At 53.0% G+C, this 69,956-nt stretch overlaps 2 protein-coding genes and 1 long non-coding RNA gene across 9 annotated transcripts in view; 2 read left to right on the forward strand and 1 right to left on the reverse strand.

The window, feature by feature from the left end:
- PVALB (parvalbumin) overlaps positions 1-2,764 on the forward strand; it is a 16,339-nt gene extending 13,575 nt beyond the window's left edge. Inside the window, exon 4 of the mRNA XM_082740259.1 lies at positions 2,548-2,764. Within this exon, the coding sequence (XP_082596385.1) occupies positions 2,548-2,576 (29 nt within the window). The 3' untranslated portion in view covers positions 2,577-2,764. The remainder of the gene's footprint in view (positions 1-2,547) is intronic.
- Positions 2,765-19,521: 16,757 nt separating this feature from the next.
- Positions 19,522-37,701, forward strand: IFT27 (intraflagellar transport 27). Of its 7 annotated transcripts, none has more exons than XM_082740254.1 (8): positions 19,522-19,633; positions 19,941-20,041; positions 26,444-26,523; positions 26,894-26,953; positions 27,995-28,054; positions 29,899-30,016; positions 30,966-31,075; positions 37,455-37,701. In XM_082740254.1, exons 2-8 carry the CDS (start codon positions 20,008-20,010, stop codon positions 37,551-37,553), a joined length of 561 nt encoding a protein of 186 aa, XP_082596380.1. In that variant the 5' UTR covers positions 19,522-19,633; positions 19,941-20,007; the 3' UTR covers positions 37,554-37,701. The 7 variants fall into 7 exon arrangements, with proteins under 7 accessions (XP_082596380.1, XP_082596384.1, XP_082596383.1 ...); XM_082740253.1 differs by having other exon boundaries at positions 19,565-19,663; XM_082740255.1 differs by lacking the exon at positions 19,522-19,633 and adding an exon at positions 19,670-19,760.
- Positions 37,702-59,544: 21,843 nt separating this feature from the next.
- Positions 59,545-61,101, reverse strand: LOC309870561. Its single transcript, XR_014314708.1, has 4 exons — positions 60,473-61,101; positions 60,091-60,188; positions 59,943-59,976; positions 59,545-59,630 (listed from the first exon to the last, which is right to left on the reverse strand). It is a non-coding gene; the product is annotated as an uncharacterized lncRNA (long non-coding RNA).
- Positions 61,102-69,956: the final 8,855 nt, after the last annotated feature.

Genomic DNA, 69,956 nt, shown 5'->3' on the forward strand with positions numbered 1-69,956 from the left:
CAGCCTGGGAACAGGAGAGGGTGGTGTCCACTTTCCAGCTCACACCCCAGGAAGAGAAGGAGCCCGGGGGCGTGTCCCTCCGCCTGGCAGGGATCCCACCCATTAATCCCGCGGTGGGAGCCTGTGTTTGGTTTGGTTGATGTTAGTTTTTTCACTTTTTTATTTGGAAACGACATTCGCTTTACAGAAGAGCCGCAAGGACAGCACGGTGGCTTCCGTATACCCCACACGCAGCGTCCCCCAGGGCTACCACTGCACGTGACCGCGGCACAGGAGGCATACAATGAGGTTGCATGGGATCAGGGGTGGGGGGCACATATGTGCTTCATTCAAAATCTGGGGAGGGCATTTCTCCCCTTAAGGAGCCCCCGTCTTTCTGGTGGCCTTTCTGAGGCCACTTCATACTCCGTTTTCACGGGTCTCTCCCAAGGAATTGCTACCGCCCCCCACCTCCGCTGCCCTGACAGACACCCAGACCCACACCCAGAGAGGCACATTTCCAGGCAGGGCCTGGATCCCTAACTTTCAATGCTTTCTAGATGCCGTGGGGACTTGCCTGGGGACCCACACTCTCCGGCAGGCTGGGGACACAGCTTCTCCGAGAGCATCGTGGTAGAGGGTGGCGAACTCCTCCTTGTCCTCTCTGGTCTCCTGGAGAGAAAAACAACAGGGCAAGCATTCCCTGGGCCCCTTTTACTCCAAAGAAAGGCCTCAGAAGCCCCCCACTGCCTAGTGGTAGCCCCTGTCACTGTCACAGCAAGGAACCCACCATGAGGAGGAGCTCACTGCGGGGGGAGGGTGGGGGGAGCCAAGGACCTCCTGTGCACCAGCCCCTTGCTTCTGACTATCTCCCAATTCAAGAAGCAGCGCTGACTTTTCTTCCTTTTATAGATGATGACAGTGAGGCTCAGAGAGGCCAGGAGATTTGTCTGAGCTCACACAGCCCATAAGTGGTGGAGCCAGACTGAGGGCCCCAGGCCTGTTTGGAGCGCCAGCCCTATCACGCAGGGCACCAGCCCAGCATGGCTACTGGGTTCTTCCTAAACCTGTCCCCTTGTTTCCTGCCTTCTGAGCCTGCCCCATGAAAAGCCACTGCCTGTGATCCCTTGCCCACAGTCTGCTTTCTCCTGTGGGCTCCTGCTCCCTCTCACAGGACTCTACCCGAAGCCACCTTCCCTCTGAAGTTTTGGTGACACCTTAAGTAGAGGTGCACCTCTTCTCCCCGTGAGAGTGAAGTTTCTGGGCCTTCCATCCGTTCACAAACACGCACAGTCCCTCAGTGTCACGCCTGGAGGCAGGTGGTGAGATGGAGCAGGAGAGAAGGGGAGTGGGCGCTCTCCAGAGAGACAGGATTATGTCCCAGTGGGAGAGGCAGATAACAAATGAATAAGCAAGAACACACTCAAAAAGATTTCAAGAGTGTAGAGAGACCCTGACCCCAGAGCTTGAGTCCCAGCTGAGCCCCTTAGGACCCCAGAGGCTCTGAAAAGTCACTTCTCCTCTCTGGGCCTCAGTGTCCCCTTCTGTAAAATGGGACTAGCTCCCAGTTTCCTGAAGGATGGGCAGGACTCCGTGAGCCGCTGTGTGAGACAGGGCCTAGCTCATTCTGAGCACCTGCACTCCCCTACCTGTCTGACCTGCGTGGAGATGTCACTTGCTCTGGTCTCCTCCAGAGTCTAGCTCGGCCCCCTGAGGAGGAAGAACGTACAGCAGTCCTTGAACCAAGCTGCTCACCAGAATCCCCTCTGAACAGCTAAAAGAACTCCTCCCTGACCCGGAGCCTCCTACGTCACAAATCCTAGGGCGAGGGCCTGGCCATCTGTGTCTTCTTGGGATTCTGCTGGTGATCCTGGTAGGCAGCTGGGGAAGAACTAGACAAGGAGCTAAGGACGAGCTCCAGGTCCCAAGAGGCTCCAACAGACCTGGGTCTAAGCCCTGGTTCTGCTCACTAACTGTGTGGCCCCATAAAGATGGCTGGACTCTGAGCCTCAGCTTCCTCATCTGTAGAATGGGAATGAAGACCACGTGCGTATCGCAAGATCATTGTCAGAGTCAGACAAGATCTTGAATATCAAGTGCTTAGAATAGCTCCTGGCGTGGGGTAAACCGTCAGATGCCTGCCTCTGTTCTCACTGTAGTTACTATTAGGAATTTGCGGGTGGCGGGAAATGATGAGCAAGAGAAGTGGCAGGCACGCTAAGAGAACACTTCTCCGGATGGGCACCGAGTGGGCTACGGAAGTGGTAGATGACATCACTACACTGCACAGCTAACATGAATATAACTGTGTGTATTCACTCCCTCGGAATCAAAATGTCTAAAAAGCAAAACACAAGAGACGGTAGGCTCACCACTTCCCGTTCGTTGTTTGTTCATTCATTCATTCATTCATTCATTCCTCCCCACACTCACTGATTCCATTACGCTGGGTCTGCAGCAGGTGGGAGAACCAACAGGAGGCCCCGTGCAGGGCCCAGCGGCCAGGCCGCGGCGAGGCCTCCTACGCTGCCCTCCTCTGACTCACCTCTCTGTCCTCTTCTTTTGCAGAATTCTCCTCTCTGGTGGCGGAAAGCTAAGAGGCTGTGACTGCCCCTGGTCTTCCAGCCCTCTGCCCCAAACACCCAATGTCAGCCCCTCTTGCTGCCCTTCTGCATTTCTGTTCGGTGTGTTTATGTTATTTTTTACTCTTCCCATCCCCTGTGGCCCTCAAATGACATCATTCTTCTGAAAAAATGCTGGTGAAACAATAAAGGCTGAACCAATCTAATTCTGCTGCTCGGGAGGCCCCAGGTCTGGTGGGGCGTGGAGCTTGCCTTGGCTTCCCACGCCTATGCAGGGGTGGTGCAGGATTTAGACTGAAAAGATAGGATGGGAGGGAAATTTCCTGAGCCCTCCTCCGCCTAGAGTCCTGAGAATGGTACCTTGCATGGGTTACCCATTAATTCTTGAAACACCCATAAGGTAGGTGATGAAACTCCCACTTTACAGATGCAGAAATTAAGTCTTAGCGAGGAAAGTGATGTATGTAAACCCATACAGCCAGAACTTATGGATGGATGGAGGGAGGGAGGAATGGACAGCCTTGAAGACTCTTTGTTACAAATGACAGAAGCCCAACCCAGAGTAACTTAAGCGAAAAAGGAAAAAGAAAACACACACACACACAAAGATTTGGTTATGCCTGAATAGTCCAGGGGTAGGCCTTCAGGAACGGTTGGATCAAGGGACTCAAGTGAGATCCCTTCCCCCCACGTCTCTGAGGACTGGGTTCCTTTGTGCTAGATTCATTGTCAGACAGGTGCTCCCTCATGACGGCAAGATTGCTCCAGCAGCTCAAAGCCAGTAAAAAGAAGAACTTCTCTCCTCCAATCTCTCCATCAAGAAGACCCCAAATTTAGTTCCATCAATACCACTAGCTAGTATTTATTGTGCACTTCCTTTGTGCTGAACCCTTTCCGTGATTCCATCTGGACAACAACCCTATAAGTGAGGGCTATCACTGTCTCCTTTGTACAGATGAAGAAACATGGGCCCAGGGAAGCTCTATGTTTGCCCCAAATTGCTGTCTAAGTAGTGGAGCCAGAGTCCCCAACCCTGGCAGCCACCTCCAGAGCCTGCGTCCCTCCCTGAACCAGTCACTGTGACCCAAAGGCTGGGGGCCCTGATTGGCATGTCCCAGATGGAGCCCATCTGTGAAGACAGGTGGGGTCGGGCCCACGGAAGGCACAGGGCCTGATACTTGGAGAGAGGTGTCCCAGCAGAAATCAGGAGTGGGGACAGCCACATTCCTGCAGGATGCCTCTGCTTTTTCCCATGACAGCCTCGGGAAGGGAACTGGTGTGTTCTCCTCTCTCATGTCAGGTTTCCAGAGCCCATACCCAGCTGTGTCCCTGGACCCTGCCCCTGGGCCCTGCCCTGTCGTCTTGGGCAGGGCTAGCAGGGAAGGCCCTCAATGAGGGCAAGGCCAGGGCAACGGGCCCCCTCTGGGCTCAGGCTGAGGGGCGGGGATGGACAGGCCACCACCTACCGGGCAGAGTCAGCTGACTCAGGCTTAGGAGGGGAGTCGGGACCAGAGCTAGGAAGTGGGCCAAAGCAGCCAGGTCCGAAGGGCCACCCCTCCAGGGGCCCAACCAGGTGTGCTCCAAGGGGGCAGGTAGGCCCAACATGGGAGCTGAGGGCGGGGGAAGATGAAGAGGAGCCGTGTCCCGGGCCGGGCCGTGTGTCATGCAGGAGTCAGGGCCAGGCTGGTGAGCTGCGGCCACTCCCCGGAAGCCAGAGCAGGGCCGTGCGAGAAGGACAGGCAGGTCAGGAGCAGTGCCGCCCACTGCAGCCCACTGGCCTGAGGTGGCTTTCAGTGCTTCTCACCCCACACGCGAGTGACAGCCCGCACATCACAATTCGGACTCAGGGCAGCACGTGGCCCAGCAGCCAAGCAAGTCTGAAAGTGGGTCTGTTCGACCTCTAAGGGGACACAGGACATTGGCTCGAGGGCCCTCCATTCAGAAAGGATTTTTTGTTTGGGGATGTGGGCAGGACCAGGCGGAAATGGCTTCTCTGAGTGGAGGGCACATTTTGGGGGGCGGGGGTAGGGAGTACAGTGGCGTCGGTGTGGGGGGTGGTGATGACAAGTGACACCACACCGGCCAGCAGTCACCAAGCCTCCTCTTGCCTCCTATTACACAGCTCATGATTTCATCCAGCCCCTCACCTTTGCCACCACTGCCTGAAGCCAAGCCTGGTCACAGGGTCGGGCAGGGGTCCCTCCACCAAGCCCTGTCCCCGGGGTCTCACATTCGTGAAAAGCCTCCAGTTCAAACCTGGGGCCTCTCTCCAAATGAGGCCATACGCCCTGTCACTGTTTATAACTCGGGCTGGGACCCTTACCACCTGGAACTCAGCTGGCTATAAGCCAGCTCTCAGAGCTGCTGGCGGCGGCTCCCCTGTCCCCTGGCCCACCGCAGTGGCTTCCTAGCCCATGTCCTGGCCTCTGCTCCCTTCCCCAATCCATGACCATACTTTCTGAAACAGATCAAATCATATTGTTCTGCCTGAAACTGCCCTGTGACTGCCCCATTCACAGACTAGGACCCCGAATCCAAGCCCAGCCTTCCCTGCCCAAGTACAGCTCCCCCCTCCCACCGCTTCCCCATCTCTGGCTTCTCCCTCAGTCCTCCACTGCTCCCTACCAAGCTGCTCCCTCAGCCTGAACCGTTCTGCCCTTCCCGCCACTCTCCCTGCCTCGGTCTTATCCTGTCGGGAACCCCCCTCCTCCAGGTGGACACCCCAGCTGGGGCTGCAGGTGAAAACAGGTGCGGTACCTAATTCACACCCACGTCTCCCAGAGATCGTAAGATGCCCAGGGCCATGTCCATGGGGTTCCTGGCTGGATTCTAGGGCCTAAGACACAAAAAGGTGCCATGATGCCAATGTGGCCACAGTGGCCAATGACCGGCTGAAGACCACAAGCACAGAGCAGAACAGGGACCTGACCCCAGCCTCCTGCTTCCCCACCCTGCCTCAGTGTCTCCCCCATAAAGATCTTCCTCCCCAGCAAGGAGAGGGGCACAGAGGACAGATGTCCTCCTAGCCCAGCACCCGCCAGCCTCCAGCCAGAGTCACACAAACGCCTGGTCACCACCCTCTTTGTTTGCCCATAGGCTCAAAGTAACTCCACCTCCGTTCCTTCCTGTTATGCTCACACCTTATCTCCATCTCACTTCTGTCCTGGAGAGGCTGGGGACCTGGAGGGAGGGAGCTTGGGACTGGGAGAAGGAGCCTGACTGGCCTTTGATAAGAGCTGGGAGCAGCCAGCATGCGGGCAGAGGGCTGAATGATGGATTGAATGTCCTAGAGCTGGGAGAACACGCAGATAAGGGAGAAGAGGGAAAGGTCAGAGGTGGGGAGGCAAGGTGGGAAAGTCGGGGCCTCAGACTATCTCCTCTTCCAGCCATGGACTTGGCTGGACCGAGCCGCCTTCCAAATCTGCCTCTTCTCCTCTGAACACCTACTATGTGCCAGACGTTTTGTACATACCACCTCTTAATCGCCACCAGAACCCTCCAAGGAAGGGAGCAATTTCTGTTTTACAGGTGAAAAAAAGAGAACTTGCCCAAATTACAAAACTAATAAAACCGGAAACAACAAACATTGACGCATACAGTCAACGAGTAATTTTTGCGTGCCTGACTCGTAGCCAACCCAGCTGAGCGTTTTAGAAGCATCACCTCATGGGATCATCACAGTAACTGCTGGACCTCTTTCCAAAGTTTGGCCTCCTCTGGCTCTGCCTGCCCGAGTGAAGACCCCCCCCCCCCACCTCCATCCAGTGTCTGTGCCGCCACTCCACAGGGACAATTAGCCTGGAAAGATTTGAGTCCAGTTTATGGAAGAATCAGGAGGCTGTTTGCGAGGGGCTCAGCATGTGGGACAGAAGTCCAGTGCCCTCTGACTCTGTACCCTCCTCCTTCAGTCCAGCCAGAGAAAGGCCTGGGCAGCCAGTCTGGACTCTAAACCATGTCCAAAGCACTCTCACCTGACTTACCTCTGTTTCTGCTCTTCCTGTATAGCCCCCGGGAAGTGGTAGAAGAAGTAGCCACATTTGGAGTTTTATGGCCAGATCTGAGGTTCCTAAGGGGCAAAGGCAGTCTCCCCAGGGGTGGTGGCACTCAAGCCAGTTACCCTCATCATGGCCATTATGCAGATGAGAACATGGAGCCTAAGTAGCTTAGCCAAAACTCCAGATCGCATTTGCTGGACCCCGCTCTTTGCCTGGTGGGGGACAGAGCCAGGATTCAAAGTATGAGGAGCCTGGATTCAGAGTCCACATTCTCCTCCTACTCCCCCTACCTCCTCAGGCTGAAGAAGTCTCTCCTACTCAGGGAGGGCAGCCTTTTCATTCTGTTCAGGCCTTCAACTGATTGGATGAGGCCCACCCTCATTAGGCAAGGCAATCTGTTTTACTCAGTCTATTGATTTAAATGTACTGTCATCGCAGAAACACCCAGAATAATGCTTGACCCAATATCTGAGCACCAAATATCTGGGCCAGTGAAGTTGACACATAAAATTAACCATCACAAAAACCCCAATTTAAAAACCAACAAATGATTTGAAAGACATTTCTCCAAAGAATATATACCAATGGGCAAAAGAACGGGCAAGACACTCAACATCATTGGTTATTAAGGAGATAGAAATTCAAAACACACGGAGAAACTACTTCATACCCCCTAGGATGGCTTTAATCAAGAAAATGAAAATAATATTACTGGCAGGGATGTGGAGACGTTAATACTCTCATCTATTGATTGTGAGAGCATAAAATGGTATAGTCATTACGGAAAACAGCATGGCGTCTCCTTGTAACGTTCAACATGGCATTTCCATACACCCCAGAAATCCACTCCCAGGAATAGATCCAAGAGAAATGAGAGTACGTGTCCAGACAGACACATGTATGCGAGTGTTCACGCGGCTCTGTTTGTCACAGCCAAAAGGTGAAAACAGCCAAAGGTTCATCAGTGAATGAACAGATCATCAAGACGCGGTGCATCCGTACAATGGCATGGTACCCGGCCACAGAAAAGAACAGAGCACCGACCCGTACTACAGCCAGGAGGTATCTTATACCCGTGATGGTCCGTGAAAGAAGCCAGACGCACAGCGTCCTTCTAGATGAGAGATCCAGAACTGAGAAACCCATATGGATATAAAGCAGACTAGAGGTTGCCCAGGGAGTGGATGGAAAAGGGAGTGGATACGGGGTGTTCTTTTGCAGGAATGGAAAATTCTGAAGCCAGGGAGAGGCGGTAGTTGCACAAGATTGGCAATGCACTAGATGCCGCTGAACCATTCACTCTATGCGGTTCCTTGTACGTCGTGTGAATTTCCCCTCAGTCAGCATCACCACCTAGGTTCCCCATTCAGTCGCTGAGGTTTCCTGAGAGCTAGAAACACGTGTACTTCACTCAGCGCCGTGACCCCCAGCACCGGACACAGTCCCTGGCACAAAGGAGGGGCTTAATATATCCTAGTGAAGGAAATAAACATGAAACCAAAGAACATTCGCAAGGAAGCAAGAAAGCAAAACATCAACATCCAGAGGAGTTAAGCTTTTCCATAATCGAAGGCAGGAGCATAGCCTGAACAGGAATTGCGTTTATTTTGTGTGGTTCCACAGGGACAAAATCAGGACCGACTAGGGGGATTCATGGAGCTTAAACCTCAAGAAGCCTAGCTACCCCCTGAACTCCTGGGCATGACACGGGCTATGCCTTGAGGCAGTGGGCCTCCTTTCGTGACAGGCATGCAAACAGAGATGAGGCGACTTTTTGAGAGAACTCGTGCATCAGCAGGCAGGTTCCCTTGGACAGGGAGTCCCTTCCAACTCGGAGATGCTGTGACCTGGGCTGACTTACAGGTCATTATAAATCCATTAACCTCCCGCTGGCTGCTCCCTACATTACTGAATCTATCACTCTCCAGATAGCCGCTGAGCACAGATGTCACCCCAACACAGACCCAAAGAGGGTGCCCTGTCCTAAAAAAGCAGAGAGGTTTCTTTTATTCTCTCCACCCTGACCCAGCCCGGTGTTCAGAACATCACCTTGGGAAAGCCATGTGCTGGTGTCACCAGCTTCAAAGGAGACTGGTTTGCATTTAATGTCCCTCCTGCAGGCTTCTGCTGTCCCCTTGGTGTGCTCACCAGCTCCCGGTCCCTGTGCGAACTCCTTCCAGCAGCATCGCCACCAGCGGCGGCTCCTGCTGTGTCTGACACTGCTCTGCTCCTCGGGGTTCCCCAGAATGCCCACATCCTGGCCCATCCCACCCCCAGAGGCAGGCCCTGGTGTCTGGAAAGAAGCTGTTATGACACGAGGAGGGACAAGGCTGGGAAAAATCGGGGCATCCACAAAGAAACTAGGGGGTGTCCTTTAAGCCGGACATTGTGGATATTCTAGAATAACATGAAAAAGAACTGTGATGTGAATTTTAATTATTTCTAGGTGACATATTATATTATATTATGTTATGTTATGTTATATTGTGATTGGTCTATTAATCTCTAATTCTCGCCTCCTTCTTTCTACCACAATCCCATATGTGGGTAGGATAACCATGTGCCCTGAGAAAGAAGCCTGAACAGGAACATGGTTTTGGTCCATGAGACGTAAGCCTACATCCCGGAGTAGGGTTTGCAGAGAAGCTTCTGGAGAAGCAGACCCCTTAGTCTTTGGCCTTCACCCTCCTCCTTCGCCTTGTCTGGGTGCAGCCCTGGTGCCCAAAGACGCAGCTGCCTTCCTGTAGCCACAGAGATGAGAGACACGCTGGGACGTGTCACTGGAACACTAGGAGAAGCCCGGTCCCCAGTGGCTCCCAGAAGCTCCCAAGCTCAGGAGGGTTCTAACGACAGCGCAATGAGCCCTTTGTGGATGGAGCTGCTGTGGTTAGAACATAGAACAAACGTGATTCTAACCCATTAGCAGGCATTCGAGCAAACGCAGAAAGCGTAGTGTAGCAGGTGGGACAGATCGTCCCCTCGTAGCCGCAGAATGTGAGCTTATCTGGAATTTCTGTGGAGGGAATCAAGGTGCGGATCTCAGGCTGAGACCCTTCTGGATCAGCGTGGGCCCTGCCTCCAGGGACGGGTGTCATCAGAACAGAAACAAAGAAGACACGGAGGGAAGAAAGGACACGTCAAGAAGGAGGCCGGGGTGGGAGTGACGCAGCCACAAGCCCATGAGCACCAGGAGCCACCAGAAGCTACCAAAGGCGAGGAAGGCCTCTCTCCCGGGGCCTTCTGGAGGAGCATGGGCTGCCGACACCTCGACTTCAGACTCCGGCTTCCAGAACCATGAGGGAATACCTTGCTCTCATTTTAAGTCGCCAAATTTGTAGCCCTTTGTTATGGCAGCCCAAGGACGCTAAGACGTGCAGAAAAGCAGGAGAGGGGACAGATAAGCCGGGCATCTGAAGGATGCGGGGGATTGCTTGGTTAAGAGGAGAACGATCTTCCCAGGACACGAACAGTCTGCTATACCAATAAGAAGAGCGACAGTGTTGGCGTCGGGCCATCTGGTTTATCTGCCCCCCAAGCCCGAGCTCAGATCCACTAAACTCCTCTGCTCCGTGCGGTGATCTGCCCAACAGCCCCAAGTGCATCCATGCTTAGGGACCCAGACCCACAAGTAGACAGCTATTCGCAGCCCGCAGCAGGATGCAGGAGCGCCGCGGCGGCCAAAGCCCCAGCCTCTGACCGTGGAGGCTCGCACATGTCCTGCTGTGAAAGCAGAGAACGTTCTAACTTTTCCTGTGTTCACCACGGTGCCCGAGGCACCGACCTGGCCGTGGTCCAGCAAGACGCCCGCGCCTCTATTACCACTCCAGCGTCCCCAGGTCTCGGGCCATTTGTCACCCAAGGCTCACATCTGTTCGCTCTCAAGCAGTGAGCAGAGGGTGATTGTTTCAGCAGAGTGCTTCTCAGACGACCCCGGGGATGGCCGCGAAGGCTGCGGGGTGAGCCAGCGCCAGATGAGAGATGGCTATGGCCCAGCAGTTCCGTAAAATTCAAAGCTTTCTGCTGGAGCAGAGGGCCAGGGATTGGAGAGGTTTCTTGCATAATCATCACAAAAATGCCACCTTGTCAGCACTGCCAGAAAGATGGTCACGGGTGGCTGGTCGGCTCCGGGAGCCAGCCCTCTCTCTGCTTCAGAGTGTGAATAATGCAGAGGGAGTGGCAGCCGGTTCTTCCGCGACCATACACTGCTTCCACGGGCACTTCATTTTCAGCTAAAGGCAACTGTCTTTGTGTCTTGGGTTTCTTGCAAGGAGAGCTTCTTATCCCCCCACAGAGGGTAGGAGGACATCTAAGTCATTCATTCATTCATTCATTCATTCATTCATAGTGTGCTCTCGTGTAGCAATAACCACCAGCAGCTGCTGAGCATTTGCTCTGTGGCCGTATCCCGTGTTTTGTCTGCATCACCTCATTTAAGGCACTTTTAAGCCCTCTGAGGTCGGTCATTCATCCCATTTTACAGATAGGGAAACAGAGGCTCAGCCAAGCTCATTCGCTCTCCCAAAGCCAGGCAGCCAGAAGGTAGGGGAGCAGGATTTGGAGAAAAGCGATGTGAATTCTAATCCCACGCTCCCTTCTTAGTAGCCACTTTGTACCAAACACATTTGTTAACTCATGGAACTGAGCCTAAGTCCCCCCTTCTGGAAACTGTACGTGCTGACGACTGAAGTCTGAGGGGACAGGAAAGGGCCACCAGACAGGTGAGGGGCCAGCGCTCTGAGGGACGACTGAACACATCCCAGTATCTTCTTCTGAGTCTGTCTAACCCCAAAGCGGTTTTCTTCTCCCCACAATCTTTGTTGCCCCTCCCCCATGACAAAGCTTCAATTTGTGAGAGTTTAAGAATCTTTCCCCGCAAGCAGGATGTCCGAACTCTCTTTCGGGATACAGGAGGGTTGGGGGGGGGCATTGGTGGATCAGAGACATCCTTCTGTTCAGAGTCGGCCTCTTAATGCACATCTGCTGACTGCAGCGTCTGTCCTCCTGCCCTTCCGGCACCTGCAGGAGCCGCGTGCTCGCACACTTGGGCACGCAGCCCACTCTGGCCAGTGCTCTGTGCTGCTGTGTCTCACCCAGCTCCCTTGCCTGCCATGGAGGCGGCCTGCTGTCCAAGCAATCGCACCCATTGGCCGTCCCTGGAGGCTCAGGAAATGGCCCAGAGGCGGCCCAGCCAAGTAACTGCTCGGCCAGTCTCTCTGTCTCCACGGTTCCATTTGGAAAAGGCCTGTCGGCTTCTGACTCCGAATGGCTATGGGTACTTTCACAGCCTATCCGCAGGCTTCCAGATTCCAGCTCTGGCATGCTACGTTCAGGTGCCAATGACACACTCCCAGAACGCTCAGAACAGGGGACCAGGAACCAACCTCTGGATGGAGCCCATCATAGTAATGGGGACAGCGCTGACCTTTGCCCAGCACTTTACAGTTTGCAAAGCCTATCCCGGTCAACATTTTGACCTTCACAGTCACTCTTTGAGAGAGCGAGCAGGGGTGTTATTATGCCCAAGTCCCTTGTGTCGGACAGCCTGTTGTGGACAGGAAGTCACAGCCTGGGTGCAGACACCAGGGAGGGCCCAGAGGGCAGGGAGGTCGACCACGAAGCCTTGGGGTCTACCATTTCAGGAGCAGCGAGCACAGCAGCCTCCAGTGCATTGGAGAAAGAGCAGCCCCTCCAAGGGGCTCAGGAGAAGAACCACAGAAAGGGGCCTCACCGAGCAAGGAGGAGAGAAGAAGGCCAAGAGAGACGAGAGGCTGGCCTTGCCAACTTGGCAGAGATGCCCCCTCAGAGACAGCGTGGTCAGTGGCCACAGTGGCCCCTGGGTTTGAAATCTGAGCCGCTGCTTCAAGCCTTTGACCCCAGGCATGTTGCTAAACCCTCTGTGTCTCACTTTGCTCCTCTGGAGGCTGAAGCTACCAAGAGACCCCACTCCACAAGGCTCCCGTGAGGCTGGAGTGCTTACCATGGGCCTGGCACGCAGTCCACGCGGTGTCCCCCCGTTCCTGCAGCCCAGCGCTGGAGCGGACCCTGGCCCATGGGAGACTTCTGACATGGGGAGAAGACTGTTGGCGGCAGATCGTGGCAGAAGTGGGACATGAGAGAACGAAAGAGGGGCAGGCAAGCCAAGCTCTGAAGGGAGGTGTGGGGAATGAGTCTCAAAAGCTAGGAGGCCTTGCGCGCATGTAAGCAGGGCACAGACAGAGGAGAACTACAGAGCTGGACCCGGCTGGGACAGTGGGGAACCCGAAACCAGGAGAAGGGGCTGGCTGCCTCCCTTCTCTGAGGGTCCAGAGGTATGTCGGGACCCCAGCTGCAGGGCTGGAGGAAGGAGTGGGTATTTGAGTTGGGTCCCAAACCCGGCCCAGAACTGAAATGCGCAGAGACAGATGGGAAGGGCCTGAGCACAGCCCACTCCCACTCACAGAGATAACCGTCCCTGAGTTTAGACACGATTTTTGAAGTGTTTAATGTTCCCTAGAAGTCTTCCTGGATTTGACTCCTAGCTCTGCTCCTGTGTGACCTCTGGCAAGTGACTTAACCTCTCTGGGCTTCAGTTTCCTCACCTGGGAAATGGGGATAGTGATGACACCCACCTGTCAAGGTGTTGTGAAAATGGGGTAAAATTACCCAAGGATGAGCCCAGCATAAGGGCCAAGTACTGTGGGCTGGTACCGAGGCTCCTTCCAATCTGTAAGCAGGCCTGGTAGATTCAAGCCATCTTTATAGAATAGCTGTTCTACACCAGGCACTGGGAAGGGATGCCTGTGAGGAAGACGTGGTCCCCACCCTCAGGGGTGAGCACTCAGTAGGTAAAAGAGATACACGTCCCAATCCCCGCAGGCACGGAGGCCTGCTCTGTGCTTACTCATCCAGTCTCTGAATCCCCAACACCAAAACCCAGGATGAAGGAGCTATTATTGCTCCCATGGCACTTGGTAGAGTTGTGGTAAGCTGCCCAAGGTCCCACCGCTACAAAGTGCCTAAGCGGAGATTTGAACCAAGGACTCTGGTCTAGAGCCTATGAAGAATCACTGTGCTACAAACAGCGATCACCCCTGCTACGGGACGTGCAGGACACAGCGCATCAGTAATGTTTGAGCTGAGGAAAGTGCAGTGGGGACAAACAGTTAGGAGGGGACAGCAGGGGCAAAGGCCATGGGGCAGGAGAGGCAGGTCAAATCTGAGGATGGATTAAGCCAGTCTGACCTAGACACAGAAAATGAGCTAGGCCAAGGCCTGCTTACCAGGCTTAACAGCTGTTTGGGGAAAACAGTAGGATGTCTTTGAGGGGCTTGAGTGGAAATATAAGATTTAGAAAGACCACTCTCTGCACAAACATTTAAAAAAAAAAAAAAGAAGAAGAAGAAGGAGGGGCATTTTGGGTGCTGACGCAGAGCCTCTCCAAAGTATGTTGTTAGAAAAAGCAAAGCACAGGAGAGGGTGTGTGACAGCTTCTCTTCATAGGCGGCAGGAAGAGAGGAAGGAGAAGAAGAAGAAAAGAATGTTCATGTGTGTTCGCTGTCAGGTACACAAAATACGTGAACGGTGCAGAGAAACTGATGAGTGGTGGCCCCCAGGGCTGGGAACTGCAGGCTTGTGTTAACGCTGGGAGGCAATGTTCTCTGTACAATCCTTCCCACCTTTTACATTTTAAACCTAGAGGAGAGATGGTCTATTCAAAAATTGGGAAGACGTCCCTGGCTGCGGCGGGGGAAGTGCAGTGGAGGGGGTCCAGAGCGAATTCAGGGAAGCTGAGAGAACGAGACTCTGGAATGCTGTTTTTGTGAGGGGGAGATAGGGAACACGGTAAGACGGAGTGTGGTGGGCAGCTGCTGGGATGCTCCCTAGAAAAGGCAGTGTGTCACTCAGACAACTGGGCAGGACAGGTGGGGTGAGCAGGGGAGGGAAAGCCCAGGGAGCAACAGGAACCAGCTTAACTTTGCCCCCAGCAGAACTTGGCCTGGGTTCAGAGAGAGCCATCTGGAAACGGACAGAGATGCTAAATGTAGAATGTTCTAGAAAAGCAGCTCTTGGCCCCCACAGATGAGCTATCGCGGGCTGTTAAAGGAGGCCGCGGGTGGCTCTGGAGAGATGATTTAGAGATGATTTGCTCCACTTTAAATACACGCAGCAGCCGCAGCCGCAGCAAAGGCAGCCCGGGGCACCCTCCTGCAACAGGCATTTTCCCAGCTGCTGCTGCCCCCTGCTGACAGAATCAGGACATCGCACCCTCCGTGCACCTGCAGGCCACAGCTCAAGGGTCTGCTTTGCATTCCCCGCGCACAGGAGGTGAGCCAGGCGGGCACATTTTCTCTGCCCCTTTATCGAGATGGCCACCGCCAAGCACTGCGTCAGTGGAGGCATAAAACAACCAGGCCCACCTGAACAGTGGAGAAACAAACAGCAAAGGTCATTACCATGACAAGGCAACGTGCCAGGAGGCAGTTGCATGTAGAAAACAGTCACACAGACCAGACAGCAGGGCTGCATTACAGACCACCTGAAGGGGGATTCATCAGCATCCCGACTGCTGTCAGTGAGGGCTGGTGTTTAGTGAGTCCTACCCCTTGTCAGGCGCTGTTCTAGACCCCCTTCTGGGTCTCAACCCGGCCGATCCTTGCGGCACCCACAGGAGCCAGGATGACACAACAGAACCCAAGAAGCAAGGCAGGATTCGAACCCGGATGTGTCTGAGTCCTGGGCCCTGCAAATGTCAATTTTAAAATCAACACTCCTTACTCACTGGGTTCACACCGCAGTGGCCCTTTATTCCCTGATGGTTTTGGCCACCTGGGGATATGTGGCAATATCTGGAGGCATTTTTTGGTTGTCACGACGAGGGAGATGATTCTGGCATGTAGTGGGTAGAAGCCAAAGATGCTGCCACATATCTTAAAATGCTGAGCACAGCCCCCCACAACAGAGAATCACTCTCTAAAATGTCCACAGTGCCAAGGTGAAGAAGCTCTCATCAAAATACATAAAATTCCCACAAACCTACTGGTCCTCTTTGGCACAGCCTTCCTCCCACCCCCGACATGAGGGCATTAGAGCAAATCTGCTTTGTTGGATGAAAGGTATTCTTCCCAAGGCTTCATGCTGTATAACCCTCAAGAGGCTTTCCCCACGAATTTCCCCCTAAAGCCTCTTATTTACTCCAAGGGGTTGTTTTGCATCCAATAATCTTGCTAATAATATACTCCACGAGCCGTGGGGGTTCTGAGGAGTGGCCCACGCAAAGGAGAAGCCCCTGGAGCAATGGTGGAGGGACTCAGGCCATGCAGTGTGCACGACCGGTTCGGACACGTGCGTGGAATATCGTGGCTGTCCCTGGCACCAAGCCACAGCTTGGGCACCCGCTGTTTGTCAGGGCTGTCAAGTGTTCACCCCCAGGATGATGGAACAGTCCCTGGGAACGACTTGTCAGCAGCTGCCTCACCCAAAGCCCTCGCTTCCCAATCAGCCCAAACAGCCAGATCCCTGGCTTTGGGGAGCAGTGCTATTTAACCCCTCCACTCCCACAGAGCCTATGGGTCGGCCTGGAGGTTCTACCAATCTGGAGCTGGTATACAAGGGGGAGGGAAGTAGCAGAGGACCCAGGCCTCAGGCTGTCCCCATCTGAATGGCCATGGCCGGGAAGCATGTTGCCTGTACAAGAATTGGTACTCAAGAATCAGTACTTGTAGAATGAATGAATGACCAGTAGGGTAAACTCTACAAGACTCCTTCTTTTATTCAACAATATTTACCAAGTATTTCACCAGGCTGGGCACCATTTGAGATCTTGGGAGGACAAAAGAGACCAAGTCCCTGTCCTCAAGAAGCTTACCCTGTAGTGCAAGGAGACAGACACTATACAAATAAATAAGTATAGAATATAATATTGGGTAGCAGGGAGTGCGATGAAGAAAGTAAAATAAGGCAAAGAGATTGAGACCAACAGATTGGGGGTAATTCTTTAAATTGGGTGCTTGGGAGGGCCTCTCCAAGGAGATGACATTGGAACAAAGATCTGAAGGTTTGAGAGAAAGATTCATGTGGCCACACTGAGAACAGTAAGTGCAAAGGCCCTGAGGTAGGACAGGTCTTGGGGAGTTTGAGAAACAGTGAAACAGAGGAAATGGATAAAGGTGGTCCTAGCATGACCTAAGAGCAGAGATTCTCAAACAATAGCATGCATCAAACCCACCAAAAAGGCTTATGAAAACAGACTGTGGTTCCTACCGTCAGTGTTCAGTTGGCCTGGGTAGGGCCTGGGAATGAGCATTTCCAACAAGTCACTGTGTGGGGCTGATGTTGCTGATCCGGGAACCGCCGCAAAGAGTATTTTTTCCTTCATGCAACAAATCGTTTCCCACTCAACACTTACATACAAGCAGGCTCAGATCATCTGAGAGGGAATTTCACATAGAATCCAGATTCCTGCCTCCTCTAGAAAACAGGCCTGCAACCCTGGCCGGCGCTCCCGCACAGGCCCATGGTGTGACCGATCCGCCTGGGACTCTGTCACCATCACTTCGTAGCTCAGGGCTGGCCTAGGGCAGGCGCTCAAGGAAAGCTTATTAATGAAACTGGGAAGACCGCACCGGGAAACAGAAAAAGACAGCAGTCGCAAGAGCAGGACCTGAGGTCCGTTCTAACTCCAGCACGCCAAGTGTGAGAGGCACAGGGGGGCAGGACAGGCTCCTTGTGTTTGATCCCTAATTCCACCCTTCACTAGCTTTGTGGCCCTGGACATTAGCCTTTTCGCCATCTGGGCCTCAATTTTACCATCTATCAAACAGGGATGATACAAGCCTCGCAGGGGTTATTGTGACTATCACACATGAACATGACTAAATTAATTTAGTCCACAGCTTGGAATGAGGCCGACATTCAGTATGTGCTCAAAAAAGGCCAGCTCTAGCCACGACAGCTGCTCAGGGAGGGGTCAGACAAGAATTTCTCAAGGGCCCTCATGGCTCCAAAACTCCCTGACCCCTTTAAATCCAGCGACAGTCAGGCAGCTGTCATTAGTCGTCAAGAATCTATAGAAGGGGGGTGCCTGGGTGGCTCAGTGGGTTAAAGCCTCTGCCTTCAGCTCAGGTCATGATCCCAGGGTCCTGGGATCGAGCCCCGCATCGGGCTCTCTGCTCAGCAGGGAGCCTGCTTCCTGCTCCCTCTCTCTCTCTGCCTGCCTCTCTGCCGACTTGTGATCTCTCTCTGTCAAATAAATAAATAAAATCTCTAAAAAAAAAAAAAAAGAATCTATAGAAGGCCCTTGGGATTGTGGAGTAAGCAGGGTAGAATTCACTATCACAGTTTAGCACCTTGCTGGAAAAATCTAAAATGCTCTCACAATGCTACCAACCCAAATCACAGAGTGGCAACAATGAGAGGGAGAGTGGATGTGGTACAGAGGACTACAGCCTATGAGGGAGGCACCATTACCCCCTTGGAGGAAATGAGAGCTCCAGAAGGCTCCCCTGAGATGTATCTTCATGTCTAGGCTCCATGCATCTGCCTCAGGAGGGTGACTCACTCAAGGTCCTCTAAGGGGGTTAACGGGGTGACAAGGGGCAGGACAGCCTAGAGGGGGAAGTAGAAAGACCAGGCAGAGACCTTCTGACTCACCCGGGCCCGAGGTACCTGAAAAAGCTGTGCACGATGTCTTCAAAAAGAGCAGGTAAAAGGAACCAAGGAGAGACAGAAGGGCCTCAATGATAATCCCAGGAATGATTCCTAAGGAAAGAAAATTCCAGGCAACTTGCATTGTTTCTCTCGATTAGGGACTGAAAATTTCATAGCAATTTGTGAGTGTGCATGTGCTCACCGCCCTGCATGTGGCTGGGAGAAGTGCCTGGTGACAGAGAGGTTCCTGATGGGAATCCTGGGCACAGACAGCTGTGCCCGGGGGCGGGGTCTCTTCCCTCTCAGCGCCAGCCACCCTGGGCCTGGGATGGGGGCGGGGTGCTTGACAGCAGGTGTGCCCTTGGGGTCACACCTGGCCATGATGTCATCACCGGGATGGTGATAAGCCGAATCTGTCCATATAAATTTCTTCTCGTTCATCCATTCGACAATCACTGTTGAGCCCCTACTGTGCACGAGGCCCCTACATCCTTCCTCTCCTGTGCGCCTCAGGACAACTCCAGAGGCGGGTTCTGCTGGCCCATCTTCAAAGATGAGCTAAGAAGCTCGGGGTGAAGCAAGGCGCCAGGCCAGGAAGACTGCAGGGATTTCAGCCTGGTCTCCTGACCGACCGCCCAGCAACAGGGGCTTGGGGGGGGGGGGGCGGGGAGGTGCAGTCAGCGGAGATGGGCTTAAGCCTCTCTGAGGGACCCGCAAGGTTCTGGAGGCCCGCTTTCACTCAGGAGGGGGTCACACGTTCTCCACTGTACCGGGGAGGAAGTGGGTTCAGCGGAAGGAAGGACTTCACGTTCCTGAGAGCAACCCTCGCCCCCGGGGCAAAGTTTACTTGCTCTCCTTCTCGTTCACAGACATCCCTATAAACACGTTCATATTTTAAAGATTTTACAGCGCATAATATCGTTGGGCTTTAAATACCGGATTTCCCTGCGGGATGTGGGGCAAGAACCGGATTTCCTGATGCACCACACAGCCTTGCTCCCGCGACCTGGAGCCCCAAAAAACTCTATGAAGTCTGACCCGCTCACAGCTGTGCTTCCGCAGCTGGTGCCTCGTTACTGCGCAAGCGCCGCTACAAACTCCCGCGCGCCGGACCCGCCCCTCATGGGCTAACTCACTTCCGGGAGGGCGGGGGGGAGCGGCGAATCCCCCTTCCTCCCGCAGATGGTCCAAGCCAACCTCTGGCCAATCAGAAAGCTTCTGTTATCACCGCCTCTGGCTACGGAGATTGGAGCTTCCTTTCCGCGAACTTTCCGGCGGCGCGGGGGTGGGAGTAGCAATGATTGACATCTCCCGTAACTATTCGTCAAGCGGGATGAGTTTGAAGCACAAATAGCATTTGTCCGTGGAGGGAGGGCTGTTAGCCCCGCCCCCTCCCCCCACTGGCCTCCGAGAGCCTTCGGGGCGGGAGCTTTGGGTGGCAGCCTATCGCGGGTCAGTGGGGAGAAGGAGGTGGCGGGGCAGGTGGGTGAGAGGAAGTGCCTCTGGCTGCGTGTTGGGGCTGTAGGCTTGCTGGGTCTCACTTTTCGATCCCCGCTGCCGACTCTGGGCTGGGAATGGGGTCCGCGTCGCCTCGCTCGCGCCTCCGAGGCCGCCCTCTGAGGCCTCGAGCTGAGCCCCATCTGGCCCTCCTCCGCGCCCCCGCCCCAGTCCTCGCGCGCGGTAGCCGCCCCCAGCCCAGCGGGTCCGTACCGCGGCCACAGGCCCCTTGAGCGTCTCCTCTCTCCACTTCCCTTCCCAGGCAAGTCCCCCAACGCCTCTAGCAGCCGCTCTTCCCTCTCTCTCGTCCGCGGAGGTAGTTGGTTACCATGGTGAAGCTGGCGGCCAAATGCATCCTGGCAGGTGAGTTTGAAATTTACAGTCTCCGGAGTCCAGAGACTTCCTAAGATATGAGAGGTTTAGTTCTCCTAAATCGCCTACCCTCTTTCCCTTTGTTGTGTCTTCCAAAGGCGAATTAATGGAACGACTGATAGAGTAGATTCCGTTAGGGTGGGAGAGTTACCTTCCAGAGCGCATCTGTAGCTCCAGCGGACCTGCCCACTCCCGGTCCTGCTCCGAGACCACCTTCACCAGTTTTCGAGCTGTGTTCAGGACGAGCAGACCCGTTCTAAAAATAAAATAAAATAAAATTTTTTAAAAAGTCAGGCTAAACACACCGTAAGTGTTTCATCTAAACCGTGTGCTGTATCCCAGAGTCAGGGATCAGTGACTTTGGAGGTCTTTACATGTGGGATTTTTTTTTTCCCCCTGAGCCCACCCCCTCTGATAACAGGGATTGGAGAAAATAATGTGCAGTTGAACAGAGTTTGCAACAGACCCATGTGTGTCGTGTTTAAGAGCCAGAGCTACTTGGCTAACCCAGTCTCAAGGGGACATGAATGTTGAATCCCCCAAATCTTCGTTTTGTTGACTTCTGTATCTCAAGCATCCTGAATATCTGGAATCCAAGAGGTACTCAGTAGCCATGTGTGGAATGAATGACCGTGTGGCATTCACATTTGTGGTGTTTCCTTTATGTGTCTGCACCTTTAGGAAGATAGTCGCCTGGGTTTTGATCTGGGGCCTCTGAACACAGGTGTAGTTTTAGCGCACGGCAGGCACGGGTACTTCATTCAGTCCCCTTCCTGTAGCACACAAGTAGGTGCTGCATTGTTCTCTTACTGAGGCACTGAAGGGTCTCTTGTCCAAGGTTACCCCCTGCCCCCCAGCGAAGGAAAGTCATAGGCAGGATTTCAGCCCCCAGACCTGCCCAACTCCAAAACTCTTCACTTGTGTTAGCTTTGAACTCCGTGATCTCGCCAGGGTTCCCTGACGGGCTCAGGAAAGAAATGGTCAGAAACCATATAGAGGGAGAAGAGATGCCTGTTTGAATTCCTCTCTTCCAGACTGAAACTGATGACATTTTTAAGGGCTTTTTTAATTTGAAAATAAAACAGTCATACGGAAAGATGACTGACCATAGTAACTCAGATCATACTAGAGAGAAAGAAAAAAAAAAAATCCATGCTTCTCAAGAGAGGTAGTTTTTTTCTAGTTTCCAGAAACGCCAGGGGAGGCAGTGTTGTGTAACAGAAGTAATTCTGGCTGTTCCTATGTCATCTGGGACACAGCAACTCCCCTCAGCCTCAGTTTCCTTGCAGATACCGTGAAAACGTTTTTATTTTCCTCCATGGGCTTCTCTGTCTAACTGTTCTCTTCTTTCTTCATTCAACTTCCATCATGGGACTAACGTACTGAGCACCTTCTGTGCGCCAGCACTGTATAAGGACCCTCAACCCAGGAATCTCAGTGAATCCTCACAAGAACCCTGTGGGATTGGTATTGCTGTCATCCTCGTTTACAGATGGGCACCTGAGGCCCAGAGACGTTAAGACATTTGCCCTGGGTTGCACAGCTGGATCTGGCAGAGCTGGCACCCAGACTCTGGTGATCTGATTTCCAGGGCTTTGTTTTCAGCCCCCAGCGCTACTGTCCCCAAGCCTCCATTCTAGACTCTTTGTCTCTCTTTACATCCACTCCCTCAGGCACTTTTTCCCCTGATTGCGGCCACCGCCTGAGTAAGTGACTTGTGAACTCCAGTCTAGTCCTTAACTGCAGCCTCCTTTCGGGGCCTCAAGGGCATTTCCTCATGGAAGTTTCCAGAAACCAAAAAGACCTCAGCACAATGAATCAGGTCCCCCCCACCCCCCGCCCACCACCATCACCAAATTCTCATTCTCTACACCACCCCCACTGCCTACACCCACCCCCTCACTGGTTTTATTTTTCCTTTCCCTTCCCAGGCCTACTGTTTAAATTGAGTTTATCTGTCTTTTTTTCTCTCCTATAACTTAATCTTGGAGGGACTTGATGTTCAACTTAAGTGTTCATTCATTCAACAGATCTTTATTGAGCACCTGCTGTGTGTAAGTCACCGTGCAAGGTAATAACGGAATATAAGGTGGAACCAGACCAGACCCTACACTCGTGGCAGTGCTGAGATGGGCAGAATAATTTATAATTCAACAAACATGAACAGAATGCCCTTTGTGCGCCAGACACCAGAGAAATACCTCAAGGCACTGCTGCTAATTGTTCTGGCCCAGCTGAGGAGATGAGGAGGGATTACACCCTTGACATTCATCTGTTGTAAATAAAGCAGTGATTTATTTCTATATTTATATATTTAAAAATCACTTAAATATAACTTCATATACGTCAGGCGCTGCACACATCAGCTCATTAAATCCTCCCAACAATTCCATGAGATAGGTGCTGTGATTCCCATTTTGCAGAAGTGGCCACTGAGGCTCAGAGAGAGATCACTGACCCAAGGTCACATAGCAGATAAGTGAGGGGGCTGGAGTTTGTGCCCTAAGCACTACAATTGACTGCCCCTCGATGGAAGCGGGGACGGGGCCTCTGACATCAAGTCTCATGCTACCAGCTGTGAGCCTCACATGTAAAGGCTAGAGGGAGGGATGGCCTTCCAAGAGGGAAGAAGGGCAGGGAGCCTTGCCGGGCAGAGAATTTGGACTTGGGCGGGGAGATGTAGAAGGAAGTTACCTTTGAGGGATTCTCAGCCAGAGAGTAGGAGTGTAGGGCCCAGATTCAGTGTAAAGGGTAATTGGAGAGCAGATTGGATGTGGATTCGGGCTTGATGGCAGAGAGGGGTACAGTGATGCTGTCCTGGAAACGTCCATCTGTTGGTGCCAACGGGGTAGGTAGAACGAAGAAAAAGAAAAGAGAGGGGCAGCAGGTGGGGAGCGCATCAGGCAAGACCCGCTCAAGAAAACAAAACACATTGGGTATTTTCTTAAACAGAATTGGTTCAACAGGGGTTGGAGAAACGGAAAAGCAGGAAGAGAACCTTGAGGTGACACAGAAGTGGTAGGTAGAAGTTGGGGTGTCAGAGGCTTGAGGAGGAACCCCACAGAGCTGGGATCCAGATTCCCGAGGAGGGGGCGCGGCTCTGCTGGGGTGGGACCTCAAGAATTCAGTCACCTGCCATGTGGTGCCACAGATCACTGGGCCTCAGTCCCCACCCCTTGGGAGGGAGCTGAGCCCCGTGTTCAGGCAAGACGCACCCAAACCCATTCCGGACCATCCTGAGGGTCTGGGTTTGGAGGCCACTCTTGCTACGACTGCTACAGAAGTCGGGGTCCGTGCAAAAAAGCAGAACCTACAGTAGGTAACTGCACCCGTGAGATTTCACGCGGGGTGTTCATCACACAGGTTCTGGAGGCCTGGAAGGATGAAGGGACATCAGAAACCCAGGAGTGCCCTGGGGAGCCAATAGGCAGATTTCTGAGAAGGGGACACTACCCCCCCCCCCGCCCCGATCCTGGCATCTCTGAGGAGGAATAATAAGGCTGGTCTGGGAGTACCAAAAAAAAACAAAACTGGAGAGACATTACTACCTGCTGCTGGGTGAAGGCCATTGCCAAGGTACTCCTAAGAGACACAGCAGGCAGGTGGGAAAGGAGTAAGCCCATCCCCCCTCTCCCAGTTGCCAGTCTCTCTAGAACTCACATTGGCAGAGCCAGACAGGAAGCCCCTGGCAAAGGAGACACATGTTTGCAAAGGCCCCGCTCCCGCATCACAAGGCAGGGCTCAGAGCTCAGGCTGAGGTAACTAGTGCAGTGTCAGCAGTGACGACAAAGGCCATGCGGGCTCGAGACCCAACAAAGGACATCAGGAGCCCAGGAGCAGAGCGCGGGGTGTGGGAGATGCGGTCAGAGGTGACTGCGTACAGCTGGGAGCCGTGGGCAAGTGGTGACGTGAGCAGTACCAGAGAGATGGGTGAGCAAGACCACTTGGGACCTAGGGGTGCGACACGAGCCAGGCTGTCGACAGATTGGGTGGAGGCCCAGCGTTCTCGTGGAAGCTTCCACAGGTTATTGGAGATACAGGCAGAGCGTGGGAGAGGGATCCTGACCCGAGAGAGGACTTGGGGAAAGAGTCAACGGGACAGAGCCACAGGGAGCAGAGGGCCAAGGACAGACCTACAGGAGTGGCCACATTTCAGGAGCAGGAAGTGGAAGAATAAGACCCGTGCAAGGACCCTGGGGCCACAGGGCCAGAGGACTCAGGAAAGAGGGGGCTGCTTCCGGCTGAGTCATCCTTCAGAGACATCAGGGAGCGTGAGAACTGAGGAAGAAGCCATTGGACTTGGCAATTAAGAGGTCACAGGTGACCTTGCATAGGGCCTTTGCAGGTGTCACCGTCTTTGTCCATCAGTGCCCCTCCCTGCCATCACCCCAGGCTCTCCCTGGCCCCGGGGAAGTCATCCTTGCTGATGAAACTGCTCATTTGTTTCTTTGTTCGATGCGCCCTCAGACACTTTGGTTCTCAGCTTGTGCTATTTGCCTTTGCACTTGTCATCGTGTTGCTCTGCAAACGTGTTTATCAGTTATTCCCTTCCCTGTGCTGGATCCCTCCTCAGCCGGCACATGAGGCTTTCCTTAAGTGTGGGTGACTCTGACTGACAGTCGGAAGAAAGATTCATGAAATTAACTAGAACAAATAAATCTGTGGGGAATTTCACGAGCGAGAAGAGCCAATTTCTAACTGGATTCAGAAGCAAAATTGGAGTCAGGAGCGTGGATGCAGTCAAAGCACAAGAAGGAAAGCGATACGCTCTGTTTGTTCAGAGATGGATGGGTACCCCGCCACAGTCTAGTCCGCGGGCGCCCCTGACGGCAGGCAAGGCCTCGGTGATGGGGGCCTATAGGGGCAATGTTAGAAATGGGTCAGGAGTGTCCCCGAGCTCTAGGAGAGGAGTGGGGTCTGCTGGGGAGAGTGAGATGCTGGAATTCTGGGCCAGTTACCCAGCTTTCTCTGAGCTTCGGACCCTTCCTCTGCCCAGTGAGGTTGATGCTGGCGACGGTACGGGGTGAGGGCTGGGAAGGAGGGAATCGTGGGAATGATTCCCTTCTAAGTCACCGTGGTAAACAGAAAAAAGCAAGACTGAGCAGCTCACTCAATGCTGGAGGAGTTCACGGGAAACGAAATGCCACAAGTAGTCAAGTAATTGTCTCACAAGAGAAAATTATAGGTGGGAAGAGTCAAAACTGAAAAGTGAACAGAGCAGCGGGCTGCGGAGAAGTCAAGTGAAGAGGCGCGTGGGATCCGACTGTAAACAGTGAAGGTGCGGAGGGAGGGGTCACACCGTAGGATAGAGTCAGAGGCCCGAGAGTGCAGTGGCGGTTGTGCTGGGACCCAGGGCACGAGAGAGCAGAAAACAGGTGTTCAGGAGGAGCGTCAGTGCCAGACTCACGGCCCCAGGCCCCAGGCCCCGGAAGATCTTGCAGATGAGAAAAGTGTGGAGTCCCAGGAGGCTGAGCAGAGCCACGCATGGGGGCGGGGGGTGGGGGGGGGGGGGCGATGTACACAGTGGGATTAAGGAGGGGCGTGGAGAGCCTTCAGCATCCTTGGGGGCAGGGAAGAACCTCCAGATTAAATATCTCCGGACAGTCTTGCAGAAGGTCCAGATCTCAGACTGAACCTATGCCATACACCTTCAGTTTGGAGATACCAATTTACGGGGCTGTGGACTCCTAAAGGAAGGGCAGGGAGAGAAACCCCAGAGCATATAAGGCGAGCCTAGAGGAAACAGTGGCCGTTGAGGACAGACATGGCAAAGCCCCTGGGAAGATGGGTCCGCAGTGGTCTCCAGCACGGGGAGGCAGGGGACAGAATGTATCACTTGGAAAGGGATTTCAGGTTGATAAATTTAGCACCTGATCCCTTGCTTCCTGTAAATACAGATACCCTCCCAACCTCTACCCCCCTGTCCTAAAAGAAGCGTGCAGGGACCCACGGATGGAAGTTCTAAGCTCGAATTAGTTCCGTCAGGCAGGTGAGCCCCATAAGACTGAGCGGGTCACACACCCCTTTACCTTATAAGACTTCAAAGTAAATTCAAGTTTGAAAGTGAGAGTTTTCCCCCATGGGGTGTGTTCGGGGGCAGATGTTAGTTCTGTTTCTAGTGCTCGAAAGCGCCCCCCGCCCAAGCTCTGTTACCTTCTGGGTCAATTCTTTCGGATGAAAGGATTACCCTTGAAGAAACGCGACTGGGCTTTGAAGATCGCTCTCCTGGGCCCGTGGCCCTGCCAGCCACCTCACAAGTCCCCAGGAGAATCAAGTACATTTTCTCTGAAAAGCCATTGAAGTTTCTGGTTTCTAACTAGCATTCTGGAGTGAGAGCTTCCTTCTGTGGTCAGATCGGGACAGCAGTGATGGTTTTCTTCTCCAACCTCACAGGAGACCCAGCAGTGGGCAAGACCGCCCTGGCACAGAACTTCCGCAGCGACGGGGCCCATTTCCAGAAGAACTACACCCTGGTGAGATGTGGGAGTTGGGGGCTGGTCGAGGCTTAAAGAGAAACGGTTGTCCCCTAACCCTGAAGGAGTGACTTTCCAGAATTTTTTAAGAAGCCCTGAGAGGTTTGATGAGAAGCTCTTTTGAATGGCCACAAACCACAGGGCACGAGGCTGTCCATGGAACAGACCAGCAGGTGGTCGGCCTGGTTCTCATGTGCTGCTCCTTGTGGGTGGGGACTTGGACGAGGCTGGTTGGTCCTGTCTGACTTCTGCACCAACAACCAATCCAGAACATAGTACTTGTGCCTTCTGGGTATTGGGTGTTCATCGTGTCCTGTGACATGCCTCTTGGGACCCTCTGATGCACATATTCTCGGTTCTCCCCCCACAGACAACAGGGGTGGACTTGGTGGTGAAGACAGTGCCAGTCCCTGACACAGGGGACAGTGTGGTAAGTGGTGCCCTTGACCCCAGAAAGGTCAGTGCTCCTCCAGCTGGGCTCAGAGTCTCTGGGGCCCATGTCATCTTCCCTAAGAGGGACATAGTGTCAGAACTTGGCCGAGGCTTGTCTGAGCATTTGGGAAACGTCACTGACCCAGGCCAAAGAAGGGAGTGTAAGAAGACAGGGATAGGGGCCCTGCACTCATAGAAGTGGTGTAGTACCAGGGTTCTTAGCCAAGGTCCCTTCTTTGGAATCCGTAACTCTGGAAATTGAACTGCAAAGGCATCACGTGTGTAGTACTATCCTGGAGAGAAGACGGATGAATCACCACCTTCCTAAAGAGGTCCATGAGGAAACACAGCTTGAAGTACCCCCAGTGCAGGGAGAAGGGCTAACATGAGTGCAGATAAGCGGCGCTCAACGCAGAGTACAGCCCCGACCTTCAGAGCGCAGGTGCTGGGGTCAGAAGCCAGCCAGGGGCATCCAGTGCCCCGGGGGAGCCGAAGGGGAGACTTCCCAGAGCAGCAGCAGCAGGGAGGGGCCCTCGCATGGGCTGGCCGAGGAAGAGTCACCCTGCACCCTCTGTCCGAATCCCAGCGCTCTCAGCGGGGAAGGATGGCAGGCTGTCCTATTTCAAACACCTTCTCCAGGCCTACTCTGTGACCTGCTTTAAAAAGAATTGTTTTAAGATTTAAAAATCAATTTGGTTAACAAAGTGCAGAATGACCTTTTGGAAACCAGAGCACTTGTCAGCCTGTTTAGCATTCTGTTCTGCCAGGTGGGAAGTCAGCTTGTGCCTGGTATTTCTGCACTCGGGGTTAGGAGAGGTGAGCTGTTGCACAGAAAGTGCTAGTTGGTGTGGAAGACCATTGCGCTGCCCATCTCGGGCTCTCCAGATCGTTCCTTTCCCCCATCTTCACCGAGCCTGTGGGAATGGGTGCATCTCACCATGAAGCCGGGTCTGCAGGGAGCGGAGGGTCACCTCGGGGACTTGTGGCCAGCCATTTGCCTACATGTAGATTTTCTGGGGACCTGCCTTTCTGGTTCTAGGAACTCTTCATTTTTGACTCTGCCGGCAAGGAGCTGTTTTCCGAAATGCTGGATAAACTGGCAAGTAGCGTGCGATCTTTTCCTTAACCACCACCACCGTCCACACAAACTTGCCCCCTTCCCTGCTCTCCCAGAAGCTACCACGGCAGAATTCTTCCAGGAGCAGTCCTCCCAGCCTTGGGATGCACAGCCCCTTGGCCAGGAGGACTGGCACATGCGTGTTGAGTCCCTCTTCCCCCAGCTCTGGAATGGCCAGGTTCCAAATGCTCCCAAGCTGTGTGACTCAGTCCCCGCAGCGCTCTGGGCCCCCCTCCTTTGGCCAGCTCCCTCCTGAGGGTGATGGTGCTGAGCATTCGGCACTCCCCAGCCTCGCAGGACAGAAGCAAACATGTTCTTCCCCTCTAGGGGGCACCCTGGAGGCCCCGTAGCAAGGCTCACCTTCCCTGCCCACCTCTGGGGTCCACTCTGGGACCTGCACCTGCTGCCCCCCCAACCCCTGGGGGGTCCTCCTCTGGCCCACCCAGCCATCCTCGCAGGGTCCAGCTCCCTGTACCTGTCAAGGTAACAGTTCCGCTAATCTGGGCCAGTGAGCTAATTAGAAGTTTTGAGCTCTCCAGAGCCCTCCCCTGCCTTTCCAAGAACAGCTACACTTTAATAGAAACTGTTTTCTGCCCCTTTTTTGTTGTCTAAGGGAAACAGATCTAATGACAGTCATTTCTCATGGGCTGGCTTCACGCATCCATCTGTGATGCCTACCACGTGCGTGCTGTGTGCATGGCCTCTCACTGGGTGCTGCCCTATTGGGCAGAAGGGAGGACGTGTCTGGACAAGCCAGAGGGGTACCGGTCAGCCCACACCCTGCCTCCAGCCAGCCCTGACACAGGGCTCCCCAGCTTGATCCCAAGCCTATCCTGGGTCCCCTCACTGAGGCCTAGAGGAAGGGGGTGTTCCCTGCATGCACAAAGGCGAGGTCACTGTGGTTCTAGCAAAATTTCTTGAGTTAGTCCGCAGCGTGAAGTTGGTGGGGGGTGTTCATCAGTTCCGTTAAAGCGGCAGCATAGCCTTGGGGTACAGTAAACCCTCCAGAGCCAATGCTGGACCAGCCTTCCAAGGACAACTTGAGGGAAGAGGATTCCTCCCCACACGCTGGGAGGTTACTGACACACCAGAAATAAACCAGGCTGTAATTGTGCAGGATAGGGGTCCTCAGAGACAGGGGCCTGTGTAGAGCCTCGTACACCAGGACGACGAGCATCACAGCCTCCGAGCAAGGCCGTCCTGTGGCCTTGTGCAAGGCCGCAGGACGTCCCAGGCCACAGCCCCTGAGAGCATAGGCCTGCTTCTTAATTGGGACAGCAAGCCCTGTCCACTTGTCGGTCTGGTTTGGATTAGGGCTGATGTACTGCAGGAGAAGCAGAAAGTGCTCTTCGCATTTTGAAAAGCCAGCCCTTATTAAGAAGATGCCAGCAAACAAGCTTCCAGAGGCTGGCTAGTGGAAGAAGGATGCTCTTTTAGGCCTGCAAAGCAGAAAAACATAATAACTGACATAACAGTGGGCCCTTGAGAGGAATGCGACAGAGAATGAATGGATGAAACCAGCGACAGGCCAGAGCATTTCTGGGTCGGAAAAAAGCCTCAGTCCTACCCTAGTCTTTAAAGCATGTCTGATCTGAGCAAGTCAGTTACCCTCCCCGAGCTCAGTAGGGATCTTGAGACCAGCCTTGCAAAGTTGGGAGGTTTTTCAACCACGCACAGAACGTGCCCAGAACGGCAGCTGACACAGGGGTGAGCCCCGGCCCTCCCCTTCAGCCCAGCCCACCACCGCCGCCGACCCCTCTTCGCTTCCCTGGGAAGTCCCACCTAGGAATCCTTACTGACATGCTCATCCTGTCCCTCTGGCACAGTGGGAGAGTCCCAACGTCCTGTGTCTCGTCTATGACGTGACCAACGAGCAGTCCTTCAGCAACTGCAGCAAATGGCTGGAGAAGGCTCGGTCACAGATTCCAGGCACCTCCCTCCCAGGTAGGAGCTGCCATCAGCTGTGGGACTTCCAGCCACAGCTGTCCCTCGAGTTCACGAGTTCAAGGTCATTGCAGAGGTGCCTCAGGCTAGAAAAGAGGGTGTGGTGCCCCTGGCTTAGAGTGTGGTGGTCTTCATGGTAATGGCAGCACTGCCTCTTAGCTGCCCCGGAAACCTCAGCGAGTTACCACACACACCTCTGTGAGTCTGTAAAATGGGCACGAAGACGCCCCTTGCCCCCCGCAGAGTCATGGAGAGGAGACTCAAGGACAATACGGAGAAGGTGCTGTGATATGAATGAGTTTTTATTTCTGAAAGCCAGCCCCGGGGATGAATTCCTCATTTTCTCCTATATGTGGGGCACAAGTAAACATTCAAGTCCTATTGTCACTTCTGAATGCTTTAAATCAGTTTATTTTTCATCCCTATGTGAGATCAACAAATTCCCCTCATTAGAGACCAGGGAAAGCGATCTCCAGAGACGGGCTCAGAAATTAGCTGCAGCTGATGCAGCTGGGAACAGCTCTAAATTGCCTCCGAGTCCCTGGCTCTGAGCCCAGTCCTTAGATTAGTATTAATGACCATTTTTAACGTCTGCTCCATGCGCTCGGAATTATCGCAAATGCTCGCATAAATTTGGCCCTCGCCTTGCAGCCTGAAGGAGACAGGGCAGACAGATCGGCGTGAAGTCTGGAAAAGGGGCCGAGCGAAAGCTGGGTGTGAAAAGCAAAGCCCGGTGGCTTTCCCGAGGCAGGGGTGGGGAGGGCGGGTGTGCAGCCTGGGAGCCTCTCTCCCCCTCCGCCTTCCCTGGTGCTCAGCACCGGGAATCAGTTGGCCTCTCCTCGACAATGTTTTAGACCCCTCAGAATTAGTATGCTTGCCCTCTGATCTCCCCAGCAGCCCTCCGGGCTGCCACAGTTAAACCAGTTAAATGGTTGTTTCTTTTGAGCAGGTGTGTTAGTGGGGAACAAGACAGACCTGGCCAGCAGACGAGTGGTGGATTCGGCTCAGGCCCGGGCATGGGCCCTGGGCCAAGGCCTGGAATGTTTCGAAACATCCGTGGTAAGTAGCCCCGCTCGCCCCGGAGCCGCGTCTGGAGTGGGCCTCTGTTGGAGGTGGTCTTTCATGTGATCTTACGGCCTCGAACCCCACCATAGGCAGAGTCTCCTCTGGAACTGACATGCACGTTCCTGGTTCAAAACCTTTCTCGATACAGCAGAGTCACTCATGCACTTTCAGGAAAGCAGATGCGCTGGCCTGCGCTGACATAGTTGTATCTCAATTAATGAGAAATACAGGTGCATTATGTTCGGGCGTAGCGACCCTTGGTGTCCACGTGAGATAGTGTGGGTTACAGTGCCCTTGGAGCATTATCTCACGGGCCCTCACAGTCAGTACCGTGACCTTGGGTGCTGGTCCCATAATCCCCATTTCCATGTTGAGAAGGTGGAAGTGACTTGTCCAGGGTCACGTGATTTGTGAAGAGTCGAGCCTGGGCTATGAGTGCTGGCTCCCTGTCCCAACTCCCCGCAGCACCGGCGTGACACCAGGCCACAAAGTACCCTCCTTAGAGTCTGCAGGAGCCCTTGAGAGAAAGGGGACAGCCAGCGGTTTTGCTACTGGCGCCATCTCACAGTTCTGGCTATCCAGCGCCTGAGAACGCCGTGCCTGTTTTTGAGACCTTTTAGGTCCCAGCCTCCCTGCAGCCAAGGCACAGGCATGGGACCCCATCTGCACCAGTCAGACATGCTCCTATCAGACTTTCCAGAAGGGAGGAAAGTAACAGCTCCCCCTGCAGGAGCAACCCAGAAGTATCCATTCTAGCCAGCAAGGGGCCAAGGTTCGTGGTTGCAGCGCCCCTCACCAGGGTTGATGGGGAGACTTGCCAAAGCCTGCGTGGCCAGAAACACCCATGGTTGTCACTCGGACCTCACTCCTGGCCTTCTGGCCCCCTGGCCTGAATCTTTGGCCTTCCAAAAGAGTCAGTGAGCTAGTTAAGAAACAGTCTAGATGTGGTTTTCTACTCACGCTGCAGATACTTCCACTGTTACGTTTACAAAACTTGGCAAGTCTTGCTGTTCAGTTGCTGTGTGGATGTGAACTTTTTAAAATCCACCCCCCCACACCAAAGCGGTGTAGCGGCGTGCTTTCTTGGGAAAGTGTAGCAGGTAGAGGCCAACACTCTGTCCGCTGGGGGCGAGGCGGAGAACTTAGCCTGTTCATCGAGCTGCCAATGCCTCAGCCCCCTCACCTGTAAAATGGGAATAAGAAAACCTATTCCTCGTTGAGTGATGAATGTGCGAATTCCGTCAGATGGTGAATAGGAAAACATCATCACAAAGTCTGGTGCATAGGAAACGCTCAATAAATGTTTGCTTTTGAAGTATGCCCATTCCCCCTAGAAATCTAATTGATACTATTGTTACTTAAGTTTCAGATTCATAGATGATACAAAAATAGATGTCCCTCTTGCCTCTGGCCCTATGATCACAGATGCTAAACTAATGAATTTTGCATTAGCAGCTTTTACGGGATGGAGGGCGTCTCCCCTTGTAGGCGGTGCCCCTTTGAGCCAAGCGAATGGTGTACTACCCGCATCAAGCCATATTTCACTACTCCCTCTGCCTCCATTCACGTTTGTGGGATTGCCTCCCCACCCCAGGATCCCACAGTCCCCAGAACTCTTGATGGAGCTCAAAAATTAACGCCCACTCTCAACATATGAGTCATCACAGGCCACTGGGCTACGTGCTTCAACTCTGCGTGGGTGTTTGTTGCTGCGCCAGCAAAACGGGTGGGTATCAATTATGCCAGGGGAGGCCGCCGTTAAGCACTTGGTATTAACTGTGTAAGCTAACTAGTCCCCGGAGTTGACGCTAACAGAAGCACCACTGGCAGCTCGGGTAAGAAAGCTGTAATTAAAAAGGAAATAGAACCCGATGCCGCCTGAGACGCAGCCGAGCCTTGACACCTGGCGCCCGGCTCTGCCCTCCTGACGGCTGCGTGGCGGCCACCGTCCTGACGGTCCCCACGCGGTCGTCTGACCTTCTATCTCTCTACCCTTCATTCCATCCCCAGAACAGGCTCGTCTTAAAACTGGAACTTGGCTCCCTTCGATGCACCATCCCCCACGTCCCCCATCGCTCCTAGCACCCGCCAGTCTGCTTTGTGTTTTTCTATGACCAAGGGTGTTTTTAGATCCCACATATAAGTGAAAAGATGCAGTATCTGCCTTTCTCTGTCTCGCTTGTTTCACCGAGCATAACGTCCTCAAGGGTCACCCACGTCATCACAAATAGCAGGATGCCCTCCTTTTCGAGGCTGAATACTATTCCATCATGGTCATTTGCATACCAACCGCAGGTTCTTTAATTCATCTGTTGACGGACACTCGGGTTGTTTCTGTGTCTTGGCTGTTTCAAGTAATGCTGCAGGGAACATGGAGGTGCAGGGGTCTCTTCAAAGTAGCAATTTCATTTGCTTTGGCTATGTACCCAGATGTGGAATTGCTCAATTGTATCCTAGATCTACTTTTAACATTTTGAGGCACCTCCCCATGGTTTTCCACAGCACCAGCTTGCATTCCCGCCAACAGTGCACAAAAGTTTCTTTTTCTCCATCTCTTCCCTGACACTTGTTATCTCTTGTTTCCAGGGTAATAGACATCCTAATAGGTGTGAGGTAGTCATCTCATTGTGATTTTGATTTGCATTTACCTGCGGATGCGTGGTGTCCAGCACCTTTTCATGGGCCTGGTGGCCGCTTGAATATCTTTTTGGGAAAAATGTCTATTTGCTCCTCAGTCCATTTTTTAAATCAGACTATCAGTGTTTTTGCCATAGAGTTCCCAGAGTTCCTTACATATTTTGGATATTAACCCCATCTCAGATGTGTGGTTTGTAAATAGCCTTTTCATTTTGTGGGTGGTTTCTTTCACTGTGCAGAAGCTTTTAGTTTGATGTAGTCCCATTTATTGGGTTTTGCTTCTGTTGCTTGTGCTCTGCCGTTACAGCTGTAAAATCATTGCCAAGTTTCCTGCCCCAGAGCTTTTTCCCAATGTTTTCTTCTAGGAGTTTTATGGCTTCAGGTCTCAAGTTCAAATCTTGAATCCATTCTGAGTTAATTTTTGTGAATAGTGTAAAATAGGGGTCCAGTTTCATTCTCGTGCCTGTGAGTATCTGGTTTTCCCAACATCGTTTATTAAAGAGGTTAGCTTTTCTCCACTGAGTATTCTTGGCTCCCTTGTCAAATACTAGCTGTCCGTGTAGGCAGGGGTTTATTTCTAGGCTCTCAATTCTGTTCCATTGGGTTTTAGGTCTGTTTTTATGCCAGGACCACTCTGTTTCGATGCCTATGGCTTTTTAATATAGTTTGAAATCAGGATGTGTGACGCCTCCAACTTTGTTCTTTTTTCTCAGGATTGCTTTGGCTATTGGGGGTTTTTTATAGTTCCTCTTGGACTTGTTTTAAGATTTTATTTATTTATTTGAGAGAGAGAGCGAGCATAAGTGGGGGGAGGCAACAGAAGACGGAGAGAGAGAATCCCAAGCAGACTCCACACTGAGCACAGAGACCAATGTGGAGGTTCGATCCCTAAGATCGTAACCTGGCCCAAAATCAAGAGTCAGACATTTAACTGACTGAGCCACCCAGGCGCCGCTCCCCCCCCCCCCCGCCTTAGACTTTCTTACACCCTTTGAAACTTGACATTTTCAGACCAAAAAATGAAAAAAAAAAAATTTTTTTAAGCAAGTTCTAAAAAAAAAAGTTCATCTCTATAGGACAATATTAAACACAAATTCAAGAAGGATCTGAGGGGAGGACTCTCCTCTTACAGCAAGGTGAGGGAAGGGAACTGACCTTTGTTGAGTGCCTACTGCGTGCTAGGCATCTGCACACATTATCTGCAGAAGCTTCTAGCCTCCCGACAAGACAGCCAGAGCTATCCCTGTTCTACAGATGACGAAGAGACTCGAAAGCTTGTGTGGTTCTCCCTGGTTGCCCAGCCTTTGAGCGGCCGAACCAGGACTAGAATGCCAGTCTAAGCTTGAGAACCTTCTAGAAGGAGCTCTGGCCTCCCACAGAACCTACTTTGGGACTCTCAGAGGCAGAATTCTAGGCCAGATTGAGCACTAGTCAGAGAGTCTGATCAAAGGATCTTTTCATACAAAGCAAATGTACTCTCTAGTATGTCAGTGAGATTATGATTAGTCTTTAACAAACGGGTTCCTGTCATCGGCAAACCCTCGTAATGCATTCAGAAAATGGTGCCGTTTACATCTGCTACTTCAGGAGTGCTCCATGGCATATAGAAAGGCTCAGCTCCACTGAATTTTTACTTTTCATATTGCATTCTCCCCAGATCTTGCTTTCGGGAACTTTCAAATTTATTTGGAAATCCTTGTGCATGTCCTACGCAATCCTCATCCTCTGTCTGCTCCTTACTTAACTATGCTTTCAACTGGGGTAACATTCTTTTTTTGGAAAGGGAGGAGGGAAGGGGCAGAGGAAGGAGGAGAGAGAGAATCTTAAGCAGGCTCCACGGACAAAGCAGAACCCAACATGGGGCTCCATCCCACAACGCTGAGATCACGACCTGAGTGGAAATCGAGAGTCAGATGCCCAACCGACTGAGCCACCCCGGCGCCCCCAGTGTAACATTTTACTATTGACATTGGTGTTGCCTAGGGCTTTATGTTTCGTACAGCCAAAGTTGCCTCGCGGATGTGATGAGTTTGTTCCCTTCTGTCTGACGGCTGGGGGGGTGGGCCTTGGGGGTCGCACACTTAGTACAGGTGTGCTTCTCGGCTACAACGTCCCCTGTTCCTCAGTGGCACCCCCTCTTTTTCTGCTCTTGGCTAACTTGTCCCATTCCCATTTGGGAATTCCCTTGTGAGAAAGTCTAGGTAAGGCTCTCTGTGCGAACCGGTTTCTGTTGCGTGTTTCCGTCTCCCCGGCTGGCCGGCGGAAAAGCTGTTCTCCAGTTGGGGAACTCAAATCCTAGGCTGGGCTCCGCACACCCCAGCAGCATCCCTGGGCCACAGACAAAGCGAGGGCACTGAGCTCGATGAGTTAAAAACATTCTGCCGTCTGGAAGCCCTTCCCTGTCGTTGGGGATATCTCGTTGCCTCGTGGCAAGGCTGCGCTTTTGCCAGCTGTCAAGAATGGTCTGGAGGTGGGTTCTTATGCGTGCATAGCTTGAGCCTCTGTCCTCAGAGTAGCGGGTTCCTTCTTCTGCCAGCTTATTCTATAAGAAAAGAAAAAAAAAGACACGCGTGCACACAGAGTGAGAGAACACTAGCTAAGCTGAGAAACTACGGTTTTCCTTCCTCTAGAGCTTGCCATGCTCCCCCTGTGGGACTGGTTCTTCCCACCCTGTGGAGGTCATCTAGGGCCAGCTCCAGAACTTGTCTAATCGCTCAGAGAAGTGGAAGTCCTTCGGGCACCTTTGGTTACAAAATAGTCATCGCAGTTACGAAGACGCACAGTGCTGGGCACCTGAAAACTCTTCCCCACGTCCAGTCAGGGCTCGTTCCTGCCATGGGAAGCAGGGCCGGGCCTGCCCTTCCCACCCCCAGCCTGCTGCCTGCAGGAGAGGGAGCTCGGGCAGCTTGGCTGGGACCCGCCGCACTTCCTCTGGACTTGTCAGGTGTCTCAGGCTGGCGCCTGGGAGCACTGCACTGACGCACCCTCCCCGGCCCCTGGGCAGAACCCTCCCCACCAAGCTTCCCGCTCATGAGTGACCCCGCATCATCCCCTCCTTCAGCCTTGGTTCCTGGCCCTCGGCTCTTGTTGGGGCCCGTCCCCTATCTGCAGCCCGTCCCGCTCCTGCAGCCAGTCCCTGCGGAGGCCCCTTGGGGTAGCTCCAGGCTGGCTCTCCTGCTCGGCTGGCCGCTGGCTTAGGCCAGTGCTGCTCCACACAGCCGTCCACACAGCCAGCCCCGGCTGATCTTGAGGTTTCCCGGGCCTGGCTCCAGCACTGGCCTGAGCCCCTGGGCCTCGGGCTTTCTCTTGCAGCCTCCCACTGAGCTCGAGGGGACGGAGAGGCACCCCAGGGGTCAGGGCCACAGTCTGCCCCTCCGGAGTGAGGCAGCAGAGAGGACTTGCCATTGTTATTTTGCCTGGCCCCTTGAGGGCCCCAGTCAAAACTAAGCGACAAGAGCCTCACTTTAGCATCCCGGCACGTCTGGGGCGAGCGCAGCCACAAGCACGGGCTCTGTGGAAGCATCCAGGTGCAGCCCCAGCCCCACCACTGAGGGCGTGAGGCTTTCGGCAAGTTAGGTAACCAGTCTGTGTCTTGGTTTCCTCCCTGTCACAAGGGCGTGCTAGTAGCCAGCCCTGCTGTCCCAGGGGACAAAGGAGGTGTGGCACCTGCTGCGAGGGGAGGGGGAGTCCTGAGCAAGTTGGGAACACCACCAACTTCTCCACCTTGCCTCTGCAGAAGGAGACGGAGAACTACGAAGCCCCCTTCCACTGCCTGGCCAAGCAGTTCCACCACCTGTACCGGGAGAAGGTCGAGGTTTTCCACACGCTGGTGTGAGGGCCCCGGGGCGGGCAGTGCCTTTCCAACTTGGCGCCGCTGGGGATCCGGCAAGGACTCCGGCTCCTGGGGGAGAAGAGAAGCTGGACTTGCTTCAGCCACTTTTGATATATCCTGACAGCTTTAAATAAAGTGAAAAGATGCAAGAGCCACGGCTCCTTCCGTTCTTGGCTGGGGTGGCCCTGGTTCCGTCTTGCCCTTGGGCTGCCAGTTCTGGGCGGCGCTCAAAACCTTGGTGGCCCCGGCACCTGCGGGGGCTGGCACCCATCAGAGTGGGTGGTCCTGCCAGCCCCGAAGGGCCTGTACCCATGGCGTGGCCCACGGTGGGATGCTCGTCTCGGAACTGGGCCCACGGCTGCTCGTCCTAACAGATCCGGCTTTGCTGCCCGTTTTGCTGTCCAGATGCCGAGCTGCCTTGCGATGGCCATGGTCACCGACCAAACAGTGCCCTCTGTCGGCCCCCTTGGGGCCTCCTCCCGAGTAAGGTGCCCCGCCCTTCCCCGCTGCCGGGAACCTTGAGTGCCCAGGGAGCTGTGAACCAGGCCACTCTCCTTTAATGACCCGCCTCTCGCAGCTGGGCGGGAGTCGTAATTCTTTGCACTAAGCTTGACTCTTTTCCATCCCGTGCCTGCTGCCAGATTAATCTTCCTAAAACCTCACCTTCCTCATTTCACTCCCCTGATTAAAGACCCACAGAGGTTCCTCGGTGCTTTTTACACCAGGGCTGTGGGCCACGGTCTGGCACGGAAGGCCCCCCTGTCACCGCCACGGGGGGCCTCAGCTGCTTTCAGTCCTGGTGCCGCGGAGGGTTTCCCCCTTGCCCGCTGTCAGGTGCCGCCCCTCCCAGTTCGTGGGAATGGGGGCCTTGGTGCAGAGCACCAACTTTGCAGGTAGACAGACCTGGATCTGTCCCAATGATCGTGATGGTCATGAAATTTACTCTGGGTGCTGTTAATGACCTGAACTAAGCACGTGACCTGTATTAGCTGACTCAGTCCTTACAATGTAGTCTTACCATCCCGCTTCTACAGACGGGGAACCGGAGTCAGAGAATCTGGTAGCTGAGCCAAGGGGTGACAGAGCCAAGATTGTGGACATCAGAGCCCGGCTCACAGCCACAGCCTCTTCGGCCTCCCTCCTCCTGCCCTCCCCCCTTACCCCCCAGCTTGCCCTGGCCTGGCCTGGAGCAGGTGGAGGTCTTTCCATCTTCAAAGGGTGCTGACTGGGCCGCCCCTTGAGGTGACCATGAGGAGTAAACTAACAGGTGAAAGGCAGGGGTGGGGAGGGAGCACATGGTGTCCCCCCTTCAGGCCCCATCCAGCCCCTTCCTCTTCTGGCTGTTTCTCTGTGGGAGCTCACAGTAACAGCAGTCTTCCTGCTGAGTCACTCTTTCAGATGGTGGGCACCGAGGACCTACGGTGGGTCAGGCATTTCTCTAGGCGCCCGCAATGCCAAGCTGCTGATCTCATGTCACGTGGTCTGCAAGGGAAACCTACAAAAAAACAACCAAGGAGCCATGGAAGGGGCATTTCCAGTTGCTCCAGAATTGGTCCCTGGGACCCACCACTACAGACAAAGATGCTAAGAGATCCCAAAAGGCTGGGGCCAGACACCTTCCCTAGGGCAGAATTGGCGCTGCTGCCAGGAACTAGCCCCGGGCCCCTCTGCTCCTGCCCTCCCCTGTTTATGTAAGAAAGATGAGTGGCAGAGAGGAGGGACTGTGGGTAGATGGGGCGTTGGTGAGTGGGTGCCTCTCCGGCTCCTGCCCCACCCCCTGAGAACCCTCCTGAGGCCGAGGGCAGTGCCAGCAAGAGGCTGGCGCCCCGCTCCCCTTCCGGATGCTCACCGCACTGCGGGAGCTTCGTGCCAGCTGCAGGCACGGGGTGGTGAGGGTGCCCTTGGGGGAGCCTGGCACACATGCCTGGGACTTGTGCCAGATCCAGGGGGATCTGGTGGGGAGAAGTCGGTGCCACCGGCAGGAAGAACAGGTCCCCCCCCTCAGTTGTGCAGGACCCACATAGAGTGGAGTCAGTGGGCCCCCAGACAGATCCTGGGCAAAGGGAGCTGCTTCCCACCCGGAAAAGGTTGGGGCCTACTCTGCCTGCAGTGCTGCAGTTGGGGGATATGGCTGTCGCCTCCTGAGGAGATCTCAGCCACCGAGGAGACTCTGCCGCAAAATGACCAGACACCGATCTCCACGGAGAGGAGACGGCTGGTAGGTGGAAGCAGACCAGGAGAGGCGTGCAAGGGAACCGGAAGTAGCCCACCCCTGACCCCTCTGCTCCAAGGGGAAAGGAGAAGACAAAGCCCTTGCTCCTCATCCTGCCCCTTCGGTAGAGGAGCTCTGAACCAGGATCGGGTTTCGAACCCGCCTGGTCTGAGTCCTGATAAGCAAAAGTACCCACCATATGTGGGATTGTGCAGTCAGGAAGACCCAGTGGGAAGGGACTCAACGGAGCAGGACAGAATAAAGCAACTCAGGAAAGCAAGGTGGTCAAGATTCTCCAATAAACATACTACGAGTCAAAAAGTGATCAAGATCATTGCAGACTGTGCTAAGTGCCACGCAGACATCGCTGCGGTCAGTGCCGGGGTGACTGGGTTGGGTGGGCAGGAAGGAGTCTAAGGAAAAGTGACATTTGAGCTAAGTCCCCCAGAGCCATGGGATCCCAGGAGGGATGAGCTATCAGGCAGTGAGAACAGGAAATGCAAAGGCCCTGCGGTATGAACAAGCGCAGAGGATCCAGGAAGTTAAGGCCAGTGAGGCATAGTCTGGTGTGTGCTGGGAAGAGCAGAAGGAGGCAAAACAGAGGCCATATCAGAAGGAATGGCATTTTTTGCAAAGGCAACCAGAAGCCAGTGGGAAACAGTGTAGCTTTTATGGACTCCATGCCCCATACTATTTGGGGAATCTAGGAAGTGGTTATTAATGTCTTCCCTGGCCTGAAGACCCCATTCTCAGCGAGCAGATGTTTATGAAATGCACGCCAGGCCTGCCGATGTACTCGTTCGACATTTGCTGAACACCTACTATGTGCCAGTTCCTGTTCTGGGAATGGGGATTTATCAGTGAGTAAAACAAAAACCCCTCCACTCCCTCTAGCACAGTGAGAGAGAGAGGTCGGGTTAAGTGGGGAAAGTAACCATCTGGCAGATGGCGACAGAGCAGGAGAGTGCAGGGGACGGTGCTGGGGAAGGGGCGTGGGTCAGGAGACCTTCCCGAGATGGAGTTGGCATTTAGGTAAGATCTGAGAGAGCAGAGTGATTGGCACCCTCCAGTTCGTGGGGTGGCCCATCTCCCACTTTCTATCCCTGGCATGCAGCCCTGGGACTCAAGATGAGCACAGCCCATTTGTACGGACTTGGTGGGGGTAGGGGTGGGCGCGTGGGGAAGGAATGCCACGCTGAGTGGGACCCTGTCTTAGAATCACCTACAATCCAGAGAGGAGAAAGCTGAGCAACACTTGACTTCTAAACCTCAGTGAAACGCAAAGAGTACCCCAGCCAGGGTCTCCCACCCGCCGTGGGAGGGCACAGGAGCCAGGTCTCCTCCCGCCCCCGCATCTCTTTTAGGACCGTGGGGGAAGGTTCTCACTGCCCTCCATGGCTTCCTTCCTTCTCTGAGGAGTAGCTTGGGGCCAGGGCCTGGCCTCTGCGTTTGCTCCCTGGTTGTGTGAAGCTGACTGTTCCTGCTGCTTGCTGACATGGCCGAGGTTCACCCACTAAGAGGGCAGGGAAGCACAGGCTAATGGGAGAGGGTGAGGACTCACGGATGGGTAGAGTTCTGGAGCCAGTGTTCAGAAACAGAAGCATGATGTGACCATCAGGTACTTGCCCTGCTGAGTCCTTTGCTGGGGTCCCACCACGGAAGGGTTCCTTGTTCCGATGTGGATGGTGTGGGAGGAGCCCCCAGGCAGGTGGTCCCTAAATGCACTGGCTCACTGTGACACTTCTGCCCCGAAAGCCAGCTCTGCAGTTTCCCAGGCTAAGACAGGTGCTTCCGTCAGACCATCTTCTGCAAAGACTCGCGGGCAGGAGGTAACCCACTGCAGTCGCTGTCTATGTAAAAATGCATTCATTTCGGTGCTTAAACATTGTGTTTTAAAAAAGAGATTAGGGGTGCCTGGGTGGCTCAGTGGGTTAAGTCACTGCCTTTGGCTCAGGTCATGATCCCAGGGTCCTGGGATCAAGTCCTGCATCGGGCTCTCTGCTCTGCGGGGAGCCTGCTTCCCCCTCCCCCTCTGCCTGCCTCTCTGCCTACTTGTGATCTCTCTCTCTGTCAAATAAATTAATCAAATCTTTAAAAAATAATAAAAAATAAATAAATAAATAAGAGATTATTGGGAAAATGTCCTGTCCCAAACTGGGGTGATAGTAACCGCAGATTCAATGGAGTCCTGGATGAAAAGAGTGTTTTTCTAACCTAGATCTGTGGGACAGGTTTTGCCCATCCTAGAGATGTAGAGAGAAGCCTTCAGTTTTGCCCTTGCCTGCCCCATTCCCCTGTCCGTGTCTGGGCAGGGCCGCCTCTATGCTGGAGAAAGCTGTGGTTGTGCTCTCAAGGAGCTCAGGTCTGGTGGGCAGGGAGGGTTTCCAGGAACCTTACAGGGAAATACCTGATGCTAACTGGGGAAGAGCATTCCAGACACTAAGAACAGCATATGCAAAGGCCCTGAGGCACGAAGCTAGGGCCCCTCTTGGAAACCATGCATGCAGGGTAAGGCAAGGAGTGAGGACCGTCCAGCAGGTGACAGCTGGGGAGGACAGACAAGATCATGGAGCTTGGAGATCAGGTGAGAGACATCACAGTACTCTGACTGAAAGCCAATGGGATGAGATAGAGCCCCGCCTTTGTCCATTTTCAACATTAGCAAAAACTTGGGAAACATATTTTCAGCCCAACTTAGAGTTGTCTATCTTTTCTCCTTTCTTCAGAGCACCAATTGATTTTTTTCTAATGGGTTATCCTTTATTTACTTTAGAGACAGAGAAAACAGAGAGAGAGTGACTTCTTTGGGTTGCAAATCGTTAGCGATGGAGCCCGGATTAAGAACTCAGGCTTGCCAGCCCTTGGTGGGTTTTATGATATTTATGTATCCAATACCCGTTCACTCTTCCACTCTGCCAGTAAATCGAGCTGATAAATATGAAGCGGGTAACAGCAGAGTGCTTGTTTCCATCCTAAAAAGGCAAGAAGCCTGGGAAGGCTCATTAGAAAATATCAAGGGGCAGTGTTCGAGTTCAAGTTCAAGTTCAAGTATGACGTAAGGTGGGGGGAACAGTGTGTTCTTGAGGAAGCCATGACTTAACTGGTTCTCAGGGCAGAGCACAGAGGCGGGAGACCAGGGGGACTGGACAGGTTGGTTCCTGGAGGGCAGGGCCCACACCTGATATGCCTTGCAGTTTCTCTGGAAGAAGCTGGGGTGCAATGTGGCAAAAGCACTGGTGTCACATCGGAAGAGTGGAACTAGAGCTGTGTCTGTGTGTCTATAGGCAAAGTGCTTGCCCTCTCTGATGCCCAGCTTCCCCATTCATCAAACGGGTGTAACAGCATCAACCTCACCAATGACTCCGTGTAAATTATGATATACCAAACCTCCTTTTGGAAGACATGACATATAGTAATGCTCAATGCATAGTAGGTGATTTCCACATTTTCTTTAGTTAACTATGCCTTTTTTAGAAGTGCAAATGTATGCTTATTGCAAGAACGAAAGTCAGAAATGACCAAAAAGTATGAAGAGGAAAGCGGAAATTATTCATATGCCACCACCTGGAAATGGCCACCATTACCATTCCGGTGCGTGTACTTCCATCCTTTTTCTTTTGCGTATAAAATTCCGTGTATATTTTTAAACCAAAAAAAAAAAAAAAAATCTGGTAACGCCATATATGCTATTTGGGATTTTTCTCTCCTCATGTAGCAATATCGTGCAGGCATCAAAAAAATGCGGTTTTACACAATCGTTTTATTTCTTTTTAAATCATGAAACATTTTAAAACGTGCACAAAATTAGAATGGATACTCAGGAGCCCGTCGGCCAGAGTCAGAACGTGCATGATTTTGTCGGCATTGCCTCCCCCCATTCCCCTTCCCCTGACTGTTGTTAATAACAGTTTAAACCAAATATCAGCCCTCCTGTCATGTGTCTCTAAGCCAATCGCGAAGCCATTATCACACCTGATAAAATTAACAACCATTCCTTAGGAGCAGCGAATACCCAGTCAAGATGCAAATTTCTCCAATTAGCTCCAAAGGCTTCCTTTCTAGTTGGTTTATCCCATGGTCATTTTTAATGACCCCCTGCTGATGGGCTCCAGGTTTCCAAGTTGTCACTCACGAAAAGCACTGAGGGCAACATTATTTGTGGACCCCTGTCCAATTATTATTTCTAGGACAAATTCCTAGAAGGGGACTTTCCAGGTCAAAGCCTATGCACTTTATTAAGGCTTTTAATAGCATTTGACAAATTGTCCGCCAGTGCAATCGTACCAATTTGCACTCCCACCAGCAGGGACTGGCATCCTGGACAGCCTTGGGTTGCTCATGAAAGGAAATTAAAGGGAGACAAAGCAGGTGGGAGAAAAATAGAAAAGAAGAGGAGCTGGAGGGAGGAAGAGGGTGCAGAGAGAGGGGTGACGCAGAGGTCTCGGTGCCCCCTGAGTGGGACCCCCCCATCTCTCCCCTCCCCACCCACGCTCCAGGTGCCAGCCTGCCCGAGCCCGAGAGATGCTCAGAGAGCCAAGGGTCCCAGCCCACCGGCGACTACACCAGATTAAGTCCTAAAGCAACGATTCAATCCTGACCGAGAACAAAGCTGGAGCAAAGACTCTTCGATTCATTCTAATTAGGAGCTGCCTTTCCAGAGAAATCAGGAGCAGGCTGCCACCACGGAAGGGGGGCGGGGGGCAGTGAGGAGCTGCAGCCCAGCTGTGCTCGAAGCTTATCTGTTTTCCTAAAATCCCAAAAGCTTCATCCTCTGTGGTCACAGTCCAGGGGCCCCTGTTCTGAAGGTTATAAATTGGACTTGGGCAAGACTTTCCACCACCGGAGACCAGGGGATGTTCTGTTCTTGCACTTGCTCAGGGCGGGGCTGAGGGGCAGGGAGGGGGCCCCCACGTAACTCCTGAGTAGGTCGGTACCCTACCTTGCTGCTGTTGCTTTTTTGTGCTGGCTTAAAAATGAAAATTAATTTCAGGGTTGAGAAGAGTAAATAAAATGAAGATACATTTGAGGCCTGGCTCTGGCTCTTACGGGCTAGGTAAAGTCAGAGTGTCACTCTGGAGGGGGATGACATGACGCTTGCCTTGCCTATGACTCGCCCCCTCCGCTGTTGGCACCCATGTGTCAAGTACAAACCCTCTAGTCCGAGGACTAAAGTCATCAATCTCCAACTGACGACGGGAACTTAGGACTAGGGTAAGTTCATGGGTTTAGAATGGGCCCAGAACACTCTTGAGTGCTGTATCCTTCATAAGATGGTATTGAAATTAGGAGCACAGAGGATCTAGGTCATTGTGGATTCTTGCTGGTGTGAAAGGAAGTTCTCAAGCAAAGACCAAGAACCAGTTTCATGAGCAATGCATGGGGCAGTCCACACGTCCTATCTCAATTTCATTTTCTATGGCAGCTCTGTGAAGTAGACATTCTGCACTCAATTTCACACAAAAGGAAACGGAGTTCCAGCAGGTGTCGTGACTCATCTGACCGGTAGGGGGCAGGACTCAAACCTGGGGTCCCTCCGACTCAGGCATCTTTCCAGGACCTCAGGCTCTCTTCTTGGCATCTGTGAGCCTTTTCTGTCTCCAAACGTGGATGTCCCCATCCTCGTGGATCCAACAGTGGCTCCCTTTCCCAGAGGGGGCTGGGACTCTGGGGCCAGGTGGGGGGCTCAGCAGGAGAACGTAGCCTCTGAGAGTCCCGCTCTGTGCCGGGGACTCCCCAAGTTCCGTTCAAGCTCTTTCCTCTCATTCAATCTTCAAAACAAATCAGGAGACCAAGACCCTGTTCCTCCTTAAAAGCTGAAGACACGCTGGGCCTGTGCCTGTGACCTCCCTTCCGGAACCCACGGCTTTCCAGGAAACGCCCACTGCCGCCTTCGGGGATCTGTGAATCTCAGGAAAGATCTTGAGGAAGGTCGGGTCCTTGGCGGCAGCCTTCCTTCAGCACCTTCCCGTTCCCCAGGCAGGAGGTGGCAACAATTCAGATTAGCGGAGTGTGGAGCCGTGGGCCCCTCACGGCATTCTCGGCACTGGAGGCGAACAGCCCTGGGTTCTGATCTCTGCCCAGCGGCTTTCTCACTGAATGGACTTGAGCAAATCAGTTCACTGCCCTGGGCCTCGGTATCCGTGTTGGATTCCCAACACGGCAGTACTTACAGAACCCTCAGCCGCCGGAACAGAGCCCTGGGTCAGCCACCGTCCGCGTCTGGCTGTGACCATGGATGCTCCTGCTGTCCCATCCTGTGTCATCCCAAGGGGCTGAGTCCGCTGCCCCCCCGCAACTTCCATCCTTCTCAGATAAGAAGGCTCTGGTGCTGGCAGGCCTGAGTCCCCCACGAGGGTCCCCTAGGAAGTGGCCCAGCACGGCCCAGAGCAGACGAGAGAGAAGTGACTAGGGGCCAGGAGACCTGGGTTCAAGTCCACCTCATCCCTCAGCAGGAGGGCCAGCCTTCCGCGGCTTCTGTGAAGACAAGCTTGGGCTAATAATTCCAAAGAGTCCTGTGCTTCTAACTTCTCTGCTTCTCCACGCACAACAGGCAGGCAAGAGGGCTTATGGAACAACTATAGGCACAGGGACAGTGTGTCTCAGTTGACCTTGGCCTTTTGAGCACCAGCTGCATGCCAGGCCCTGTTTTATGTGCAAGATCTTCTGAGCTGAACAGGATTGGTAAGTGCCCTCTCCATGCAATCTCGTGAGGGAGAGACAATAAGCCAGTTCACAAACACAATATAATCAAGTTGCAAAAGCTGCTTAAAGGAAACCAGAACCTTCTGAACTAGGTTTCAGAGGAGACCTATTTTCAGTTGGGGAGGAGGTTGTCCAGCAAAAGTCCCTATGTTGAGATGTGAACAAGGAAGAGTTGGGCAGTGATGCAGGAAAATTGTCTATCAGCCAACGGTAACAGCACGTTCAAAGGTCCTGAGGCAGAGAGGAATAACAGCACCAATTCTGTAGCAGATCTCATCAGAGCCTTCTCCTCTGTCCTCACTCTCCTGGGGTTTCCATATGCCCTTCTCTGCCAGGTACTGGCACCCACCAGCCTGAGAGGATAGCAGACACCAGACATTGGTGAGCAAAGGCTCAGATAAGAACAAGGCTCAGAGATGAGCCTTGAGCTAAGATGGGGCTCCAGCTCTCCCCCTCATAGCATGGGCAGCCCCGGGGGTCCCACACAGGACCGACCCACCACAAGACCCATCAGTGAGCTCCAAGATCAGAGCAAAGGCCTGAGGAAGGCTTCCACTGACCCGTGGAAATGAGAGACAGAGGGAGGGAGAGCCCCATGGAGCAGGAAAAATACCACAGATGGGAATGGTCAAGGACAGGGCTGCAGGGAAGCAGCTGACCTGGAGGATATGCAGGGAAAGATCACATAATAAGTACTGGACTTTGGGGCCTAGAGTTCCAGGAAAGGGGCTGGAGGACGGCCCCCCAGGAAGGCCGGAAGCAGGGTGATGAAGAGGTGGTGAGAACCACGTGATGGTCCAGGGTAGCACTTAGCTGAGGACTAGCCTCTCAGCAAACATGTGTTCCCTTGACCTCGTCCTTTGGGGACCTCCATGGAGTCACCACCCCAGGCCACCCAGTGAGGGGCTCACTGTGCCATCAGGGGCTCCCTGAGGCATCTGCAGGGTGCCCTGCACCCCTCACCACTCTCCTGCCACCCTCCCACCCTCCAGTCCTGCAACCACTGCCCCAAAGCACCCCCAGATCCACGTCCCGCATACCCCGCACCACGGGATGCCTGGGGCGTGTCCCATCCCCCCTCAGCACACTGCACCGTGCCACCGGCCACCGGGACTCATCAGGCTCTCCAGGACGGTGGCGAGGGCAGAGGAGCCCAGCAGAGACAGAGGAGGGGGAGAGGGGCCGGCAGACCCTCCTGACCCCATTCAGTCCACCGTCACTTCCAAGACCATCTGCTCAGGCAGTGGGGGGCCGCACGGGGCGCTGGGGCAGAAACAGCGGGCACCAGGCTGGCCACGTGCTGGCCTCTAGGGCCTGCCCAGTCAGGAGGCCCGGCTGGCCTTCCCGCGGCAGCTGCCGGCCCCAGCTGGGCTGCAGAGAGTACCAGGCGCCCGGCACAGACCCTCCCTGAGGGAGGTCCCAGGGTCAGTGGCGGGGGAGGTAGGGAGACTCTGGGACCTAAGAGGGCAAGAAAGGGATGTGGGCAGGGGAGCAGCTGGGACACAAAGTGTGTGTTCCTCCTGGAGAGATGAATTCTGGGCAAGGTGCGGGGAACGAAGCCCCTCAGCCACCCAAATATTCCCTGGCTATCATAGGGCCCCACGGATCTCCAGAGACCAGAGTGAGCTCAGTGTCCCTATCCTGGTGGGTCCCCAGGGCGCCCCCAGTAACTGCCAACCGCCTCCTTGCATGTGCTCTAGCTCCTCTAACCCGGGTTTGCCTCAGTCACCACCGTGACTGCGTCCCACCATCAATCAGAACGTGTCACCCATCTGCAGAGAGCACTGAACAGCCTCCTGTGCTCTAAGTTAGTGACCCAGATCCTTGTCCTGGCCTGCACACGTGCCTCACCCGCCTCCTCTGTTCCAGCACACGCACATGCATGACTGTTGTACATAGGCATGGGCACACGCATGAAACCATACACGTGGGTACACATGCATGCATTCTCACACATGTGTACACACGTGCACACACTCACACACACGTGCACACACTCGAGGCTTTAGTTTCAAAGACCTTCCATCAGTTCTGTGCCTCGGCTTCCTCATCTACGAAATGGGACACTTTATAGCATCTTAGTTTGGGTTACTCCCAAAACAGAGCCTGAGACAAGTGTTCAGGAGCAAATAGTTGTTTTGGAATGATGCCAGGAGCTCAGGGAGGGAGGGAGCCGGTGACATGTGCCCTGATGGGGCCACTCCTGTGGGCAACAGAGCCTCCATGTCAGGGGGAGGGTCTCAGAGAGGCTGTGGGAGGACCAACACTGAATTCCCCACTGAGGGGACATTTACCCCCCGAATCCCCATGGGGGGTGATGTCTGTGCCGGTTCTCCAGTGTCATTGCTGTGTGCGCTCCTGGGAAGTGGCTCCGACTCCCCGGCACTTCCAGCCCACCCCCTGCAGGCGGCAGAGCCAGAGCTGGGAGAAGCAGGAGAACCGTCCTCAGGGGACCTCTGCGGCAGACTGAAGGAGCAGGGGCTGGACCTTAACAGCTTGTGCCCTAGTGAGTACCTCTCTCATAGCATCCTGCAGATTAACCGACATAATACATGTAAAGAACTTAATCCAGGGCCTGTCACATAGTAAGCCTTCAGCGAGTCTGAGCCGTAGTGACGTGAATGATGTCGCTGTCATCGGGAGGGAGGTCGTGCTCTCTGTGATCCCGGGGCCTTCGTGGGCCCCTGGCACATGCCGCTCCCCTCCCTCCCTCCACTTGGTTCATGTCTGCGTGTGGTTCGAGTTGTAGCCCCAAAGTCACCTCCTCGGGGAAGCCCTCCCTGCCTCACAGATTAGGTCATCTCTGCTTGGATGTGCTCCGAGCACCTGCTCGGCCCCTTCCTTTCAGAGCATGTGATCACTATCATCACTTTCCATTTATTGGCACGATGGTATGATTCTCTGCTCCTGGCTGGTCTCCTCCGCTGGACTGGAAGCTCCCTGAGCACACGGCTGGGTCTGTTTTGTTCACAAAGACATGCCCGGGCCCTGGCACGGGGTAACCACATGGGAGATGCGTGGTAAGAAACTGGTGGAACAGAGACGGGGACGGGTGGGGGGCAACAGGCACGGAGTGAGTGTAACCCAGAGATGTCAGTTTCAGGTCTGGGATATTTACAAAGTGCCCCAGGAGCACACATGACAGACCAATCCATCCCTTTCTTCAATAACGATTTCTAGAATACATATTCTGTGCTGAGCCTGGGGCAGGCAGACAGTGATAAACAAGACAGACACAGTCTCGGCCTCCACGGACACAGGGCTTCCCATCCTGAGGGGGCATGCGTGCAGAGAGCAGGGGAGAAGCGGCACAAAGCCAAGGGCGAAAGTGTGGAGGGACAGGGCTGTGTGTGTGCCATTCCCCAGTTCCCCGCAGCTCAGTGGGGTCACGTGACCAGCTGTCGCCAGTGGAACGTGGGAGCCAGCAAGACCCAACAGTTCGTGGCCCAGCCCGTTGAAACCTCCCCACTCTCTCTTCCCAGGCCTCCAGAGCTTATGGTCTGTCTCCTGGGGCCATGGTGGTAACACTAGGGCCTCCTCAGCAGCTATGTAACTGAACGGGCATGGGTTTGTCCTGATAAAACTTTATTTATAAAAACAGATCACAGTTTGCCCATCTCTGCCCTAGAAGACAGTGGAAGCCCTGCAGGAGGAACCCAAGCCCCCACATAACCATGGAGCAGACCCCACCCCCCACCCACCCTGGCCAACTTTCACTCAACTGCGCTCCAAGTGAGAAATACACTCCTGTTTGTCAATCCACTGCTGGCCTGGAGTGTTTTTATAATAGATCACGTGTCCTAACTATGATGGAAGACTTCCTGGAGGAGGTGACACTCCTCTTGGGCCCTGGCAGGTAAGGAAGTCACTGTCAGCGGGGCGGGGGAGGTAAGATTAGGAGGGGCGTTCTTGGGGAGGGTGGGACCTCCGTGAGCCAGAAGAGGGAGAAGTGGAATGTAGTGGGGCAGATATGGAAGGGCTGGGGCTGCAAATGGGACAGAAAGGGGGCTGCTGAGTGATGGGGAGGTAGGAACCTCCATACATCCATCTGGATGTATGACAGATAAGGCCCAGCCGAGAGGGATGGAAAGGTGCTGCCCTCTTGGATGCTTCGTTGTGCCCCCTCCCCCCACCATGTGCATTTCCCTCTCCATTGCCAAGGTCTTGTTCATGGGGTAGCTGTACCTGGACACCCTCCCTTCTCCCTCCTGCTTCAGCTCCCCACCCCCCCCTTTCAGGACTTCGAGGAATCTCTGCACGCTCCACCCTAACTGGAGGCAACAGCGTCTCTCAGCGAGAGTGCAGGCTTTGAGAACTGAGAGTCCTGGGTGCAAGTCCTGCTCTGTAAGCAGGAGAAGCTGAAGAACAGACCATTAAATGTAACGGAGACAGGACGTGCTGGGCTTGAAGACTTTTCTCGAAATCTGTCCACAAGAGGAAATGAGGTTCAGGCCAAGAAGACCCCGCGGGGGTCCAGCTCTGCAGGTTGCACCTGCCAGCTGTCGGGCTACGGTCCAAGCAGCCTGCAGAGAGGCTGGTCTGCTCAGTGCTCCAGGCCCCAGGTGCCCACACCAGCTAAACCCACCACTTTCTGTCTTGCCAGCCGGCCCTCGCCTCTGACTCTGCAGCCTCTAGGCTGGTCCTGGACTCTCTCACGCCCTCAGTCTCTGTCTCCCACAAAAGCCCGGTGCTCTGTCCTGGGTGCTCCCCTCTGGCCTGTCTTGGGCCCCTTCCTCCAGCTCTTCCCCTTCCACAGGTTTTCTCCCGGGACCCTTCTTGGCTCTGCTTCTACCCACTCAGCACCTTTCTGAGGCTCCATTGGTGCTTTTTACCCCAGGTCCTTGCGACTCAGGGACCCCAAGTCCCTACACCTGTTTTGGTGACTCCTCTTCCCTGTGCCCTTCCTCCCTGCCCTCCTCCCCATCCTCCTCCACGCCTCAAGCCTCATCTGTCCCGCCCCTGCGCCCTGCGAGCAGTGCTACCTGCCTCCCGTTTCTCTTCCCAAGTCCCCCCCCCCCCCCGCCACGTCTGCTCCTCCTCCACGGAGAACCAGGCTGTGAAAGCCTCCCCCTCGGAGCAGGACGTGCTGTATAGCCGCGGCTCCCAGAGGGCCAGGTGGTGATCATTTTATTTTTACAACGTCCTTGGATGGAGGGAGGTGTCGGTGCAGGGTGGGGTTGTGCGCTGGGTAGGAGAGGACTCAAGCGGCAAATAGCACTGGAGAGGAATATAGGTCAGTTACCAAGCAGTGTCCCAGGGGTCCTGGGGAGAGGAGACCTGGTCACTGGGGGCTGGCTCTGCAGAGGGAAGCCGTGAGGAGGGGACTTGGGACAGTGGCAGGAGAGGCGGCTTCGCTGGCTGCTCTTCTGGGAGGATCTTCCTGCTTCTCCTCGGGGCCTGGGAGCACAGAGGGCCTTCTCCGCAGGGAGGATCCTGGGACGGCTCCCGATGGCTGGCAGGTGGACGGAGCAGCCCGATCTCACAGGAAGTGCAGAGAACCCCACCTTGGGCCCAGCTCTGCTGCTGCGTTCTTGGGCTAACTGCTGAACTTCTCTAGTCCTCAGGTTCTGCCCTGAAAAATGGGAGAAATACCCCTCACAGAGGGACATTTGTAAAATGGGGATGGGATAAAATTTTAAATAAAAACAAAATTAAAATAAAACAAAAATTTTAATTTTTAAGAATTTTTTTTTATTGTTTTAAAGATTTTTGTGTTTATTTGAGAGAGTGAGGGCGCATAAGTGTTTGCAGAGGGAGAGGGGCAAAGGGAGAGGAAGGGAGACTCAGGCGGACTCCTCCCTGAGCACAGACCCCGAGGTGGGGCTCGATCTCACAACCCCAAGATCATGACCTGAGCTGAAATCCGGAGTCCGAGGCTTCATTGACTGAACCCCCCAGGCACCTCCAGAACAGAATTTTTAAAATATCTTCACTGCGCTGGACATCTCCATACCATATTCCATCAAACCTTCCCACCAGTTACTCCGATCTTACAAATGAAGAAATCAAAGCTGAACTATGGTGAGGGTTCAAGGAGATCCGAGAAGGGACGAGAACTCCGGAACTGCTTGTTAGCCCCTGTGTCTGGGGCAGATGCTTCCTCGCACTCACCTTTTCCAGCACAGGTCCGAGGCAGCCGTTTTGGGCATCCTGGGGAAACAGCAGGCAGCATCTCCATTCATTCAACGCCAAGTGCCCTTAGACAAGGGGGGGGGCTGTCCTTTTGAGGTTAACATTCTGAGAGGGAGACGGACATCAAAGCCCAACCAAATCACATGCACAAGTAAAACAGCAAGGACAGGTTGTTGGGGCAAAGGAAGCATGCAGAGTCATACAGAAGAGGGAGGCCAAGGAACCTAATTGAGATAGAGGCAGCAGAAAGGAACGTCCCTGAGAGTACAAAGTTTCTATAGCAATCTGAAGGGGCAGTGGTGTGCCAGGTGAAGAGCATGAAGAGCGTGAGAAAAGCATGTTCCAGGAAGAGGGTTGAGCATGTGCAAAGGTCCTGGGGCAGGAGAGAGCCTAATGCAGTGAAGGAACTGAAAGATGGCTAGGGGGCTAGAGAGAGAAAGAGCTAAAGATAGAGGCAGGGGCAAGAGATAGGCCTGAGGGAGAGAGAGAGAGAGAGGCCCATCATACAGGGTCCTTGGAACACATGTGAATCCATTTAAAGGTCTTAAGCAAGGATGTGACACGAGCTGATTCTGTTTCCAAAATAATAATTCCTCTAGCTGCTATGCAGAGAAGAGGATGCAGAGGAAGGAGCCAGAGTAAACAGAAGCCCCTAAGAAATATCTAAACAGGAAATGACTACTTCTTTAACAGACTTTGAAGGTTTGTTAAACTCTCCCATTTGCCCCTGGGAGATTAGCATAATCGTGCCCCTTTGACAGATGAGAAAACTGAGCCTTAACGAGGTAGAAGTGGCTTGTACAAGGTAGCTTATCTGCTGAGCGCTGGACTCCAGGTTTCAAGCCCCAGGGTTCCCACCCCCAGTCTGTACGTCTTGCCTTTCTGTCTTACGGTCCTAAGAGAGTCAAAGATGTGGGTCAGGTGAGAGCTCAGACATCATCCGCTGCACGTAGCAGTGTCCTCGTCACTGTGCTTTTACTGATATTTTCAAATGCCAAGCTTCCCAAGTCCTGGTGTCTGAGTCTGTGAATGGGGGCACTGAGCTGCCCTTCCTTCCAGGGCTGTTATGAGAACTCAATGAGTGTGGGTGTAAAACGCTTAGGAGAATGTCTGGTACCCAGCAGATGCTCAATCAATGTCAACTCTCCTTTCCTTACGGAGGAGAGCGGGTCCAGCCTGTTGGGCTTCAAGAGCCAGTGACATATACCCACTGTCATGCCATTGACTGAGTGTGATGGATTTGACAGTCAGCCGTGCCGCACGTCCAGCACGGGCTCTGAGAGCAGACACGGAGGATGAGTCCATCCCCTGAGCCATGAATGTGTAGAGGAAGAGCCAGCAGAGAGCTGCCCTCTGGCTGGGATGTCCCTGCACAGTCCCCAGCAGCAAGCCACCCATGGCTGGTTCTTGATTCCTTCTTCCAACCACATGCTAAACTCCTGGGATCAGCCAGCTGCCAGGTCTCTCCTGGGCCCAAGAAAAGTGTGAATGTGAGAGCAGGAAGCTTGTCCTTGCCCCGGAGGACTCCCTCATCAGCGCCTGAGGAATCTATATTTCCACGGAACCTCAGAACAACCTAAAAATGGTATATTCCTCCCTGGCCAGAGAAAACGGATGCTCAGAGAGACAGGGTGACCGTCAGCAGTGGTGGGAACACCAAGTGGACAGGCTGAGTTGGGGACCTCGAACTCTTGTCCACCACCCGCCCTCATCCGGAGGCATGTCCCTCGCGCAGCACAGAGCCAGGGGCAGGGGCAGATGAGCGAAAGGGGTCTGTATTCCTAGATGACCAGAGGAAGCAGAGCGCCCCTCCTTCCCCTTGCTGCCAAACAGACTTTACGTTAAGTGAGGCAGCCACTGAGGTTTAGGGGGCGACAGGTTCTAGAATGACCCTAAAGAATCCCTAACTGAGAACAGAGGGCTGCTCAGATAAAGTGCATGGGGTGAGCAGAGAGGGGCCCAAGAAGGGTTCCTGGGGGCTCAGATGGTTCCGGGATGGGCAGAGGAAAGCCAGCAGCCAGCGGGGCTGAGAAGGAGAAATTGAGCGGCAGAAGGAAACTTCAAGAGGATGCGGCAGATGAACAAGGGACGTAAGGGCTGGAGGAGGGGGAGATGTCAGGAGGTCTGGTGCTGCCAGAGCTCATGAGATCTAGGTCTGCAAGTGTCCCCTGGGTTTAGCAACAGAGGTGGCCGCTGCCCTCCCTAGGAGCTGCCCACTTGACAGGGGAGCAGGTAGAATGAGGACAGGCATCGGAGGCCCGGCTGGAGGCACCGGCTGCACCGGGACAGAGAGCTGCAGAGCGCTGGGGCACTTTTGTTAAGGTAACAGAGGCTGGGGTGTTTATAGGCCAGTGAGGAAGAGGCAGTTGAGGAAGAGAGGGAGGTGTTTGAGACACAGGGCTTTGTTTTTGTCATATCTGTGCCTTTCATCTCAGGCTGCCTCAAATCCTAGTTGAAAATAGAGTATAAATAAATGATCAAATAATAAGACATTGTTCATTCCCTGCCAGCCGGTGACCTTGAAAGGGTCTTCGAACAGTCTTTGTTCTCTCCCGGCTCATGTCAGATTTGCTCTGTCGTCCGCAACAGGCACACACTGGGGAGGCAGTTGCTGTGTTCCAGGCTCTGGGGCAGCTCGGGACACAGAGCCCAGCCTCTGCCTTCAAGGAGCTCACAGTCTGATGGTGCAACAGACTTGAAGATGAGCCCCAGTGAGACAGGGGACACACACACACTGAGAAATGCACACGAGGTACAGAAGTCACTCAGAGTAATCAAGGGAGGGAGGGAGAGAGGAAGGAAAATGGTTGGAAGGAAGAAAGGAAGAGAAGAAGGAAGGAAGGAAAGAAGGAAGGGGTCTTTCCAGACTTTGGAGGGCGGAAGTATCATGGAGGACCTCAGGGAAGAAGCAACACCTAACCGGGGCTTTGATTAACACCTAGGAGTCCACCAGGTGAGAGGCACAACAGCACATGCAAAGGGCCTGAGGTATGACAGCACAGAGCCTTGTCAGGACCTTAACACTGATAGAGCCTAAAGGTAAGAAGATTAAAATGTGCCTAGAAGTGGGGGCAGGAACCAGGTCAGCAACCTACCAGGCAGGATCCCTTGGCCTCCTGAGGATTCTCACAATACCTAGTACAGTGGAATAAACCAATGCTCTCCTGGTCCCCAATTTCAGGGAGCAAGTCAAGGATCAGAGGAAAGTGATAAGGAAGTGGTTCATAGAGTGTCCCCCATGTCCTGAGCCACGTACCAGAATCCTGTGGCACGTGCGTGAGCAAAACAGGCAAAGAGCTTCACTTCTGGGAGCCAAGATACTGGCCGCAGGAGTCAGACAATAAATAGCCATCCTAATACTCCTTAAGTGTGTTGTGTAAGTTGCCAGGAGGCAACACATACTACGAAACAAAAAAAAAAGGGGGGGGGACAGGGTGAGGGGCTTGGGAGTTTTGGGGGTGGGGTGTGGATGATGCAATCCTGGTGTGGCTAGACAGGAAGCAGCCAGTTGAGCAGAGACTCAAAGAAAGTGAGGGAGTGATCTTTGCTCGTATCTGGGGTAAGAGGGAGTGGACAGTGCAAAGGCCCTGAGGCAGGAGGGTACATGGTGTGCAGGGAGAGGGCAAGGAAACCAGGGTGGGGGCCAAACTGAGGGGGCAGAGGGGAGCTATAGATATGTACCCAGGTCAGGAAGGCTCCCAGAGGCTACCTTGAACCTTTGACTTCACTCAGAGTGAAATGGGGAGTCACCACCCAGGGGTAACACCGTCTAACTTATGTCTTAAAAGGATCATTTCAGTCGTTGCAGTGGGAATGGATGGAGGTAGAGCTGGGGTCGCAGCAGAAAGACCAGTTAGGAAGCCAATGGGCTAATCCAAGCGCCAGAGGATGGTGGTTCAAACCAGGACAAAGCAGAGAGAAATAATCGATTGGGAATATAGGATTTCCTAATGTGGGATGAAAGAGGGAGAGGAAGCAACGAGGATTCGGGGGCTTTGGGACTGGGCACGAGAGGGATGGAGGCGCCGGTAATCAAAGTGCAATGAGCTACAGGAGAAGCAGGGGCTGGGGCTGGGGGAGACCGGGGGCCCAGGCGCATGGAGTTTGCAGTGTCCACCCACATTTGGCTGCAGGTGCGAAGGGAGCTGGAGGTACGAGTCTGGAGTTCAGGACAGGAGTCTGACGGGGGCTGGGGGGGTAGGAGTCTGGGGGTCATCGATGCGTAGGGAGCACGGGTAAGGAGAGCGCCCTTTGTCCCCAGGATCTGGACATGACGCAGGGAGGAGGTGAAGTTCCCTTTAGCATCCCAGAGCCGGGATGATTTTTTCCTAAGGAGCAGGAGCAAAACCACATTCACAGGAGAAGGGTGTGTGCTTCTCCTGTGGATCAAACTATTGTCTTGGGAAGAATCAAATACCTCCGTGCCTGCCTCGCAGTAAATCAGGAGAAAGCAGCCACTGCCACTGCTGAGGAACGACACCTAGCAGAACCAAGGACTTTCCAAGCGTCCCCGGCAACATTCCCCTGCCTCAACCTACTCATCCATACAAGGGGTATATACCTCTGCAGCAGAGTTCTGGAAAGAGTAACCATAGCAACCTATGTTGCTGCTGCTTTCGTGATTAGGGCCGTTCTTAATCTCATAAAGGGCCCAGCCCATGGTAGGTGCTCAGGCAGTAGTGAAGGTTACTCTTTCCAACACTGAGGATGACGGTAGTGATGGGGAGAACAGTGAGTCTGGCCTTTCCCTGCTAGGGCCCTGCCTTTTGCTGGTGAGAGCCCACAGAACTGCGGGACAAGATGATCAGCCCCAGGCTGGGGACCCTGGAATGCTCCGCAGACGGCAGCAGGGCCGGCTTCCCCCAAACTCGCCCTGCTCCCACAGCTCTGAGGCCTGAGTGACCCCACGCCCTGCCGGGCCCCTGATGTGAACCAGAGCCCAAGGAGAGAACAGTGATCTTCTTCATGGAGTGTCAGGTCCTGTCCTGAGTGCTTCTCAGGTCATAACTCACGGAGACCAGGAGCATAGAGGGGTTCCCATCAGGCCAAGAGCCGGACCCCCGGCAGCAAGCACACTTGTTGGATGACAACAACGGAAACCAGCTGTGAGCATATAACGTGGGGGACCTTCGTGACTGGTGGGAGCACATCAGCTAGTTGGCTGAAGCAATGGGCGAGCCAGAGAATGAGGGTCTGGCAGGGTTGGCGGGGCAGGAGCGCGGCCGTTCCAGGTCCTGGGGAGCCGGCAAGGCTCAGTCGCTCACCACACCCCACGGGGGTGCCTGTGCTCCGACTCTTTATCGTTCGTGGCTTTCAACTAGGAGGGGAGATGTTTGTCACATATCTCTCTGTTCTAAACCAACAGTCCAAGAAGTCGAGTTTGGGTCAGTCGTCTAAGAACAGGCAGTGGGCAAGTCACCTGAATTGAGGGTGCCCTGAGACTGTACCCCCAAGAAATCAGGGTGTTGTGACTAAAGAATTAGAAATTGATTCGGGGGGGGGGGGTTCCTGCAGACAACCAACACCCATGGCCTTGGGCTCAGAAGACAGGCAGACCTGGATTCATGTTTACGATCTGCCACGTGCAGTCTGAGCCTTGGTTTCCTCATCCACAAAATGGGGATAACAGAACGCGCTCTGAGGGTCATGAAAAGCATCACCAGATGGTGCTTAGAAAGCCCCTGGCCGTGCCTGGCACAGGCTAGGACCTCGGGTAACAGGACTCCGGGAGGTCTGGCCCTAACCCAACCCCGCCGCCCCCCAGAAGAGACTCCACAGGTTCACTGTAGAAAAGGGGGCTGAATTCTCCAGACTGTCTTCAAGAAGGCCTGATTCCTAGGACGTCCTGTAGCCCCAGGGGCAGGAGACTCCTGCCAGAACAGCGTTTATCAGCGAGACATGCAAGAGGTCAGTCTGGGGTGAGATGAAGAAGGTGCGTCCGAGCCCCCCTTCTGCAAGACCTGGAACGCCCTGGACCACCTGCCCTGCCCTGCCCTCCCCCGGAGTCAGGGAGATTTGCAAGGAGGGTGGAGAAAGCAACAGGGAGACCGTGGGATGGACAGGAGGATGCCCACTGCTAGGTGTGGGAAGGACCTGTGGGTCTCCCGGGGCATGAGCAGACCTGGAAGCAGAAATTCAGGGCTTAAGTCAACGTCACAGCCCCCTGCCGAGATCGGGGGGGACGCTGGGAGTTGTAGCTGTGAGCCAGCCTCCAAGACCAGGGACGCTGGGAGACAGAGCCGTGAGCGGATCCCTGCTGACTGTGAGCACTAAGAGAAGGAGGTAGAGACTGAGCCAGGGCTGCCTCCGACAGGCACCTCTTCCTGAGAGAGCCTGCCCTCAGGCACCTGCCTCACAGGAGGCAGCCTCAATGTGTTGGACAGAAATACAGGCAAAACCCTGGGGCAGAAGAGTAGTAAAGCTGCCATCTCTCACACAGGGCTGTCTGCAAGAGGCAGCCGGTCTGAACCAGGCAGATAGCACAGCCCACCTGCAGGGCGCGGGCACACGAGGAGGCAGCTTTCTCTGGGACCAGACTCCAGACAAGGAACACACGGCAGCACACACATATATGTTCACATGCCCAGGCATGAACACGGGTGCACATGTATATGCACGTGCAAACACGCCTGCAGACACATGCCCAGACACACACGCACACTCGTGCCCCCCCCACACACACACACGCAAGACCCTGGTGCAGAGCCCAGCGTTCATGTGAGATTGACATTTTAAAATGAACAGGGTTGAGTCTTAACGATCGAAATGAAATGATTCTGTTCAATAACCGCAAGTGATCAGAAAGTAACGGGACGGGCCTGTTGTCCTGAGGGAGGCCAGCCAGCCAGAGGATGAGGCTTAACGGGAGCGGTTGTTAGACAAAGACGCGTGATCACCTTTTGAGAGCTGAGCCCCTGCATGCAAACCGGCTTCATTGCTTACCTGTGTTGCCCCATCTCAGGCCAGGAGCTTTCGTTACCACCCTCCCGGCACACGGAAGACGTCTCCGTTAATTTGGGAAACTGGTGCCTAAGCTAAAATTTGGGGGAGTTGGAGGATTTCTTGCTGCAACTCAGTTGCCTTCATGCCAAAGAGTACGTTTGCAGAGAGGTTCACCAGCGTAAAGGGGCTAGAGAAACTTCTGTACCTAGTCAAGGTACAAGAACACTCTCCTCCTTACGCCGTCGTGCTCCCCCACTCCCCCACCCCCTTCAGGCATTCCCATCTCCCTCCCAAATTAAAATGAAGCATGGGAAAAAGCTGGGGATGGGAAGCCTGCTCCTGGCATATAGCAGCTGTGTGACCTGGGACAAATCCCTGCCCCTCTCTGATCCCTGCGTCCTCACCTGTCCTGTGATGATAACGCCCAGCTCAGGGAGGCTGTAAGAAGAGCAGACGGAAGACCCTGGATGGGAAAGGCCCCCCGTGGGTGGTAACCCCCTAGACATGAGAGTTACTCCCTTTCTAAACATTTTCGCGACCCCAGCTACTTACCCGTCACGAGAAACCTGATCTGACACCGTAAAAATTCCCTTGTTCATTCATTCAAGACCGGTAGAGGCAACTAAGGGACTTGGTCCCCGTCTTCTGTCCTAACGAAAGAAGTTTCTGGGTGTGTTTGTTTTTTTTTTTTTTTCTTTTTTGGCAAGCGCCTTTACACCTCCTGCCTGGGGGAGCCTGTGACAACCCGTATGCTCTCCCCCTCTCACCCCTGTTCACAGATGGGGCTCACCAGGGCTGCTCGGACAGGACCACAGGACCGCAGGGCTCCCTCGCCTCCCCCGTCAGGCCCCGATGCCAACCGAGGCCTCCGCTAGCCTGACCTTCCTCTCTCTGGGAGGGACTCTGCTAGAAGCTCAGGCTTTTCCTCTCTTACCGCGGGCTGTCTTCCCCATTCACTGATCCTCTGGCCCATGAATCAAAGCTTGTCTTTTTTTTTTTTTTTTTGCCTCTGCTACCAGCCCTTGAGTTTCTGATTTCACCATTAGCTCATTGAACAGTGGCAGCGTTCCCAAGCCTCATTCAGGAAGGCTCCATCTTCGGCAGGAGGCCGAGCCCAGGGCACCGGGGCAGAGCTGGAAGCGGACCTCTTCCCCTCGGGGAACCTCGCCCCCAAGGCCACCCCCAGAGGCAGGGTCTCGGACCCAAGAGTGCTCCCTGGGCCTACATGTCCTCATCTGTAAGGCTGGGGTCGGCGTCCCTGATCCCAGCAGATGCTTTGTGATGTACGCACTGTAAAGTTCTAGAGGAGTGAGGGGGTAGCGATGTGTGGTGCAGGATGAAGGGCTTCGTAGGCTGTGAAATGCGACACCCGTGCCGGGCATCCGTGCCTTTGCAAACACTGGGGAGCTGCTGGGTTGTGCCTTTCACGATGTCAGGAGAATGCTGTCTCGGGGGTGGACAAGCCACTGGGCCTGGGAGCATGAGAAAAAGGGCTAACAGAACTATCCCCACCTGGAGGCCAAGGACACCTGGGTATGTCTTCAGGCCCCCTTGTATGCCCAATTTTCAGGGCTGGTATTAAATAGGGCAATAATAATGACTACAATTGCTTTTTTCATCTCAAGACAGGTGACCCTCACACCATGCTCAGGGTGAAAGGGAAGCAAAAGTAGGATTTCCTCCTCTGTAAATGAGGTTGCAGAATCATCTGTCCTCCACGGTGCCTTCCCACACTGGCTTTCAGGGCGCCCCGGAGTCACATTTCCTAGGTCCGTGGGACTGGTCAAGTGCAACCCCTACGTAATTGTCAAAACTGTATTTACTAAACCCCTGCCCTGTGTCAGTTTCCGTACACACAGAGCCTCTGGCCATCCTCAGTTCAACCTGACAAAAGGGAAATTGAATCCCCCCATATGGCCGAGAGGGAAGTTTAGGTTTTCGGGTATATAGTCATTTGCCTGTTGTCCCATAGCTGAGATTCAAAGCCAGGCTCCAGGTCTGAGCTCCTTCTGTCAGACTCCGCCACCTCCTCACCAGGAGCGGGCACAGAGAATGGATTGCTAACGCTGCTTCTCCCTCTGAGTGGCGACCTTTTTAGCTGATGTGGTCATGATTCCTACCTCACAGGGCAGGACACTGAGGCCCAGGCACGTGGTCACAAATCGCCACCCTCTGGCCACAGAGCCTATGAGCTTAGCCACGGGGCTACCCAGCAGTTCCCATGTGGAGGCGCCCAGGAAGATGCTGGGAAGGAAACAGTGGGAAGCATGGGGGTGCCAGGCAGTACTGTTAGGTATGAGAGACGGTCCAAAAAGGGGGCCGCCCTTCTACGCTGATGGTGGGAATGAAAGCTGGTGCAGCCACTCTGGAGAACAGCATGGAGGTTCCCCCCAAAATTGAAAATAGTGCTACCCTATGACCCAGCAATTGCACTATTGGGTATTTACCCTAAAGATACAAACGTAGTCATCCGAAGGGGCATGTGCACCCAAATGTTTACAGCAGCAATGTCCACAATAGCCAAACTATGGAAAGAACCCAGACGTCCATCAACAGATGAATGGCTAAAGAAGAGGTGGTACGTATATACAATGGAATACTATGCAGCCATCAAAAAACCAAAATCTTGCCATTCGCGATGACGTGGATGGAGCTAGAAGGTACCATGCTAAACGAAATAAGTCAATCAGAGAAAGACAATTATCATACGATCTGACTGATATGAGGAATTTGAGAAACAATACAGAACACCATAGGGGAAGGGAGGGAAAATAAAACAAGACAAAACCAGAGAGGGAGACAAACCATATAAGAGACTCTTAATCTTGGGAAACAAACTGAGGGTTGCTGGCGGGGTTGTGGGAGGGAGAGGGTGGCTGGGTGATACACATTGGGAAGGGTATATGCTTTGGCGAGTGCTGTGAATTGTGTAAGACTGATGATTCACCGACCTGTACACCTGAAAGAAATAACACATTATATGTTTTTTTAAAAAGTAATAATAATAAAATTTTTAAAAGAAGAAATAACCAAAAGAGGGGCGTTTCCCATCCCAGACCAGGACAGCAGGAGTCTTCCCGTCGGGAAGTGGGGGGTGGAGTCCTGGAAGGTGAACAGAACCAGCACGGCAAAGGAAGAGAGAGGGGGTCCCCACACCATGCGTGTGGGGGGGGACAGTATATGGCTCAAAGGACATGAGGTTTGGAAAGCTGACACTAAGTGCCCTTGTGGTGGGCTGGAAACCAGGAACAGGGCTATGGTGCCCAGCAGGGTGGGGACACGCCTCCCACAGGCAGTGGCAGTGGGTGGAGAGGAAGATGCATGCTCAGGACATGTGAAGGAAACCCTCGATGCTTCCATAAGAAGGAGTCTGCGGTCACAGGAGACCCAGCACCCACAGCCCTCAGCCCTCAAGGCACACGCGCATAGGCCAATCTCAAAGCCTTAGAGCTGTAGAACGTGTTGAGTGCTCTCGAATTCAGCTTCCCAAATTCGACTTGCCGCAGGACGCTCAGGCTGTCATTTTCAGTCTGACACCCTAGGGAACATGCAATGGAACTAATGTTCCATTGGAATTCACCATGAGGAAGTGAGCTGTGGGCATGCACGGATCGAACAGAGGAATGTCTGGCACACAGTGGGTACCGCGTGAACGTCTGTTGGCTGGACCAGGAGACACAGCTGAAGCAGACCCGGGAAGGGTCAGGGCTCCAGGGCAGGCTTTCTGTCAACCGCCCCGCCCCCACTCCAGACCGTCAGCATTTATGGACCTTACTGTGTGCCAAGCACTTAACTACATGTCTGACTTACAATATCTTCTCCCATTCACATGACAGCTCAATGACACATGGAGAAGATAAGAAACTAGGGGCTCCCAGTGGGGTCAGTCAGAAGAACATGGGACTTTTCATCTCAGGGTTGTGAGTTCAAGCCCTATGTTGGGTATAGAGATTACTTAAATAAGCAAACTAAAAAAAATATGCCAATCACCATTTAACAAAACAAAACCAAGCAAAAAAAGAAGATTAATAAACCAGCCGATGGTCACTCAATAAACAAGTGGCAGAACTGGAATTATGACCTAAATTTAGCTACTTCCAGAACCCTTTTTCTCAGCTGCTAGATGTTACTGATTCTCCAAAGTCCACATTTAAGCATTCACCCCTTTGACTTAAACATCTGCTGTTCAACATAAACATTTGAGGTCTCTGTCACACTATCTTATCAGACATTTACAGTGTGGTGTGAATGTGTATTTTGTGTTTTTTTTTAAATATGATTTTTTTTTTTTTGGTCAGAAAGAGAGAGAATGAGAGAACAAGCAGGGGGAGTGGCAGGCAGAGGGAGAAGCAGGTTCCTTCCTAAGCAAGGACCTGGATGCAGGACTCGATCCCAGGACCCTGGGATCATGACCTGAGCCAAAGGCAGACACTTAAACGACTGAACCACCCAGACATCCCTGAATGTGTATTTTGAAGAGTATCTGTTATGTGATTATACTAATACAAACACCAGTATTAATATCATCCCTAGTATGAATTTTTACAGGGTATTTGTCATTGAACCCATATTATGTGCAAAATATTGTTATAAGCACTTGAAAGTTATTATCTCTTTTAACCTTCACAACAAACCATGTCAAAATGTGATAGAATTAGTATTCAACAAAGATTGACCTCCTCCCTACTATGGAGGACATACAAGTCCCTGCCCCCCTGACCTTGTTTGGCCAACTGGATACCAGTAGACGTGACTCTGTAGGGACTCGATACGTGCTGACGTGGTTGGACATGCCCGCCTATGCTCCTATCTTCTGCCACAAGAACATGACCCCAGGTGGCCGCTGGTACAAAGAGAATGAAAGACAGATGGAGACCTGTGGTTAATCCACACTTGGAGCTCAGCCCAGCACGCTCCCCGCAGAAGCCAAACCCACGCCCACCCACCCCACATATGAAAAATCTGAGACGCAGGGAGATTTAGTAACTCAGATGTGTTCATGAATGTAGTCCATGACAGAGCAAACATTTCAACCCATGTAGTCTGTTTCCAGAGTCTATGAACACAGACGGGAGTGGCTGGGAATCTTGAAGAGCAAGTTCCCAAAGCTCGTTTGCCAAACAAACCAAGCGAGTAAATGACGACTCAATGTATGTTCAGCGTGGACGGAAGATAGCACGTCCGGACCAGTGTCTGACCGTGTGGTGCAATCCCGAGACTGAAGACATGGGGAAGAACTGAGTTTAGGGATGCCTGAGTGGCTCAGTCGGTTAAGCGTCTGCCTTTGGCTCAGGTCATGATCCCAGGGTCTTGAGATTGAGCCCCATGTTGGGCTCCCTGCTCAGTGGGGAGCCTGCTTCTCTCTCTCTGCCCCTTCCCCTGCTCGAGCTCTCTCTCTCTCTCTCTCTCTCTCTCTCTCTTTCACACACACACACACACATGCTCTCTCTCTCAAATAAATAAAATCTTTAAAAAAAAAAAAAAAAGAAGAAGAAGCAAGTTTGGCGCTTAGTAGAACTTTAGGGACTCCTCCCAGAGAAGGGCACAGTCTCCGGGGAGTGGGTTCCACGGAGAGGCACTCAGGCCATATCAGCACATCGGTGGTGAACAGTTGCTGAACTTGAATAAAGTTAGCGGCCACCCTCAGGGAGGATGGCACTTCCTCCTCCAGCCCCCTGAGGAAGAGGGAGGAACCAATGGACCAGGGAACAAGAGAGCAAGAGGAGAAGCCCGCGTACAAAGGATGGTGTGGAAAGAAACTCCGTGCTCCGGACTGTGGAATTATTTTATTTAAAAAAAAAAAAAAAAAAAAAGCTTCAGGAACATCACTTTGTGTCTCCCTAAGTCTCGTTTAGTATCCTTGCTGAGCCAATAGAATAATCGAGACATCCAGGAGGGATGTGACTTGTTTGAGATGAAATAATGAATCGTTTTCTTAGTCAGTAGGAATCCAGATCTCTCTCGCAAGTCCGGGACAAAGCCCAGTTTGAAGATGCCACTAGGTGTCTATGTGCGAGAGCTAGAAAGGTCCTTTTCATGCCTGGGATCCACGCTCTGAGACGGGGAAAGTGAAACCCAGAAGGGCCAGTGACCTGGAGAAACTCACAGGGCAAGACCCATCGGATTACTCTCCCATTGAAATTCACTGTGATTCTCACTTGTAGGAAACTATCCCATGGCAAAATCCAGAAACCATTTTTGCGTTAAAACGTTCATCTCATCATTCTTTATAATCATGAAAAATGGAAACATCCTTACCGCCAACAAGAAGGAAATCAGTCGCATATGTCCCCAACTACACAGCCTCTGGATTTGGGATCCATTAAACTGCTCTCCATTTTTGGAAGACTTGCCATTTCAAACTTAACTTCATGTCTTTGCACATGCTGTTCCCTCTGCCTAAAATTCCCTTCCCTGCATTGTCTGTCTATAATTTCCCGCCCACTCTTCAACACACAGCACAGACTTACCCAGAAAAATGAACAATGTATCTTTATATGCCCCCCACCTAGCTCGGGCTTGGCATATAGCTTGACATATAGAACTGATCACTTAGCAATCTACTGAATAAAGGAAGGGACCATCTAATGAAATAGCAAAGACAAATATGAAGGTGTCCTGAATCTCTATCCAGAGCTATTTATTTCTCTTGATTTTTTTTTTTAACCTAGCACCTAAAACCAAAAAACAAATGTCTAATGTCTAAGGTATATAGTTTGGCATGAACTTTCACCAAATCTTTACGCCGCGCACCATCCTCCCCAAGCAGCCTCCCTTGGCACCCAGGCCTTTGCTCCCTGCAGCCTGGCTATAGCTGGGGCCATGTGGTCCAGTCCACGAAGATGTGTAACAAAGAATCAATCCAACAACCAAAACATTCCAGATAATCCACACTCCTTCCTTATGTGTCTCAGACACTGCAAAGGAACATACACTGCTGCACAATGTCTTAAAATCCACCTTCCCATTGGCCTCTTCACCGCCCCTATAGCTCCTTCTTTGTGCTCTCCTCCAGCACTCTGAAAAATTCCTCCAGAGCCTTAAATGGTGGGCTTCTTGTCCATTTCCTTCTGTCCCTTTCTTCTTGATTCTGTAGCCCCCAGGCTGCCTACGCGCCCCTCCCCCGCCAAAAAACTAGTCAGGAATCAGAAGGAAAACAAAACAAAACAAACGAACAAAAACAAACAAACAAACCTCAGCCAAACCTCGCTAGCTGACAGCCTGAAAGGAAAAACCAGGAACACTCCTTCAGAAATAAACTGTTCTTTTCAACAGCATCCTCTTATCCAAAGAATAAGTTTTATTTTATAGCCTCTCCGTTTTGTCCATCTGATGTTGTGTCCTCAGCCGCTTCTCTTCCAACTTGCAACATCACAGGCGATGCTACTATGAAATAAACCAGCAAACGTCTATGCCCCGAACCTTGCTCGCCCACAACCAACACTCTCCTGGCTCGAGTCAAAATGGCAGAAGGGCCCACTGACCTCCATTCACATACCCACTCTACCTGCGTCAGTGTGACTTGTGTAAAGGCTACACGACAAAGGTCTGGGTATTGCCAGCTTCTTTTTTCAAAGGAAACATTGTGCTTGGGCACATTTTATCTACAGAATCCATTGAACTTGACATTGCTGGATACTTACTTAGAACAAATACAAACTAGCAGGGACCACATCAAATATTCAGCACACACAACGTGAATCTGATGCAAGCACTTACCACCACCTGCGCCCCTGACAACCTGCCCCGTGGAGGCTCCTGACATTTGCACTGTTCAACCAGGTAAATTCAACTCATCGGAGGTCAGCAAGGCCCGGCCCCCAGCCTCTCACACACACTTTTGTGTCTACACTGGCTTTGAAGAGTCACTAATCACTCGCTTCCTATGTTTCCAGTTGATTTGGCGTTTTATAGGCAGCATAGATCAATTGGAAAGTGAATTATCCCTGGTAGTGACTAATAATAAGATAATAAGGTTATAACCACCTCAAAAAGTGTGTAGGAGCTGGAGAAAATGTGGCAAGAGCGGAAAAATTGAATCAAGTTATGCAAAAAAAAAAAAAAAAAATTAAAGCGGGTGACTTTGCAAGAAGGCAAAGAGCAGTTAATTTGGCTTTGGAATTAAATTATTCCTCTGTTACAGACGAATTTAGCAGGGCAAAATGTAGGAAAATGTATTTAAATGATCATTGAGGTAATAAATCCAATAAATCGTTTTGATCCCACTGAGTCTCTCGGTTCCTTTGTTTGAACCTATAAATGCCGTACCACGGTCTGCGGTAAGATCTCTGCGCACCACTGTGCCGACACCGCCTTCCACCTCACCAGCCGCGCTCCAGCCCCACCAAGCCTCCGGATTCCGTTTCGGAGTCTTTGCACCTGCTAGTCCTGTGCTTGAACATCCTTCCCAGATCTCCACACAGCCTCCCCATCTTCCTTCAGGTTTCGGCTCCTTGGAGGGCCCTTCTCTGGTCACACCTGCTGAAGGCGGACTCTGCCCCCTCCTCCTCCCACTATTGGGTGACTGGTCTTCTTTCTCTCTTTCCCACAAGCCTACCTTTTTATCTTTCATAGCCCTTCCTGCTATATGAAATTATTTCATTATACATACTGTATCATATTATGTATTACATACATAGCTCTTCATTTATAGTTTCATTGGAATGAACAGATGTAGAAATAGAACATAAAAGGGGCTCCTGGGTGGCTCAGTCAGTTAAGCGTCTGCTTTCGGCTCAGGTCATGATCTTGGGGTCCTGGGATCGAGCCCCACATCGGGTTCCCTGATCATCAGAAATTCTAGTTCTCCCTCTCCCTCTGCCCTTCCCCACCCCAACTCATGCTTTCTCTCTCTCTCTCTCACTCCCTCTGTCTCAAATAAATAAATAAAATCTTTTTAAAAAGAGAAAAGTAGAACACAGTGTTGACAGCAAGGCCTTGGGGTCAGAGAGCTCTGCTCCCACCAGCAGGGATCCTGGGCAAGTTACCGAACCTTGTGGAGACTTGTTTTTCTCAACTGGGATGATAACATCCACTTCGTAGGGCTTCCTATGGACTGAACTGTGCCCCCTACTGTCACCACCACCACCAAATTCATGTGTTGAGGCCCTAATCCCCAAGGCAATAGTATTTGGAGGTGGGGGTCTGTGGAAGGAGCTCTCAGGATAGAATCATGACCCTTGAAAGGAGACATCAGAGAGGAGCACCAGGGTGGCTCAGTGGGTTAAGGCTCTGCCTTCAGCTCAGGTCATGATCTCAGGGTCCTGGGTCCCCTGCATCGTGCTCAACGGGGAGCCTGCTTCCCCCTCTTTCTCTGCCTGCCTCTCTGCCTACTTATGATCTCTCTCTCTGTGTCAAATAAATAAATAAAATCTTTTTTAAAATTTTTTTTAAAAGAAGAGATCAGAGAGCTTGCTCACTAGCTTGCTCTGCGCTGTGAGGACACAGCAAGCAGGTGGCCATCTGCAGGCCAGGAAGAGGGCTCTCCCCAGGAACCGAGTCTGCCGGCGCCTTGATCTTGGCCTTCCCAGTGTCCTAAACCGTGAGAAATAAATGTACGGAATTTTGTTCTAGAAGCCCTAGCTGACTGAGACAGGGCTTTTTTGAGGACTTGATGAATTAATGGATGTGAGGCAATTAGAATAATGCCTGAAACATAATAAGCTCTGTATGCGTTTTTAAAACTTTTTATTATGGAATATTTCAAACACAGACAAAAGTAGAGAGAGTAGTATAATAAATATTATACTGTGAAGCCATTAAACCCTGTGAAACCATCACGGGGCTTCCATAATGATCAATTCAGCCTTGTTTGAGCTGTACTTCCATTCAGTTCTCCCATCCCCTAGCTTACTTAGCAGCAGATTCAGACTTCATATAATTTTATCTGGAAATATCTCCAAATGCATCTCTAAAACACAGGGACTCTTGATTTTAAATAGAACCACAATATTGTCATCACACAGAAAAATAATGAGCACGATACCATTGTCACACCCCAAAGCCAAACTTCTGTCTTGGCCTTGGCAAGACCCAGACCTAGATTAAGGTCTGGCATTCAGTAGGTGTCCAATAAACAGGGGTTGGAGAAAAACAATGATTCTTTCTCTTTGCTTCAAGTGTCTATGAGAGTCTCAGCATCCCTGAGGCTTTCTCTAGTTAGAGTCGTCTACTCTGTACCCACGTTCATGTTAACTTACTTTGAGCTTGCATTGGTCTTTAATACCTTCTAAAGTCCTAGAGGAGAAGGGCAGCAACAGCATTCAACCAATATCTCCTGCTCCCCAGTTAGTCGCTTGACCCCACGTAAGTCCCTGGGCTCCAGGGGTGGCCAGCATGCCATTGGCTAGAATGATCTCAAAGTTCACCTGGAGGAAGGGAGACCTGGTAATAACCAGATCCAAGGAAAGGGAAAGTAT

This window comes from Mustela nivalis (genome assembly GCF_964662115.1).
Source record: "Mustela nivalis genome assembly, chromosome: 7".
In the NCBI taxonomy this organism is placed as follows: Eukaryota; Metazoa; Chordata; class Mammalia; order Carnivora; family Mustelidae; genus Mustela; species Mustela nivalis.

What these genes read in the sequence shown, in the direction of transcription:
- IFT27 (XM_082740254.1), top strand. Translation starts at nt 20,008, where the DNA reads ATGGTGAAGCTGGCGGCCAAATGCATCCTGGCAG. An exon ending in GGCCAAATGCATCCTGGCAG is followed by an intron (nt 20,042 to 26,443) that starts GTGAGTTTGAAA and finishes CCAACCTCACAG; the next exon opens with GAGACCCAGCAGTGGGCAAG. An exon ending in CCGAAATGCTGGATAAACTG is followed by an intron (nt 28,055 to 29,898) that starts GCAAGTAGCGTG and finishes CCTCTGGCACAG; the next exon opens with TGGGAGAGTCCCAACGTCCT.